Source organism: Pipistrellus kuhlii, unplaced genomic scaffold (genome assembly GCF_014108245.1).
Source record: "Pipistrellus kuhlii isolate mPipKuh1 unplaced genomic scaffold, mPipKuh1.p scaffold_m20_p_15, whole genome shotgun sequence".
Lineage (NCBI taxonomy): Eukaryota > Metazoa > Chordata > Mammalia > Chiroptera > Vespertilionidae > Pipistrellus > Pipistrellus kuhlii.
The window spans coordinates 42,753,714-42,825,802 of record NW_023425460.1 but is presented as its reverse complement, the minus strand read 5'-3'; the positions used below and the strand labels follow the sequence as shown (position 1 = coordinate 42,825,802).

Sequence of the window (72,089 nt, the reverse complement as noted above, 5' to 3'; positions counted from 1 at the left end):
GGAGGCAGTGGATCGATAATTCTCTCTCATCATTGATGTTTCTATCTCTCTCTCTCCCTTCCTCTCTGAAATCGATAAAAATATAATTTAAAAAAGGAGCTGGGCATAGTACTCATTCATTCATTCATTCAACAACTCTTTATTGAGTGCCCACTATGTACCGAGCACTCTCCCGGATGCTTAGGACACACACGTCAACAAAAGGGCCCAAAGCATTCATGCTCAGGGCACTTGCCCTTGGTGCCCTATTTCCTAGGCTGATTGTTAGGCCTGAGTTCAGACCTGACGCCGCCCCGCCCATAGCCTCTCCAAACGCAGAAAACTCTGTCAGGGACCGCAGGCCGCGCCCAGCTTTGGCTTTGCCATTCTCTGGCTCCCTCCTCCCCCAAACACTTTCCACCAGGAGCTGGCAGTCAGCATGTGAGCCCCTGACTTGTTCCCCACAGCGAACCTGGGCGATACTGCAGAAAACCACCTCCGAGGGGGATGAAGGAGGAAAAGAACGCCGTTCCTTCCTGGTCAGAGGTTAGGGAGAGCTGGTGAGGCAGTACCCAGAGCATCTCTTAATGTCCATTTCTCACGTGAGGCTGAAGGGGGGCCTCGGACACAGGAACAGCTCTGTGATGTGGCTTGATTTCCAGCTTATTTTACAAAAACCATTCCATCGAAGAACATCCCTTTAGAGGGAACACGTGAGACCCATACCTGGGCCTTTTTGGGGTGCATGCTGAGCTTCCGCACAGAAAATAACACATAGCTGGTCTGAGGCACGACATAAGCCTCAAAGATCTGCTGCGTGCGACCATCACGCTGCATTTTTTGTAGGCCGGGAGCAGGAAACCCCCGCTCTGCGCTGTCAGCGATGTTTTCCTTCATTCCGTTCGCTGCTTTCTAATCTGCCTGAGAGTGCGGGTGTGAATTAAACTCCCGAGGAGGAAGCCGGCGAGCATCCTCCAGAACGCAGCTATGAAAAGCAGGGGAGAGTTGTCATTGCTCCCATCTGGGGCGCCAGATGTTTGCTGGCTGGTGCGGGAGCCGCAGCCGTGCTGACCCCCAACCCCGGACCAGGCCGAAGGTGTTTGCAACGTCCTCTCTCCTGCTCCGAACGCGCCAGTGTAATAGAGTCGGAGCAAAGACAAAAATAAGACCCGTAATCTGCTAAGAAGGCATGAAAAGTCACTTCAAAGTGAAGTGGCTTAATTGGGCTCTGGTGGTCCTCATTGTTTATCGCACGGGAGGGGGGCAGGGCAGAGTCTGTGCCAGGCAGGATCTTCCTCGTTTTAATAAAACCGCACCGGCCTGGCAGCTGCCAGCGCGGGAAATTCGCACAGCGAGTGTCCTGGAAACTTTGATCTTAAAATGTCAGAAATCACATACATTTCCTTTACCCGAGTATCCACAGGGTCAAGAATGGACAGTGTAACAAAACCGGAAACACTCTTAATCAGTTGTAGTACTTCTTTGTCTTTTGTTTGAAGGCCAGATGGTCCTCCTATATATCATCTTTAAAAAATATATATATATATTTTATTGATTTTCTACAGGAAAAAAGGAGAGGGACAGAGAGTTAGAAGCATTGATGAGAAACATCATACTGGGGATGTGCCCGCAACCAAGGCACACGCCCCTGACCGGAATCAAACCCGGAACCCTCCAGTCCTTAGGGTCAATGCCCTATCCACTGAGCCAAACCAGCTAGGGACCATGTATCATCTTAACTCAGAATCTCAGGGAAACCTCCTCCTCTGGGCTGGGTCCTGAGTCCATCCCTTTGTCCGCCCCTAATCGCTGGAGGGTCGCTGGTGAGGGACGGGAGGGAAATGAAATGGCTAGCAGAGCACTGAACTTCTGCTATCAACCTCTGCACTTCCAGAACTTTCTTCTAAGCACAAAACATGTGAGAGATGCCCTTGGCACTATACGTGCAATATGATAGGCCTATATCCTGGGGAGTTCTTCAGAGTTCAGAAAAAAACCATATTGTAATTGTCTTGACCCACGATGGCAGGAAACAGTTCTCGTTACAGTTTGATGACAAGGATATGAGACAAGAGTTTCAGTGCAGGGAAGATCATGCATTTGCTGACCTCCGTTGACAGTGAAATACAGACTTCAGTTTATGCTGAAACTCTTTGTTGAAGCTGAAGTTTTATCTTTCTTTTCAAAAGACCAGACAAGATTGCAGGTATAACTCGCTGAGCCAACACCTTGAAAAAAAAAAAAAAAATCAAACTAGCCAAAACTGGTTTGGCTCAATGATAGAGCATTCGCCTGTGGACTGAAAGGTCCTAGGTTCGATTCCAGTCAAGGCATGTACTTTGGTTGTGGGTACATCCCCAGTAGGGGGTGCGCAGGAGGCAGCTGATTGATGTTTCTCTCTCATCACTGTTTCTAGCTCTCTATCCCTCTCCCTTCCTCTCTGTAAAAAATCAATAAAATATATATTAAAAAAAAATCAATCTAATTGCACTTTAAGGAAACATAAATAAGTTAGAAGAGAGTTTGCATCATATCAGGGTTAATGAATTCCTTGGTGTTTGCATTTATAACCAGGTCCTAGTAAACTTTCCTTCTCATTTCAGTCATATGGAGCTTACATATAATTTTTTGATGCAAATGATTTGTATACATACTGGATAGATTGTTATAGGAACAAGCCCTGGAATAATTAATTTCGTTAGAGCATTTTTTTTTTTTCCATTGTAAAGAATTATCCCGCCAAGGCCAGTTTTGCTCAGTGGATAGAGCGTCGGCCTGCGGACCTAAGGCTCCTGGGTTCGATTCTGATCAAAGGCATGTACTGCGGTTTCAGGCTCCTCCCCAGCCCCAGCCCTGGTCAGGACACATGCGGGAGGCAACCAATCAATGTGTTTCTCTCACATCAGTGTTTCTCTATCTTCCACTCTCTAAAAATCAATGGAAAAATATCCTTGGGTGAGGATATAAAAATAAAAAAAGAATTGTCCCATAATGTCCCTGTTTGGGAAGTTTGGACTTTCATTTTTTCCTAGAATTATGCAAACATATCACAGAGCTCCAGTATCCCATCCCTGGTACTTAATCGTTCAACTGGGACGTGAGAAAGGGTGAAGGTGTTCTTATTTCCTTGCCGAACTGTGCAGAGATAAACCACAGGCCAATCTAGATCCCTTCTAACCCAAAGGCTTTATAATAAAGTGTAATTAAAAGCCAATGTTTATTAAGACTTTTAAAATATTAATTCTTCTAAGTGATAATAAGGTTTTCATCTTGCGTAGATGGTGTTTTTCTGAAATCTTCGTATGCTGTATATGCAGCCGCTCTCCACCTTGGTATTCTCATCTACAACATGAAGAATTTAAAATTTTGCACCTAATCACTCTAAAATCAGACCATTATAATCATTCCCAGCTGGGGGGGAAACATGATTAAAAGAAAATTTGTGTGTAGGCACTTTACAACGGGCTTTGAGCCTCAGAATTGAAATCTCTCCCTCGTAAGAACAGTCTGTATATGGACAGGATGTCAACGTACAGAGCACTAATGGGCACTGAATTATTTATAATCCCGGGGGCTTATTACCCTAGCCTCTCCCGGGCTCTGCCCAACACACGGCTATTTTCATCTCACATTTACGACAGAGGGGCCTGCTCCTCACTTCCCCTGCGGAGAGAGCCAGGAATGAAAATATGACATCCAAGCGCCCAACTACCAAATCTGAAACACATTCGGAGGGCTGTCCTCAGCAGATGTCTTCCCAAGAGCTTCTAAGTGGAGCCAGGGAGGGGCAGAGAGCTAAGTCACACCGCTGGGAGACAAGTGAAGAGAAAAATCCTTGCCCAAGAGTCAGTGCAGAAAGCAAGGCAAGGCCCCGGGGATTTATGGCTGGAGTGTGGGGTCTAGTTCTGTTCTGGGAGACAAGGAAGCGTGTGTTCCCTCGGCTTTGTCCTGGAGGCAGACTCTGCAGAGGGGCTGTGTGACCTCTGGAGTCATCTGGTCCGTTTCCTGCCCCACCGCTAGAACCGGCTGTTTCTCTAAGGGGCTCGGCTCCTTCCACTGGAGACTGAAACCAAAATCTGGGTGCTAGGTGCGCTCACTGCGATTGGGGTGTCATTGCTTCCAGCACCTCTCAGCTGTTCCGTGTATAGACTAAACCGTGTATAAACATATACCTAGAAGATTTCCATGTGTAATCATCTGCATCTATAGGGTGTCCCCACACACACTTTGAATAATCATAAAGGCAATGTTTATTAAAATACGTTTCATTTTCAAAATGTAATAAAAATCAGCTGTTAAAGTGTGTATACAGTTTTTGGGGACACCCTGTGTAGTAAGCTAAACACGAGTTTATACGTGTCTCTGAGCCTTGGGGTTCCTGAGATCAATAACTTCTAGAAGGGCAACCACAGCAGAGCTCACTGGTTTACTCTTCAATTCCAGCAAAGGAAGGGCTCCCATTCCTATGAATTCTCTGTTCTACTCTGTATCCGGCACATCCAGGCGTTCCACAGGGGCGTTCCCAGGATACTTATTCATTCCCCCATTGTGCCAGAACCACCTTGCTCTCTGCGCTCACCCCTACACTGGTTTTGGCCTGATCCCCATAGGCCAGGCTGAGGGACCCCACTGGTGCACAAATATGTGCACCGGGCCTCTAGTCCTAATAAGAGAGGAATATGTTAATTATCCATTACGCCATGAGGCGTAATGACGCGGGATAAGAGATTTGCAGGTGGGTGGGGCAGCGAAGTACAAGCGGGAGGCGGAGAGCTACAGGAGGGGGCAGGGCAGCAAGCTTTGTGGGGGGGGGGGTAACTACACCAGGGGGGAGCAGCAGGTGGAGAGCTACAGGTGGGCGGAAGAGACTTACTGGCTCACAGATTGGTGCACAGGCCTACTAGTACACATATATTAAAAAAAGCTAATCACCTTTCCCCTTTTGTAACTTAAATTCACTCTCTAACCACCTAACCTCCGGATATTCTCTGCCTAACTATTAAAAGCTGACGATAAATCACGCTCAGAAGAAACTCCTATTGCTTCTGGGTTCTCACCATTACTGCAAATCCGTAAATTGCCCAGTACTGGCACTTGGAAGGCTGTTAGCTTCCAAGATTTCTATTATGAATTTGCACTTAATCTTTGGTCCTGACATATCTTTTAGGCTCCTCATTTAATTATTTGCTAAATACGCTTTTTTAAAGCCCGACGCACCAGCCTTCCCATGGCTGCTGTCCTCTGCTCGCAACTCCCCACCCCTGTGTAGGCGTCCTGTCTCCCAGGGGTCCACACTGCACCCACATGTCGGGATTCCAGGAGAGCCTCCTAATGGACTTGTCAAGGAACTTCTCTTGGTCTGGAACTCGGCTACTGACATTCTGACTGACACCGAGCATGACAATCACATTACCTGGTTGTAAAAGACCTCCACCGGCTACCTGCAAAGCACGGGATTATGTGGAAAGTCCTCGCGATTAACTTACAAGGCCTTAGATCGACTTGGCTTTGAATACCTCAGAGACATTCTGGAACCATCCATTCCCCGGCCGTCTTCTTTGTTCTCGGTCAATTGGATTAGTTCTTTTTGGCTGAAGACATTGAGCTGGGGGGCATTTTCAATGTTTGCTCTCTCCTTATGGAATTTATTAACCATGGAGGTCAGGCTGTCTTCCTCTCTGTCAAGCTTTCAGTTGAAATTGCAGAGGTATCTTTTCCAGATTGCTGATTTGGCTAAGTGAGCCCTAAGCCAAGCCCCTGTTGTTTGGTTTTTGAATCATTGCTCGTCTTTCGTGTTTTTATGAACCTGCTCCAAGGGTATGTTTGACATGTCACAGTTAAATTTTACATTACTCCACTTAATACCTTTCCCCCCCGCACATCCTGACTTGAATCGCTGTCAAAGTGAGTTACTAATTAAATGCTTTGCATGACACATTACCTTTCCCGTATGCTTCAGGAGGATGTCACAGGACAATATGTCATATAAGAAAGTACTCGGATTGTGAAATATCAGGTATTGTATTCCATTGTGTACATATATTTCATCATATTTGGGTTATTTTTCAATTACTTTACTGTTATGGAACTCAACAATTAATTGTTAGCCCAGCCAGTGTTGCTCAATGACCTACGAACCAGGAGGTCCTAGTTTGATTCCGGTTCAGGGCATGTGCCTGGGTTACAGGCTCAATCCCCAGTAGGGGGCATGCAGGAGGCAGCCAATCAGTGATTCTCTCTCATTGATGTTTCTGGCTCTCCCTGGGATTTAGAGGGCCTTGCATGAAGTATCCAAAGACAGGGATGGCTTCACGTGCAAGGAAAGTGGTGCGTAATGGCCACCCTGTAGAAATCTCCTCCTGAGCTCAGGCAGAGCTGAAGGGATGTGTGGAAGGTGGGCACTGGCTGGGGAACAGGCAGGGGCAGAAAATGCCCTCTCTCGCGTGGCTGGTTCTACCCCTAGGTGCCTGCAGGTGTGGATCTGAGCCATGGCTCGAAAGTTAAAAAGATGCTACACATGCCAAGGGAAAATGCCCACTTTCCTGTTTCTGTCATATAGGTCCATGCTTGTCTGGTTTGCATCAGGCAGAGTGGTTCATTATGGCGCGGGGAGCAGACAGACATTTTAATGGAACTGGCAAAACCCTAGCCACAATGCCCAACAGAGTGGGCTGGGGGCAAACAGCTATGGCCTGACTTTCATGTGAAAAGGGTTTCTCATGCCTGGGATTGATAGAGAGTGCTTAAACAGATATGGTGGTCTTTTATAAAGATCACAATCTCTTCTTCCCTCCCTCTCTCCTTCCCTTTCTTCCTTCCTCCCTCTCTCTCTTCCTTTCCTTCCTTCTTTCCTTCCTTTCTTCCCCTCTCTCCTTTTTCCTCCTCCTCCCTCCCCTCCCTCCCTCCCTCCTCCCTCCCTCCCTCCCTCCTTTCCTTCCTTCCTTCCTTCCTTCCTTCCTTCCTCCTTCCTTCCTCCTTCCTTCCTTCCTTCCTTCCTTCCTTCCTTCCTTCCTCCCATTCTCCCTTCCCTTGCCCCCTCCCTCTACTCTTTCCCTCCCTCCCTTCCTTTTCTCCCCCTTCCTTCCCCCCTTCCCTCCCTCCCTTTCTCCTTTCTCTACGCTTTTAAAAATAATGTGGCTTCCGTGCCAATCAAAACCAGCTAAAGCTTGCCAAGGCCAAGATGTAATTGAAGATGGCATTTGCGCCTTTGTGTCTCCTCTGTCTCCAGAGATATCATCATAAAATAAAAGCCTTCATCAGGTAATGTTTTCTTCATTATTCAACATCACAATTCTGAAGTGAAAAAAGATAATTAGACACACGGTGCTGTCGACACACAGTTTGTGAGGCGCTCATAGTTAATTAGCTATGGTAAAAGGTTTTTATAGTCATAATTACTTTCTATTTCAGAGGGAAAGGAAGCAAACATCCACGCATTTCCTTTTACCTGGTGACAAGTTCATCAGAGCGATGCTGGTGTTGTGATGACCCTTCTGCACTTTCTTCAGACTTCCCCGCTCCTATGCAAAGTGTCAGGAGGGGGGTTAACAGCCCAGCTCTCGTTACCTTTAATAGGAGCCATGCATCTGAGGTCCTCACACCTCAGCTCGCTGGACTCTGTGAGAACACATCTCCTTGGTGTCCTGGATTTCCTTTGTCACCAATGGAGCGTTCACCTCTACAATCGTCCAGGAAGTGGTTGCCATGATTTTCTTTAAAATGTGAGCCGAGACACTTTCATGAGAAGCCTTTTTCTATTCTCATTTTGGGAGTGAGCCGCTGATGCAAAAATAATATGCTAGGGAGTGTGGCATGCTACAACTTACTTGTTTAAAATAACGTATAAAAGCTCTCTCTCTTTTTCTTTGCCATGGAGTATTTCTGCCGCTGTGGTTAGATAGATCGCAACCTAACTGAGAAGTGAAAAGAACTTAAAAATAAGAGGGATGCTCTTGGTTTTGTGTCTCTACCGGTTCCAATGATATCTGAGCTGAGGGGAGAATGAGAACCCCTCCATCATATCCTGCACCCCTGGGTGCACTGGAGCACCGGTTGTCCAATCTCTGTGATGCCTAAGAGAAAATAGTCAGGTTGCCACGTGCCCTGATTGTTGATCTCCCAGGATGTCACATGGCAAATGTCCACCTCCGTGTACAATCCAGGTGTACTCAACCACGGGCTAGCACACACATTTCCTCAGTCTCAGTCCAGAGCTGCATTTACTGGAACAGAAGCTGGGAACCTGAGATCCGTGCTAAAGGGGGCAATGGACCGATTCTCCCCAGCCTGGTACACAGTGCTGTGTCACCTTATCCACACCTGGGGATGCCAGCCATCCACACCCCAGCAGGTTCCTGCTTCCCTCTACTCCTGCCATAGTGTGTGATGTCACAGTGTTTTAGGTAGGTACATGGGAGTGATAATTATTGTCATTTCTGGAGTGTTTTGTGATGCTCGTGTCCTGTGTCAGATACTACATGGATTTCCCCCCCACTTGTTCAAGGCCTTGCCTCTTCGTAAATGTATTTGGGCAAGGCCATTCATCTTACTGAGCTTTAGTTTCCTCATCTACAAAATGGAAGTAATATTAAGACAGATAACTGAGGTGGATTGTGGAAAGAATGGAGGAACCACCTATTTAGATGCATGTTATGTCCCGCTGGCAGTTGAGCGTCAACCAATGAACCAAGAGGTCACGGTTCGATTCCTGGTCATGGCACATGCCAGTGTGGGGTGTGCAGGTGGCAGCCGATCAATGATTTTCTCTCATCATTGATGTTTCTCTTTCTCCCTCTCCCTTCTACTCTGAAATCAACAAAAATTTAAAACAGATGCATGTTATTGTCAAAGTTCTATTTTTAGTTTTGGGTAGTGGATTCATGGGTGCCTACTGCATTATTAAAAAAATGATAATTAAATAAAAGCAGAGATACCTGGACCATTGATCCAGTCAAGACAAAAAGATAACAAATGGCAGGAGATTGGCGTAGTGTCAGACACAGTAATGCTCAGTAAATATTAGCCCTTACTATTTTTATTCTGAGGACAGCTCTGTGAGCTGGGTACTATTATCACCCCTCATTTCACAGATGATAACACTAAAATTTAATGAGGTTAAGTCACATCGCTGATATGTGGTAAAGCCAGGATCTAAACCTGGGTCCCAAACCCAAGTGATGACCTCATCAGAGACGACGATGACAGCCCTGAACTGTCATCTTCTCACTTGACTTTCCCTCCATCATCCATGGTGGTGGATGTGCTGGGAAATGAGACCTGGGCTTCTGGCTCCTGGGCCTAGGCCCTTGGATGACTTTGTGTAGATGTGGAGGATCCAGGGGGCGGGGCTGGCTACCCTGACATCGCTTGCTTGAACTCACTCAGCTGTCAGTGCCTCCCAATTTATCGCTGATGTAGAGGATGGACAGGGGAGGAGGAGGCCCAGCTAGAACTTCCCCACATCCTTGTTCTCCTGGCCCTCCTGCCGGGTCCTCCTTGGTTAGTGACGGCTGTTACTCCTCTGGGTTTTTGCTTTGTGGTCCTCCCTGCAGGCTTTCTGTTTCCAGCATTATTCAGGATGCCCATATATTTCTCTTGAATAAATCAGGAAGTGGCCTCCTCATTCTCCCAGTCAGAAAAAAAAAAAAAAATCAGTCTTAGCATTCAGCACCTCTAATATCCCTCCTCCACAATTTCAAATGGACCAAAAAAAAAAAAAAAAAAAAAAAGGAACCCATATCGTAGGTTTCAAGACGGCTAAATGCAGTTCTTGAGAGTGCTGATACAGTAGCTATGAGGCTCCCTCTTTAGATAGGAATCATGGTAAGAAACTATGGTTTTCAGCCAAAACCAGTTTGGCTCAGTGGTTAGAGCATCAGCCTGCGGACTGAAGGGTCCCAGGTTTGATTCTTGTCAAGGGCATATTCCTTGGTTGTGGGCACGTCCCCAGTTGGGTGGGGGGGAGGGAGTGTGGTGGTGCAAGAGGCAGCTGATCGATGTTTCTCTCTCATCTATGTTTCTAACTCTCTCCCTTCCTCTCTGTAAAGAATCAATAGAATATATTCAAGAAAGAAAGAAAGAAAGAAAGAAAGAAAGAAAGAAAGAAAGAAACTATGGTTTTTATAACAAAACTGAAAAAAGTCTACTTAGAGTAACTAAATGAGTTACATTTGATTTGGGTACATAAAGAGCCTGAATAAAAGAGATCAAATAGTCTACAGTGTTGTCATAGTGTGAGTCATAGCCTGCACCCCCTTTTCCTCCCTAAATCTAAACATAAGTATTGCCCCAGACATAGGATTTTGACACAGGTATGCCCTAGTAAAGAAGAGCTGTCTTTAATCTCATTTCCTTGAGATAATTAAGACAATATTTACTATTTCTGTGTATTTTTAATGGGGATAGTTTTAGCTATGAATCTAATCACTAATAATTAACCTGTAATCTATGAAAGAACTATAAATGTAGCATGACAAAATAATGTTTAGGAATAATCTCCTTTTGTTTCTTCTTAAAGGACTAAAAGACAAAAGTTTTAATCTTTCCAAGATGAATGATTTCTAAAATTTTTGGTATTTCAGGTCCAATCAACATCCTTAGATGATTTATGTAGAACACTATAATATTCTAATTTCCCGAATAAATAATTCTCAATTAAGTGTGTTAATTATTCTCAATTAATTATGCTAATTCACACTCATTACTAATCTAATTACAAAATTGAAGATTAACCTGGAAATTTGGAAGAGCAATGTTTCTGTTAACTAAACAGGAATAAATTACATGGACAGGGAGGGGCAGGGTTCTTTTTATTTTGTTTGGCTCGCTCGATGCCAACAAAGTACAATATAATCTGGAAATATCTGACTTCAGCGTCTAATCCATTTGCAAAACTGTGGGATCAACCCTATCCTCCATTTCACTCCCACATGTATCCTTTGCTGTCAACATTCCTAACATTTCAAAAGCTGTTCTTAACAATGAAAAGATCATTTCTAGCCGCAAAGGAAAAAAATAAGAGTAGGACCTTCTAGAACATTTTGTCAGTATCTGCCAAGGCCGTTGGAAAGCCACAGCATTGCTAGTTCTCAACTATTTAGGGGGACTACGAAAGTAGCTGTAATCTTTGCTTGCTGGACCCAAACTCAAGATTCTACAGGGCATGCTCACTGGGACTGTGGCTTGAATTTTGGGGACTACTATCTTGTTGATATGGGAAAACTGGGGTGAGTTCCAAAGTAATAGCAAGAGCTAGCTGTTTGAGACAGTGAGGAATATATAATTTCTTAACTATTAATGAGGCCCTAACTGGTTTGGCTCAGTGGATAGAGCATCAGGTTCGATTACAGTCAAGGGCATGTACCTTGGTTGCGGGCGCATCCCCAGTAGTTGGTGTGCAAGAGGTGGCTGATCAATGTTTCTTTCTCATCAATGTTTCTAACTCTCTATCCCTCTCCCTTCCTCTCTATAAAAAAATCAATAAAATATATATTTAAAAAATATTAATGAGAAACAAGGGCAATAAGCCCTGATTTTATGTATTTGCACTTGCCTACTAAATGTATTTACAGGGTTTAAGGGGGTATAGTTCTCTATGACTTACTGATGTTCATTCATTTGACCAATTAGTTGGTGACCAGTGTGTATGAGTGTGTGTGTGTGTGTGTGTGTGTGTGTGTGTGTGTATGTGTGAGCATTCCTCTGTTCCCGGTTCTAGATCTTGAGTATACAGAGAGGAAAAGGCAAAACCCCTGCCTTTAAGAAGCCCTCACCCAAGCAGAAGTGATGTCCCATAGTTGTCTCAGTGGAAAACCAGAGCTTAGAGAACACAAGTTATTAGCGAAGGGGCAGGGAGAACAAGTTATGTTCACTTTGAGACTATGACTCATTGAGCAACCATTCCCAGCTCACAGTTCACACGCTGGCCCACCATGGACAGAAGTCTGCTGAGGGTTTACATGTGGTAGAATAATTCACCTCATCCCGAAGCTACAAGGAAGGACGCATCCTTGCTTCCTGCACCTCTAGGCTCAAGGAGCAGAAACCTACTTTTATCTCCTAACGAAACACATCGTCTTCTTCTGGGGGAAAGTACACATGGCCCTGGGATGCAATGAGGAATACCAACCAAATGCTGCTAAAGTACTTTCCAACGTCCACAATGGCATTCCCCACACATGAAAGCGAAGGATTGTTACGAAGGACAGGAATTGCCAGCATGCTAAGAACAAAGCAGAGCGCCAAGCACTTACCGTTCATTCATCTTCTGCTTCTTAATCTATGGTGCTTTTCTTTAATAGCGAAGCCTATCTTGTTATAAATTATTAGTTGTAAATTACTTGTTTAAAATCTTATGATTGTTCATTTAAGTAAACCACCAGGGCATATTTTTGCTGCAATTTAGAAGGCTACCCAGTGAACTATAATTCATTTACTGGTAACATCCAAATAGGAGCTATAAACCACAAGAAGAAAATGAGTCATGGTTGCATCATGAGCATTAACTTCAGAGAAATATTAAAGAACTAAATGTTATTGTCAGTACATTGGGATTAACTATTATTTGCAATGCAACCACTCTATTTATGAGAGAAAGCAAAAAAGCACATGATTAATCCTGACCTGGTGTCTATTAACATTACTCTAGATTAGTGTCGACCTTCGTTTGTTTCACTCCAGGGCATTTCAGACTCCCCCAAGAGATGTTATGAAATTCTTCCAAACTCCCTAAACAAAATCAATTTTCATTCACATTCATATTAAAAATAAACGTATGCCATATGGCAGATGAGAGGAAGGAAAATACTTCCACGTCAAACTAATAACTTAGAAAAAGAATCCAACTCATTAGGCCACCTACGTGGTATTTAAGATAACGCTTTTTTTTTTTTTTTTAAGTCACAAATTCTCAGTAAATAGGAACATAGTTCTGGAAACCAAGAAAAATATTACTGAGTTGTGAGTCCTCAAATTGCATATAGAGGTCTCTCAGTGAAATAGTTTTCCTTACCATGATTCTAATGACAAAGACATTGAAAGACCTCCTCACTCTCTCACAGTTTAGGTTAGGAAAAAGTTCTACTTCATGGTGTAAACACTTCCACATACAGCATCTCAGCTGGTTACTGATGCTGGAGGCTCCTCTGGCCACAGAGAAAGAGAAAAGAAAAAGGCGACTTCAGTGAGAGACCTTCACCAGACTAAACCTCAGGTGGAGTTAGTATTCATGCCACCCCCTGAGAGCTTCATATTCACCGGGGGAGATGGGGAGAGTGAGAGCTGCTACTTGGCTGTTACTTCTCTAGCTCCAGCACCGCATGCCGAAGCTAAATGATACATGAACTTGGCCTTCCTTTGTCCCACTCCCAAATAAAGCCAAGGGAGGGACAGTCAGGACTGAGTGGTGGTGGTGGTGGGGGGGGGGGGTAAAAGAAAATGGTTCAACATAAATGGGATTTAAAGGAAGTGGTCTGGGTGGTAGTGGTCACAGGGAGTGAGTGGGTAGTGGAGACTGGTGAGCAGGCAGACAGACCACATGGGTAGAGACTGGAGAGTTCAGATTGGAGCCTTTTGAAATAACACTTACGGGTGAAGGCATCTTTTGAGACCCAAAAGGAAACGCAGAAAGACGCTCACTCGTTCTTGAAAAAAGACCAGTTCTCACACACAAATTAAAAACAGAGATGCTATGCTTGTTGCGACACTCAGGGTACTAAAGAGTATTTTTTTTAAACCAAAAGTTCATTCCCATTTGTGATAATATGAACCTATCTCACATTCTGATTTTAATACGTATTCAGAGGAAGGTAATTAAAATAATGTTTGGACCATTTGAATGTTTTAATCAAGAATATAATTTTTAGCTGAAATCGGTTTGGCTCAGGGGATAGAGCGTCAGCCTGCGGACTGAAGGGTCCCGGGTTCGATTCCGATCAAGGGCATGTACGTTGGTTGCGGGCACATCCCCAGTAGGGGGTGTGCAAGAGGCAGCTGATCGATGACTCTCATTGATGTTTCTAACTCTCTGTCCCTCTCTCTTCCTCTCTGTAAAAAATCAATTATATATATATATATATATATATATATATATATATATATATATATATAAAGAATATAATTTTTAGAATACCTAGTACTTTTTTTCAGTTTTTTTTATTTCAAGAAAAAAGATTTCAAATATAATGTTACATGAAATAAACCTTAATATTTCAAGTAAAGCTATCTTAAATATAATAATGTTACATGCAATAAACACCAATTATTCAAGAAAAATGAGCTTATATATAATAATACATGCTATAAACATTAATATTTCAAGAAAAGGATTTATAGAATACCTAACAGTGAATGAATTTATTGAGAGCATCATTCTAAGAAGCAAAATGCTAAGAAAGCTATCAATCGCATGGGAATTCTAGTTCAATCACATAGGAAATGTTAAATCTGCTGGGGAACTATACCAAACATGTGTTTAACTCATAGACTCAGAGTAAAACACAGAGCGGGATGGTATGATTTCTCATGCCATTAGGTTACCCTCTGAATCTCTTCCTGCAGGTGGCAGACACACAGATATACACAGACCTATAAACCAGGGCTTCTGGCCCTTGTGTGATGGCCAAGAATCACATTAAGTGAATTCTCTCTATTTTGTTCCTTAACGCTTGTTCATTCACCAACATTTTGAAAAACTCTTAGCATTTTATGAACCTGGCCTTCAAGAAGTGACTTGATGGGATAAAGAGATATACAAACAAACCATGTGACACAGCACAGTAAGGCCTGCTGAAGAGGCCCTCACACAGCATCCTAGAAGCTCATAGAAGGGCGTGGGAATCTCTTTCTAGGGAGCAGAGGAAAGCCACCTCACATGGTGGCGTTTGGTCTCCCAGATGAGGAGCAGGAGGCACCATGTATAAGAGAAGGGCATTCAGGTCTGAGGGAAGAGCAAATGCAAGGTCTCTCCTGGACGACACCTTTGCCTTTTTATACCTTTAAGCCTTGCATAAGGTATAAAAAGGCAAAGGTGTCATCCAGGAGAGAGAGAGAGGGGGGTAGTGGGCAAGTAGAGGCTAGAATAGTGATGTACAAGATGGCAGGAGGCTGGATGTGAAATGGAAAACATTCGGGGGGAATGGTAAAGCACTCAGCAATGCAAAAACTTCCGGGAAAACAGACTTGGATTTGGCAGTCATTTTAGCCTTGTACTTATCCCCAATTCTGAATCTTCTAGTAGGTAGTTTATTCAAGAGAACACTAAGCTGCCGGCTGGCGTGGCTCAGTGGTTGAGTGTTGACTTATGAACCAAGAGGTTGCAATTTGATTTCCAGTCAGGGCACATGATCTGGTTGCAAGCTCGATCCACAGTGTGGGATGTGAAGGAGGCAGCAGATCAATTATTCTCTCTCATCATTTATGTGCCTGTCTCTCTCTCTCCCTCTCCCTTCCACTCTGAAATCAGTAAAAACATATTTAAAAAAACCCCACCAAGCTAATGATAGAAATTAACAAGCTAACATATAAATTATGCTTTAGTTTGTTTGCTGGAACACACTTATTTTATATTGAATGCATGGTTGTTGTTTCAGTATTTGAAAATATTTACCCAAGAAATTCTAAAAAGGATTTTTGCTTTGATTAAGAATTGCCAGATTTCTACATTTTTTTTGAAAATTAAAAGACTTCATATATACAAACTTAATGAAACCACTGTCCATATTTACAATTGAATTTACAACTGAACTTACAAATGATACCAAATTTTCACCTCCTGTTTATCCTCTGGGTGTAATCTTCCCAGCTATACTAAGAAGCTGCTGGGAAGTATGCCTATCATGAAAATTGCTCAATTTTCAAAATGATCTATGAACCATTTTGTAGTTAAGTGTCTACAATAACATAAAAATGCCTCCCAGCCCTTAAACAGGTGGTAGAAAGAAATCAAAAACGACTCTGACTGTGGTCTTTTTTTCCCAACCATTTAAGTCCCAGTACATCAGACAGTGTTAGAAGAAATTATAAGAAGATAGAGTAAGGCTATAAGATATATAAGGTTATAGTATGATAACATGATAAGAGAGAGAGGCCTAGTGCAGTGAAATCAGACTGCCTGGGTTAAAATCCTGGGTTAAAATCTCTTATCAGACACGCAATCTTGGACAAGTTATCTAACCTCTCTGCATCGCTTGCTATAAAAATTCATGCCCCAATAGTAACTACGAAATAGGGTTAATAAGGAGTGTACTGAGTATTTTCTCTTTGCTTCTCCAGGTCCTCCTCCACCCTGGGAGCCTGGCCCACAAGATGGGCAGCAGTGAGCTCTCTGCCCTCTGGCTTTCTGTCCTGTTGGGCTAATGGGAGGCACCTGTCAGGACAGTGAGGGGTGGGGCAGGAAGAGAGTGAGGTTGGGGTGTTTATACCTCTTGTTCCCTACCCGCCAGGTTGCCATGGTTGTCTGCAACCCTCTGCTCTCTGGGTACCTCTGGCCTCTCCATGGGGCCCCGCAGGCAGTCCGGGGTGAATAGGCTGCCAGCTGCTGTTAGCCAGGATGTTGCACAACCCTTATTGCATTTCTAAACCCCACTCACACAGTCGTAAATATTCCTCTTCATCAATTCACCTCCATTTATCCGGTTGGAGTGTGCCATCTGTTTTCTGCCAGAGTCCTGACTAATGGGATGAGTTCCTCTTTGGAAAGCACTTAGAATGATAGCTGGCATGTGTAAGTACTACACAAGTAGTTGACAGGTACGTACAATAAATGAGATTTAGAAACTTTCTATAGTCAGTGGAAACATATCTTTTGCATCCTGCCATGGAAAGCAAAAATCATCAGAAACATTTCCCAAATAAACCTGGTCTCTTCAGGATACTTTATGTTTATGAAAAAAAAAAACACAAAAAACCCCCACATTATCGTTTTTTATTTCTAATCATGTTTGTAGCAATTTGGTTTTAAAGAGTGTAAGGAAAATATTATCAACATTGTTTTTAATTCAATATGAGCTTCAGGGGAATTTATATACTAGCTATATTCACTATTATTGTCACATGGCATTAATTCCCCCTTTTTGACACCTTATTGTTGTCCCTTCTCTATATACCTTTTATCACGTGTACAATATTGTCTCTTTGGATGCTTTAAAATAATTTGGAATGGAAACACCTATATTTTTATTCAACTGGTCAAATATAACAGTATTTTATAACTTCTAAAAGGATAAATATCTGATCAAAACAATAAGCTCATTACTTCTTTGCAAGAAAGACAAAATTTTTCATATTGGATTCCACCTTCAATTATAAATCTAAGGTTCTAAGACCCCTATTTTATCCTAAAGTATTTATTTTGGGTACTATTTTTTTTAAATCACTTAAGGCAGATACTTTTTTTGAGCTCTTATCTAATTATTTGTGTATTGACAAGTGGTTACCCCAGATTCATCTTACAGTAGCATCTTCATACGATGTTTTAAAATTCTAATTTATTTTCTAATATTCTAGAGTATGGCCTCTTGTCAATCTGAGATTATCATTTCTTCTGCTTTTGCAAATGTAAGCCAAAGGCAATTAATACCTCACTTGACTAAGTGGTTTATGCACCAGTGGGGTCCCTCGGCCTGGACTGTGGGGATCAGGTTAAAACCGGCTCTCTGACATCCCCCAAGGCATCCCAGATTGTGAAAAGGAGGTTCTTGGGTGATGCACCCCGAAATTGGGCTCCCTCCTCTCTGGTTCCGGGTGTGTCATCCAAGAACCTCAACTACCAAGTCACTGCAGCTCAGTAGCTCCTGCATTGAGCATCTGCTCCCTGGTGGTCAGTGCACGTCATAGCTATTGGTCTGACAGCAGTTAGGCTTTTATATCTATATATAGATGTTAAAGAAGACCTAAATAAATGGACAGGTAAACTATACTCATGAATTGGAAGACTCTACTATGATGCGGTCACTTCTCCTCAGAATCTATACATTCAATGCAATTGGGGAAATTAGTTATCCATATGGAACAAAAAAAAAAAAAAGAATCTCTATCTCATAGTACACAAAATAAAGTCAATGTAGATACAAGACCCAAATGTAAAAGCAACATATTAAGACTTAAAAAGAGAATATATTTATTTTCTAACTGTAGGGAAGCATTTCTTATATGAGACAAAGTGCACAAACCACATAGGAAAATTATCAACTTGTCAACATGAATAACATGAAAGCCTTCTGCTTATCAAAAGACACCATTTAAAAGTGAAAAGAAAAGCCATAGACAGGGAGAAGCATCCAACATCCAACCAACAAGGATGAGTGTGCAACTTCATAAGAAGAAAGATACACAGTTTGTAGAAAAATGGGCAAAAGACAGGTACAAACATTTCATAGAAAAGGAAATATGAGTGTCTAAAAATAAATACCCACTTCACTAGATATAAGGAAGGCTAAAATCAGATCACAGTAGATACCATTTTGTACAAACTGGATGAGCCGGGAAGTTAAAAATTCTCAGAATATGAAGTGTTGGTAAGGATGTTAAACAGTATAAACTCAAATAATGATGGATGGGAGTGTAAGTTGATACCATTGCTTTAGACAGGCATGTCAGGTGCATGTATCCCTCACCCCCCTCTCCCCCAAGATACAGTTCTCCAGCAGTGGTTCTCAAACTTGGCTGTGCATCGGACTCTCCTGGGGAGCTCATTAAAACAGGTCACTACCCACATCCGCAGAGTCTCTAATTCAGTAGGCCTGTGGTGGGGTCCAAATATTTGCATTGCTGACAGGAGCCCAGGTGATACCGAGGCTGCTGTTACAGGACTCACTTGAAAAACATTGCTCTGGCGAAACTCTTAACCATGTAAGTACGAATTCACGCACAAGGATGTGCATAGCAGCATTTGGGGTGATAACAAAAAATGGTAACAACCCAAATATTTATGGAAGAGAGAGTGAAGAGTGAATGGAAATCTGTTCATAAAATATTGTAGAGCCTTGAAAGTGAATGAAGAGCAGCGATGTGTGTGCGTCAACCTGAATGAATATCAAAAGCACAGTGTTGTGTAAAAAATATAAGTTACAGCCGAGACGGGTTAGGCTCAGTGGATAGAGTGTCAGTCTGCGGACTGAAAGGTCCCAGGTTCGATTCTGGTCAAGGGTATGTACCTTGGTTTTGGGCACATCCCCGGTAGGGGTTCTGCAGGAGGCAGCTGGTCGATGTTTCTCTCTCATTGATGTTTCTAGCTCTATATCACTCTCCCTTCCTCTCTGTAAAAAAATCAATAAAATATATTAATATATATATATATATATATATATATATATATATATGTTACAGAAGAAAGCATACAGTATAATACAATTTAGTTAGAGTTCAGAAGCATGCAAATCAAACTATGTTTTTCTTAACAATAAGTGTACGTATATTAAAATGTCAAGGTACTGATAAAACTCAATATAATGGTTACTATTGGGAGTGTATATAAACATATTTAAAGAAGAGCATATGGTGCAGGCTAAGAATATTTGGCAAGGCTTATTTCTTAAATTAGGTGAAGAGTACGGAAATGTTTGTCATATTATTTCTAAGCTTTTCTTGATAGATGAAATATTTCAAAGTAAATGAAAAATAATAATTAAATTACATTTTAAAAGGAACTTAACTTTCTCTTTGAGCGTAGTTATAATAGCTGATTTAAAATCTTTGCTGCCCCGCTGGCATGGCTCAGTTACTGAGCATTGACCTATGAACCAGAAGGTCATAGTTTGATTCCCGGTCAAGGGCACATGCCTGGGTTGTGGGCTTGATTCCCTGTGGTGGGCATGTGGGAGGCAGCCAATCAATGATTCTCTCTTATCATTGATGTTTCTATCTCTTTCTCCTTTTTCCTTCCTCTCTGAAATCAATGGAAAATATTTTTTAAAAATAAAATCTTTGTCTGCTAATTCAAACCACAGAGTTATTTCAGTGTCAGTCTCCATTAATTGTCTTTGGCTCACATTTTCTTCCTTTCTGTGCTTAGTATTTTGGGTGGCATCCAAGAAATTGTGAACAATGTGTTAGAAAGCCTCTGGATTCTGTTGTATTCCTGTGAAGAATACTGACTGTTTTTTTTGAAAGCTTGTAGCTAACTTAACTGACCTCAAACTCCACACTGCTCCCTTGTAGTGAGAATGAACAGAAAGTGTTGTCCAGTTCCGTTAGCCTTTTCTGGGGTGCTTGCATACACACATGGTGGGGTGTCAGCAGTGATATGTGCAGAGTTTATACACAGTAACACGTTGCGGCCCCTCTTCAGTTCTCTTCTTTCCAAGATCCCCTCTTACTTTCCAGTTTCTGAAATCCACTTGAACTCTATCCCCTGGCTCTTTCTGCCAGTAAGCCTTCAGGTTTTCTATACAAGTTTTAGTCTTTATTAAAGCAGGAACTGGGTCCTGCTTTCCAGCAAAAAGCAGTAATAATGGGCAACTTTCCCATTGCCATTCTCTTCTTCCAAATGCAGCCTCCACTTCTGTATCTGCCTGTGTAGTTGCTCTCTAGTACCTTTGGACAGCTGCCTTTTATGTTATGTTCAGAATGTATAGCTTTTATGTGCAGGAGGATTGCCAGAAGCCAGAAGTCCGTTCCATTTCTTTTTTGAGCTTGTTTGTAGGTTTTTTTCTTCATTATTTATCACCCCCTCCACCTCCTTCACCCTGAGCCTCAGGGTAGCTCTTCCGGTGCCCAGTGTCTTACAGTCCCAACAGGCCTCATCTTTCTATTCACAGAAGCTCAAGTCAAGTCCAAGCCGCCAGATGGGATGAGCCTATTAATGACCTTGTCTTAGACCACACTTCACTATTTCTTCAAAGCAGCATAATCTATAGACCTGAAGACCATTTATTCAACTCGGCAAATGTTTACCGAGTGTCTGCAAGGCTTTAGTTTGGGCCTTTCAGATACACTAATAAGCAAACCGTCAAATATCCCTGCTTTTGGGAAAGGGTGTTATGAAGAGGGACTCAGACCATGAACAACAAACAGCAAAGAAGCCTGGTAGCAGGTTAGAAGGTGGTAATTGGCCACCTTCATTCTCATTCCCAACGCAGTTCTGGCTCTTTGGAGTCATAGTCATCGCCATCCTCCTTTCCCTTAGCTTTACTGACTGGTTTGAGTTGTTTTCCCGGAACTAAGCAACAGGCAGCGAGCCCTGAGGGGAGAAAAGGACAGCTTCAGCTGCTGCAGTGACTGGATGTCACCGCTGGGTGGGAAAAGGAAAGGCGCTGAAGAGGAAGGACAAAGGAATGGATGATGGCAAAAGAGAAGCCATTGTTCAGTCATTGCTAAACCAGCCTACTCCCAACTCTCCCTGTGACCTCTCCTTTACTTTTAGTGCAAAGATCACACAATCAGCTGGGGTAATGTCGTCACACAGTGGTTGTTTTGTACGCAGAAACTGAGAAAGTACTTTTTTTGGGAAAAGGGTTTTTAGGTGTATGTGTTTACTTTGTGTATTGTGTTTTTTATTAAGACCTATTTTTTTCATATATATAATACGTAATATATATGTCTATATGTTTGCGTGTAGTCTACTTGTATTAACACCTACGTATCTTTTTCATATTTATTACATTTGTGCATAAGTATGTGTTTGTACATTTTATATATAAGTATGTATATTACATTATATGTGGGCCTTCCACAAGCCCCTTTTAAAGCCTTTTTGAGGGTTGCTGCTCCCTGTTTAATAATCTTGTCTGTATACTCACCATTATCATCATCATTGTTCACATTTAATAAGATTATCCTTCTCCAGGTACCAAGGCACTTTGGGTTATTTAATGCTCACAACACCCCTACAAAGTAAATAGTTTATTGTTCCAATGAGATAGGGAAGGAAACCGAGGTTTAGAGAGGCTAACTTGCCTGAGCTGGAACTAGGATTTAAAGTGAGTTTTGATGGACAAAGCCATTATTTTGAACTTTTCCTGTAGAGGGTCAACTGGTAAATATTTTAGGCTCTGCAGGCCACATGGTCTCTGTTGCATCCATTCTACTCTGCTGCTGCAGCAAGATACAGATAACAGATAAATGAAAGAGCACAGCTCTTTTCCAGTAGGACTAAAAACAGCTGGTGGGCAGGATGCTGTCCATGGGCCATAGTTCGTCTATCCCTACTCTCAGCTACTAGGCTCCACTGCCTTCGTGATGGCAAATATTCAGATTAGAACAGAAAACTCTTCCTCTTTCCCATTCATAAAAATGTTCATCAAAGGCACTTCTTTTAAAAAATATATTTTTATTGATTTCAGAGAGGAAGGGAGAAGGAGAGAGAGATAGAAGCATCAATGATGAGAGAGAATCATCAATGATAAGAGAGAATCATTGATTAGCTGCCTTCTTCACGCTCCTTCCCTCCTTCATTGGGGATTGAGCCAGCAACCCGGGCATGTGCCCTGACTGGGAATTGAACCATGACCTCCTGGTTCATAGGTTGATGCTCAACCACTGAGTCACGTTGGCTGGGCAAAGGCCCTTCTTTAGTACTTGACTCCTCTGGGCCTTGATCCCTTATTTCCTTGTGGCAACAGAGATACTTGACTTCATTGCAGCTCTGAAATCTATAATTCTGGGTTTGCAAGAACTGGGCTCAGCCACAAGGAGTTGCAGACAGTCATGGAACAGGAAGGAATATGTCAGTGCCCATTGGAGCGGCTGAATCTAACGGACATTCAGATGAAAATCATGAATGAGACTTCATCTGCTTCTTTACTCCCAAAACAGTCTCTAAATGGCATGCTATATTGGAGCCCATGGGTAGAAAGTCAGAAATTCTGATGTTTAGGGAAAGAGCATGCTTACTGAATGTCAGTGTGTGCGGGGTGACGCTAGGCACCTGCCAAGCTATTTCACTGTCAGAACCCCTATAGTGGATAGCTGTGGTATTTGGGGGAGAAGGGGAAGAACAGACACAGTTCAATGCCCAGAGGGGCCTCTCAGGACATTACCTGGTTTGGGAACCTGGCAGGAGATATCATTAGCATGTCCAGTGATGACAAATTCAACTGCTCAATTAATGCTCTGATGCCAATCTTATTTATTTGGGAGCATTCTCATCTCCTGGGGGAAAGAAGTTAGTTCAGCAAGCATTTCTTGTTCACCCAACATGTGCTCACACCTTGGGAATAAAGATAAGGAAGAGGACATGGCCTCTGAGTGAAGCAACTTTGAGACTGGCCACTGCACTCCTCTGAGGGATCTGAAGGGTGCTATTATACATGGAAATGGATTAGGGCCATCCAATTGGGTTGCACCCCAATACAGACCCACCTATTGGAAGGCACTCATCTAAAGTCTACCTGTGGGATAGAAAGGACACTACATTCAAGACCATTAGCCTTGCTCTGCCCCAGCTCCTGCTGAGAATTCGGATAATAATAATAATAATAACAGCTCATATCTGCGGAACACTTACAGTGTACTTGGTACTGTGCTACACATATGACCTCACAGACTGAATCTGAATTCCTGTGTGTGAGTCTAGGCCTCTAGTGATTCAGCCTCAACAGAAAGTTCTAGTTCTTTCTTTCCTATGTACACTCTAATCGACAGCCACATTGCACAGTACATCACATATTACATGACTTTTTCTTCCAGCTTCAGCGTACACAATCTCTTCCACCTGGAATGCCTTCTCCAACTCAATCGATCACAATGCTGGCCATCGTTCCAGGCCCCGCTCATTTGCTATTCCTTCCTAGAAAACCTTTCTTGGCGAAGATATCTCTCATGCATGCCTATAAAAACTTTGCACCTCATTCAAGAGCTTTCAAAAAGCATTCGTCTTAATGCTCTCAGTTCTGATTACAAAAGTAAAACATTGCTCATTGTAAATAACTCAAACAATAATGGGAAAATGTTTGCAAGCACAGCACACTCCTCCCGTGATTATAAGTTCCCTAGGGATAAGGATCGTGTTTTATTCATTTTTATACCTCCCCCCCCCCCCAAATCTGCCCGCTCTAGTCCCACAATGTTTCCCCAGGCTTGGTTCATAGTGAGAACTAAGTTATTTATTTGAATGCATTATGCTTAAGACTTTTATAGCTCAACATACAGCTGATTTTCAAAACTTAGATGCGATTTATGACCAGCGATGTTATTAACATGTCTTTATTCCCCATATGATAACACTTCTTTAACATTTTACTAATAAAATGGACTTGGGCTAGAGCTAGACTAATGAATGCTGTGCATTCTTGGCATGTGGGCCAAAGCAATCTCTGATCAGCTGTTATTGCTCGAAATCCCATTGCTTCTATCTTCAGACCATTTCGGGGATGAATTATTCAATTCGTACTGAGAACATTTCAGTGCTCCGAGTTGTTCACCTTTCACAGTTCCTCAGGTATCTGTGAGAATTTGTGAGTTAAAATATTCCTGGGTTATAGGTCTTCATTTCATTGAAAATTGACTGCACATTTTTATCATTAAATCATGAGCATCACAGATGACTTTCACATTGCTGCTGGAGGCATGTTTCTGATTAGGCTAAAGCTTTTCAGGCTGTACAATTAATGGTTCATAGCACACTGGGGAACATTTATTAATTTTCATTTTACTTCTTTTTTGAAGGTTATGAGGGTTAAGGGTTCCAAGTTGGAGTTATTGAAATTTTAAAAGGTGTAAATAGGTAAATATTATGGTTTCTGGAAAAGTGAGACATTTTTCCCTTTAAGCATGTGATTAATATTACTAATAAAAATGTCATCGGCCGTCCCTGCTAGAGGTCTGCAGTTAGGAAGACATTTGGTGTGTGTGTGTGTGTGTGTGTGTGTGTGTGTGGTTTGCTTTCCATATCTAATGGGACATTGGAGAGAATGCTTCATATGAGGAAATTGGTTTTTTAAAATAGATTTTTGATGATTTACTAGCTTACACAATAATTCTAAATGAAAAACTATATCTCCCCGTGTGTTTACTAAAGATTTTTCTCAACTTCATTTGGTGGCTTGTATCAGTGTTGGAGATGCAGGGATCTTTTTTCTCTTGTCAAGTCACGTGACACAAATACCACTCTTGTTGAGGCTGAATTTCTGAAAGGCAGGCCTCCTTCCCATACTTTTGTGGATAGATTACTTATTTTCCATTTCAATTTAGTTTCCTTCATAAGCTAGTTTCCCGAGTAGTTATTTCCTTTTGGTACTATTCATAGCTTATGATGTTGGTTCTATATAGTAAAATATTTAATTCTGGCATAGATCAAGCAGTGCTTTTTAAACAGCTGCACTGAGGTATACCTCACATACCACACAGGTCACCCCTGTGAAGGGCACAATTCAATGGTTTTTAGTCTATTCACAGAATTGTATAACCATCACCACATTCTAATTTTAAAACATTTTTGTCACCCCCAAAAGAAACCCCATGCCCATTAGCAGTCATACCCCACCCCCATTCATTCCACCTCTTCCCAACACTAGGCAACCACCAATCTACTTTTTGTCTCCGTAGATTATGTAGTATTTTTTAGATCTAATTTTAGTCATCTAAAAATGTTGGTGATTTATGACATCATGAAAGCTAATGCATACAATACAATACCCAGGTAATGGCATTTTTCTTTATTATTTTTATCTTTAAAAATAAAGCATTTGCTTGCAATCATTTCAAATCCATTGGTAGATTGCAGTGGCATTACTTCACCTGTGCTGCCCTGCTACTTGGTTGGTACTGTAAGAATTCTGTGTTTACACTGACCCACATGCAGAAACATTCGCTTAGCAAAATGGTGACGGCTTAAATGATTAGCATGAAGCACTCTCAGAGCAGAGTATCTTAAGCAAGTGTATTGTTTCTCCTTTTCAGTCTCCAGTTATCTCTCTCTCTCTCTCTCTCTCTCTCTCTCTCTCTCTCTCTCTCTCTCTCTCTCTCTCTCTCTCTCTCTCTCACACACACACACACACACACACACACACACACACACACACAGTAGCCATAGTCACATTGGTGGAAGATGCTAGAAAGCAGACTTTAGGCAGTGACAATCAGAAGTAGCAGTCCATGTCCAGTAATGATATTATTCTTATGCACACAATACAAATGACATGTTGTGTATTTTGATTGCATATATATAGTTTATTCTAAATCATAGTGGGAGTCACAGAACCTTCTCTAGAGATTGGAAGTGCTAAAGCAGAAATGTGTGAAATAGTACTCTAGGCCAGGGCTATTTCTCCTGATTCTGTTTGTGGCTTATCAGAAAACCTGGAGGTCATTCATCTTTACACTCATTCATGCAGCAGCTATTTATTGAGGAAAGACGATGTAAACAGCACAAATGACGAACACCTAAAATGCAACTTCCTTGCGAATTGTTGTCCAAACGGCACATAAAAAGATAGGCTGCCTTTTCAGAGAAGAAAGAGCTCGATGAATCATGCACCTTTGCCTTTTCCTGGAAGAACTGCAGCCTGTATTTTGCAGGAAATTCAGCATAATTGGCATATACCCATCTTTTTAGGCGAATTAGGCCTTAACTGACAGATAAGCCATTTTGTTCTAAAATTCAACAAACTCTTGGAAAATCTTATTCCATACAATCTTTTGAATATGTCATTTGCCATTTATATTTGATGGCCTTAAGCAAAAAGAAACCTTATAAAAAGGTATTAATGCAAGTAGATAATAAAGCTGCATTCTATAAACCTATAGCAGCTTACAGTAATCATGAAAGCATGCAAAAGTCTTTCATCTATTCAAAATTATGCAGTGCACAGGATGTCTGCTGAGGTGCATGACAAGTCAGAGTTAAATATATATTAATAAATGAATTAGCTTCATAAATAATAGCCATAATGACATTTTAGGAGACAATAAGTCTGAGGATTGTCAGAAAACGGTTGATGTATGAGCTTCACGTCTCAGTGATTCTTCAAAATGAATAGGCTTTGCGAGATAGTTCAGACCCGCGACCGGCCTATTTCCTTGAATAATTTACTTGTTGTCAATTTGTACAGCCACATTACACATGCAAATTGCGCTGCCTGTGCAAACATCCACTTGGAGATGATAAAAACAAATTTACGAAGGCTATAGAAGAAGGATTTATTTCACTTTCTCACCCAGGTCAAGCAATACATGTATCTGACGATTGTGTGTACCCAATTTTGTTGTAATTATATCAGCAAATTATTCCTTATAATCTTATTATTTTTAGCAGTCTCCTTGTGCTTGGGATAATTAGCTTTCTTCACTCAGTGTAAAAACAATTCAACTTGCCAGCCAGGCAGGGCATAGCTCCATTATCTGTTTTGGGTTTAAATTTATTCCCTATATTCTTGGACACTTTGTGTAAATTAAAAATTTCATAGTCCCTAATACTGTACACGCTGTTCATTCAGTGATGAATTAAGGCCCCTAAACCTCTCCGTTTGCTATTAGATATCTCACCCACTTTATATGTTAATCTGTGCTAATGAATTCCACAACCCCTAGCCACAGCGAGATGACTAAAATTATTACCACTTACAGAGATATGCCTTTTTCATTTAAAGTTCAATTCAAATTGCTCCCATAAACAGTCTGCCACACAAAGATACCTCCTATAAAGGAGAGTTACTTACCTCTAAGTAGAGTTCTCTGAAAGTAGTATTATCTTGGGATGCACATTCCTAGGTCATGTGCCCTCAGGTCTCTGGCCTGAGGGGAGAGAACGCCTAGCTGGTAGGCAAGACTCGCTTTCCTTGGGGCCCTTGGTTAGCTCTGTGGCCTGTATCCCTAAGGATTCTTGTGCCACATCCCTTCACACAACCAGTCCCTTCTTAGCAGAACGGGCCAGGGCATCGACCCCGTGAGAGTCCAAGGACTGGCTACCATAAGCAATCAGTGATGATCAAGAAGCACATTTTACAATGGTAAGATATGTATATATAATATATTTTTTTTTAAAAAAAGCACATTTTCCATCCTAGAAAAAGTTACCTGGAAAACAATGTCCCTAGCAACTGAAAAAAATAATTGGGTTCTCTTTTTCACATATAATGCAAAATTTAAAATCTGTATGTACTGTTTATAGAAAACATTTTTATTGCGAAAATAATACATTCTCATTATGGAAGAATCAGAAAGTCTAGATAGACAAAAGGAAGAAAAATCACACATATTCTCACCAATAGTCCTACCACTCAGTCATAGCCTTGGCTAGTGTCTAGTACCTCTTTCCATAAATTAGTTTTCTGCTTATATCCCCTCTTTAACCCATTCCCACTAGGGGCTCTAGGAAAGGGTGCCTGCCTCATTTACCCTTAAGTCACCCACTTAACCCATTTTAGGAATGTTATTTGCTGTCTTCCCCTAAAGTCGATGACACCTAGAGTTTCAGGCGCTGAGAGCCCTTTGCTCCTTCCACCCCTCTTCCCTCAGGAGAACATTCGAGCAAGTTCTCATCCAGCTTTCGCTCTCGTGGACTCTGTACCTACCACCTTCCAGAATAACCTTTCATTCAGCAGCACAGCGAGGTGCAAGGGTGCCAGATGCAGTCGGAAGGCGGGTCCTTGTGCCAGACTCCACCGTCCCTTCTCTGCCAGAGTGGCACCTTCTCTGCGCGAGTGTCCCAGTGACACGGTGCTGCTTCACTCCCGTCCATTGCTGCCTCTGCCCTTGATCTTCAGTCACCGTGAAAGCAGGCAGAGCAGGTGCTCTTACTCCTGCTTCGCAGAGATCAGCTAACCTCTGGGAGGTTGAGCAACCTGCCTGGGAAGAGAACATTATCACCTACCGTAAGCCTCTGTGACTCCTAGAACAAAGCGCTCTTCATTTTAATTCTTGCCCTTTACTCATCACTTATGACTCGGTTGTGCTTTCAGTGTTTGCCCTTAAAGACAGATAATTTCCCAAGATAAATCTTTGGAAATCTTTTTGGGTAGAAATTCAGAGCTACATACATTATTTTATTTTGAGGTCCCTTAATTACTTATTACTTAAAAAGGCTGTTTACATTTTGCTTCAGGAGAGTTTATAATAGTCTACTTTTTTTTTTTCATTCAGTGTATATATCTCAGTTTTTTTCTGTAGTCTCACAGAATAAGTAAAAATAAGTTTTAATTCTAAAAGAAAACACATCTTAACTATAGAATCTTCTGATTAAAAGTCAAAACTATTTCTTGGCAATAAGGTTTTTCAGTTTATCAATAAGAAAGTACCCACATATTAACTTAAAATTTTTATTTTTTATTGATTTCAGAGAGAAAGGGAGAGATAGAAACATCAATGATGAGAGAGAATCATTGATTGGCTGCCTCCTGCAGGCCCCCCAGTAGAGACCAAGCCTGCAACCAGGGCATGTACCCTGACAAGAATTGAACCTGGGACCCTTTAGTCCACAGGCTGATGCTCTGTTCACTGAGCCAAACAAGCTAGGGCTCCACATATTAACTTAATTCAGTATTACATGTGGACATGGTGTGCCTAAGACCCAACCTGAGACCTTCCCCACTCTGCCGAGAGTACTCTCTTAGCCACGGGGTACTCTCGGCATTACACACCCAGGCAGTTAGGATGCCGTATAATATTGGAGGAACAGCAACCCAGAGGAACAATTTAATACATCATTTGAAATCTGAAACCATTACCTGCAGTTAACCTGAGTTAATATTTGGCAGAGCCCGATGTACAGCTCTTAACATCTAATCTCACACCAAGTACAATGTGTTCTTTAGTGAGTAAAAACCAAATATACTTTAATGTCAGCATCTACTCTGGCCACACAGTGTGTTCACCTAATTGTCTCATCTACATTATGGCTTTCAAATGCAGGTTTGGTTCTAGCAAGACCAAGACCACAGAAGTGAGAAGCTGGTTTTCTGTGCCTCAACTACCCTCAAGAGGGTCTCCTCCCCTCTTCCCAGCCTGGCCCCGCCCCTTCCTCCTAGGTGTCCTGTGGCCTCCTCCTCTTCCTTCCCTGTGAAGCTCTCTGCCTGGCAATCTCAGCCTGTCTTTTACTCACAATGCACTGAGCTGGCTAACAGAACTTCCTGTGTTTTCATTCCCAGGGTTATCTTCATGTTGACTGGACATACTGTGGCAAAAATATTCCCAGTGACCATTAAATGCTGTGACTTAGATCCAAGTGTTTGGTGGTTAGGAATATTTTAGTTGTAGAATTATTGAATGCCATAGGGAAGATCTGGTTCCTTTCCTTGTTTTTATTCTCTCTCTCATATACAAAATGAGGATAAAAAACTTCTGTATATCAACTATGCCCTAATGTCTGGATGACAGTGAAGAACAGATAGCAAGCAGCCCAGCTAATGCTAAAATAACTAAACTTTAAGATTTGTGTTGCCCTCATCACAGGGAGACAGAGCTTACAATTTGGGCTCGGCCAATTAACTGCCTGCTTTAAAATGGAGTGAATGTTCGTTGGAGAAATATAATAGAATCTTGAGTTTTTATAATATATTATTCACAATTTCCAGGATGAAATCCAAAATTTCTTGTCATAGAAAGTAACAGGAAAACATGAATCCTTTCAAGAGGGGGAAAAAAAATCATTGGAGACTAAACCTGAGATAACCTCAATGTTGAAGTCAAAGATAAGGATTTAAAAATAGTTATGTTTAAGGATTAAAAGGAAAATATCATGAAAACATAGGAAATTTCAGACAAGAGACATAAACTATAAAATAGAACTCAATAGAAATTATAGAACTGAAAAACAAAATGCATAACATAAAAAATTTACGGCATGCCTCAACAATAGCATGGATATGGCAAAAAGGAGTGAGAGAATCTAAAGATGACATCATCTGAAGAACAGAGAAAGAAACTTGAAATAAATGAACAGAGCCCCATGGTCCTGTGTCAACTGACACGAAAGCATAGAGAAGAACTTCATCAATCAGGAAAGGTTTAGCTCGGGAGTAAGATTTGATCTAGGTTTTGAAGGATGAAACCAAATTCATGGGTATAAAAGAGAAAGTTAGTCCAGGCAAAGGAACTAGCTCATGCTGACTGCCATCTAGCTCGCTTTTCCTTCTTAGGATCTATACTTGTGCTTTCATCATGGTCCTCACAATGTTAGTACTTACAGTATAAAATGTACCATTTGCAACCAATTACAAATCTCAGAGTACAAAACTCTTGGTAGGCCAGTTCATAAACCTTCCGTGTATTCTCCTGAAAGCTTAGCAGAGTGCTGAGCACTGGGCACATGGTAAGGACCACAAAGTTATTGACACATTAATCTGATAACCTATCAACATTTATGTACTCCTCAGTGTTTTTTTTTCTTTCCTGTAAGCTCCAATAGAACTTTATTTATGGATACTACATTTTGTGTTTCACATAATTTTCCCATGAAATGAATTGTTTTTATGATTTTTAAAAAGACTTTATTTTTAGAGCAGTTTTAGGTTCACAGCAAAATGGAGATGGTAGAGATTTTCCATACATTTACTGTCCCCACACATCGCTCTCTCTCGACAGAGTGGTACACTTGTTATAATTTATGAACCCACAATGACCATCATAATCACCCAAAGTCCATTGTTTACCTTTGGGTTCACTTTTGGTGTTGTATATTCTTTGAGCTTGGAAAAAAAAAAACCCATGTTGATATGAATCTATCATTACGGTTACTATGCCGAGTATTTTCCCTGCCCCCCCAAATCCTCTGTGCTCTGCATGTTCAATTTCTTTTCCCCAACACACACACACATACACCCCTTAGTTTTTATGTATAAGGAAACTATTGATAATATTTATTGACCTTTAGTCAATAAGTGCCAGGCTCGGCTCTATGTTAAAAGCTTTACACGTCTTCCTTTATTGAGAAAGATGAATCAGGCTCTGGGCTGCTGTGGAAGGCCAGGAAAAGGGAAACCAACATAGATTTCAATGTATCAGAGCAGGAATGACTGAAGAGGTTCCTCTGATAGGATTGGATCACTCACCAGGTACTGAGGGTGGAGAGGGAGGGCACATTTTGCTCTGAGGCTGCTCTTTTCCTGAGCTCCCACTGGGTAATCTTTTTTTAAAAACATTATTTTAAAAATATATTATTATTATTATTATTGTTATTATTATTTTATAGAGAGGAAAGGAGAGGGGAGAGAGTTAGAAAACATCGATCAGCTGCCTCCTGCACAGCCCCTACTTGGGATGTGCCCACAACCAAGGTACATGCCCTTGACCGGAATTGAACTTGGGACCCTTCAGTCCGCAGGCCAACATTCTATCTACTGAGCCAAACCAGTGAGGTCCCATTGGGTGATCTTAATGTTCATACTTTACTGACTATACTGTGCTGGGAACTTGATCTTAAAAAGTACGGCAGTGGGCGACAGTGGAAAGAGCGTGAGGTGGAGAGTCTGGTCCTGCGTGTGACTTAGCTGTGTGACCTTAGGCAAGTTTCCCCCTTGAACTCTTGAAGCCTTAATTTCCTATATGTAAAATAGACACAACAGTAATTACTGCATAAGATTTTATATTAGATGCAAAATACCCAAGTATTTTGTACGTACACCCATTGGACCAGAAGATTTTGAAAGCACTGGACATGACCAATTAAAAAACTGCTCTTCTTTGGCAACATATAGGAATGTCGTTTCTTCAAATGTTAACTCTCTTTGATGTCAGTGCTAGTTGTTGAACACATTCCTCTAAGACTAACATTGCTTATAGCGGCTACGCTTTGCAAATTTAAGAAATAGACCCAGAAGAGACATTGTCACACCATTCCTGAAATCCAGACCCCCTTTCTTCTGTTCTTTTGTGTAAGTCACTACTACACTGTGTTTTCTTCAATGCAGAGAATAAGGTGTTTTTGTACAGACGGAAATTAATTCATTCTCTTTCTCAGTTTCAGCAAGAAACACATTTATTATATATTCAACAAGGTCGTATTCACTTTTTCCAACTGAGGGATAGTTAAGGGATTTCATTATGCTTGGCAAAATTCTCATCAATCAGAGATTTTAGCAGCCACCAGAAAAGACCTCGACAATTAATCTTTTATAACATGAGTGTGACTTGTAATCTCCACACTAAGAAATATAAGGAAAAACTATTCAGAAGCTATAATATTTCTTGGCAAAGAAAAACTGCTTTATGATTTTTAAGGTATGTTTGATAATTTAAGTGAAACGAACATGTTTGAAATCAGTGCCAGATGCAACACAATTCAAGTTCAATTCACTAGCAGCGTCGCATTCAGTATGATTTAGTAAAAAGGTATTCAATAATTCTATGTTTCGTGGAAATCTCACCAAATACAAGTATTTCATTCACAAAAATGCATGGCTTGGCAGATTTCCAGGGCAGGAATTTGCTGGAGGGAAGGTAAATTTATTGATTAAAATAAATCAAATGACTGACAGTTCCCTCAGAAAACTGGCAAAATGATAATGCGCTGAGCCAGAAGGAAAGTTTGAGCTATTTACATTTATTACAGGAATCCAATAATGCCACAGAATAAGCAATCAGATATTTGAAAATTCTCAAATTAATAGAGAAAAATTTAAAACACCTATTTTGGAGTAGGACTGGAACCTTGATGTGAAATCCGGAGTTTGTAGGGGTTTTGAGTGCTTATATCCCCTCCCACCTCTATTTTGCACATTTATATGTACTAAAAAAACCTATTATACTTGGATGGAATTTATGTGGAAACATTCTAGATGGTTCTTAAACAGGCCAACATTACTTTTTTTTCTACTCCATGTCTTCTTCCCTCTGTGCTCTTTCTCCATTCCGGCCACTCTTCCCCCGTTGGCATTTTTATGGGCAGAATGTTTGTGTAACAATAAAATTCATATGTGGAAACCCTAACCACCCAGTGTGGCTATATTTGGAGTTGGGGAATCATACATTAAGGTTATGTGAGGCCATAAGGGTGGGGCCCTCATAGGATTAGTCTCCTCACCAGAAGGTATAGGTGGTAGAGATAGCCCTGGAGTTCCTTTCCTTTCCTTTCCCTCCCCTTCCCTCCCCTCCCCTCCCCTCCTCCATTTTCCCTTCCCTCCTCCTTCTCTCTTCCCCTCCTCCTTTCTCTCTCCCCTCCTCCCTTTTCCCTCCCACCCCTCTTCCCTATCCCTCTTCTCTCCCCCTTCCCTTCTCTTCTTTCCCTTGTCTTTCCCTCTCCTCCTACCTCCCCTCCTTTTTTCTCTCTCTTTCCAAACATGTATGAACAAGAGATCATGTGAGCACACAGCAAGTCCTGTCTCCTGCTCCACAAGCCAGGAGACAGGACTCGGAAGGAAACCCACTTTGCAGGCATCTTGACCTTGGACTTCCCAACCTTCAGAACCGAGAGAAATAAATGTCTGCTGCTTAAGTCGCCCAGTCTGTGCCCCAGCTGACTAATATACCAAGCAAGAGGCCTAATACCAGAGCCACCTCAGAGCTTTCACACATCCCTAATTCTGGAAGGTTTTGGATTCAGGGAAAACTCCTCAGAGAAGCTGGACACCATTAGCCAGGGTAGTCTCATACGGATCTGTAAATAGCTTCTATTCCAGAATCAGAGGATGGGAGCATGGTGCACGGACCTTAGCCACCCAAGCTTGTCAATCCAGGCTCCACTGATTCCGGGGTTATAGAAGGTGACTCCACAGACCCGGCACATCTTCTGGAAGGCACCGGGGGTGAGCCAGTGGATGGATAGTTAGGTAGTAACTTTAAAGATCTATTCATACTGAATCGTGGTATATTATTGAATGCCAGGCAACGTTCTCATACATTTTTACAATGTTCCAAAGGAAGGCATGACTGGTGACGCTAAGACAGAATTACTGTGGGCCAGGCAATTGGTTAAGGTCTTTGTGTGCATTTTCTTACACGAACGTGACAACACTCAGAACACAGGGAATATTCTTAGTCTTCTTATCACTATTACTGAACAGATTCAGAAAAAGGAAGCCCTTCTAAAGTGGCCCCACTCCCATCACGATCCATTACTGTTTTCTCTTCTTCGTGGCGCGGTTTTTTTCCCTCTTGATTATTTCCTAGCCCCTCCAGCCCCTCCCCGGGGCCCACAGCAGTGGCTGCCGAGGACAAGTTCCAGAAGCTTTGGGCCAAGACCACGCAGGAGGCTGGGGAGGCAGCCTGGGCGGTGGAGCACCAGACGGTAAGCTCCCCGCAAGCAGGAGGCGGACCGTTTCCTCCGAAACAGAGGCGGGAAGGAAGCCTGCTTCACCAGTTCGTGCAGATAGAAGTGTATTTATTTCTTGGATCGCATGACCTCACGCATCTAGGGGGAATAATGAACAACATAAACTGAAGAACAAAAACAGACCCGGTGACCGGGAAGCATCGATCAGACCATCAAACCTCAGAGGGAAGGCAGGGGAGGGGCGGGGAGAGATCAACCAAAGGACTTGTGTGCATGCACATGAGCCTAACAGTGGTCACGGACAACGGGGGTGGGGGTGGGGGGCATACGTGGGGAGGCGTTTGGGGTGAGAATGGGGGGCTGAGGACAATTATGTGATACCATAATCAATAAAGAAAATTTTTTTAAAAAGTTCGTGCAGAGAGGGGGAAAAAAGGCAGAGGGAGAAAAAGGGGGAACTAATAGAAACGTCCCCAGAAGGGTGTAGAGAGCGCCTGCAGCGATTCTCTCTCCTTGGGGACGAACCCGGGTCAAAGCCTAAGCCGGCCCCGGCGCGCGGCCGGGGATGGCGAAACAACAAAGCCTGGAGATGGACCAGAAGAGGGAACACGGCGGAGAGAAAAGTGGAAAGAAACCAACAAGCCCCTCGCTCCATTCAGGGGGTGTAACCGCGGGGCTGAGCGCGGCCGGTTGCCACGGCGACGGCCAGGCCAGGACGGCCGCCGCCCATTGGCTGAGCGGCCAGAGCCAATGAGGAGGCGCGATGCTGCGAGGTCTTAAGATGGCTGCCGGGCGGCCGGCTCCGGACCGGTGAGTGGAGCCACCGGTGGGGCTGATTCCCCGGCTGCTCGGGCTCCGGCGGGAGGCGGGGAGGAGCGCCGGGTCCGGGGAGTGAGGGGGCCGTGGAGGGGCCTCACAGCCTTTCTCCCGAGCCGCCCCTCCCGCGGGCCTGGCCTCCGAGGTGCCGGCAGGGGCGTCGCAGCGCCTTCTCCGGCCCTGCCCGGCCAAGGTGAGAGGGGGAGAGGCTTTAGGCCGGGAACCAGGCTTCCGTGGACGATTGCTGTGTCCCGAGAAGGAGATGCAGTGAATGGGGTGTCCGCCCGCTAGACCTCCGGTGCCGGAACCTTCGGCGCCTAGTGCTGTGCCGGGCGCCCCGGGGGGACCGGAGTGACCTGCCCCCAGGGCGCCCGCCAGTTCCGGGCCGGGCGGCGCAGCAGGAAGGGGGTCCCTGGCTGGAGCCACCCTCCCGCAGTCTGTCCTGAACGTAAGTATTTGCTCAGCCTCTCCTCGGTGTGTGGCTGGTTCACGGCGCGTCTTTCTCGGGTCTCAGGAAGTGTGTGTTCCACGGCCGAGCTAAACAGACGCCCTCTTGAATGAAAACATACGGATGCCTGCAGCATCCTGCCGAACACATCCATCGTGTGTGTATCTGGGTGTTGGGGTTGGTGCTTACATGCGAAGGCAGGCCCGTGATGCACTTGTACTTCCTGCCTTTTTGAGAAGAGGGAGCACGTTTATTTTCATGAAAGTAAACATGATGTTTACATTAAGGTGGATGATACATTTTAAAAATTCTTTATTGTTTATAGTATTGAGGACACATGTTTGAGGTATTTTAGTTAAGTAACTTATTCCGAGCCTGATTATTATTTAAATTATTTAACACTCTCTTCAGATAGGGGTGTATGTGTGGGGGTGACTATACAGTAAGGATAATTTATATCAGACAAGGTTCAGATTCCTGTGGTTATTTCTAATTGAATACAAAAATGTGGTAAGTAAAACTATTATTTGGTGAAAAAGGCATTGAAATTCTAGAATAGCAGAACAGGAGCTAAGAGACATTTACTCCTTAAACTGCTTGGATCGTATCTTTTGGGTTTTGGTTTTAGGCGGCCGCCTGGTCAGCCACAAATGTGACAGTATTATCAGAATGTGACTTTTGATATATGCAGTTTAGTGTAGCATCTTACGTAGTTTTCTGTATTTAACAGTGGGGGCGGGGATTTCTTAATCAAATTTTAGCAAGTCTAGGATTAATGGCTTGACTCATTCTTCCAAATCTTTGTCCTCTAAAAGTTTATAATTTGAAGTCATGAGTTCCATTTTTGTAAAATAAGTGGATAATGGTGCATTACCCAAGTCAGTTATGTATTTGTAAAACGTAGTAATTCCTCATGGGTGGACGGCTGTGAGATTAGTGGTAAATCAGTACTTGTCACATCGTTTGTATAATAAATAGCAATGACCTGCTCTGTTTCCTTGTCCTGGTTCTGTTTCTTCTGTCATAATGTGTTTTCTTCTCTTTGATGCCCTGTGTGAAGTGCAACTAACTGAAAACTCAATGTTGGCTGTGACAGCTAGGGCGAGGAGAGGGCGGTCTCTCCTAGGGCAGAGGGGCCTCATCACTATTGCATCTCCCTGGAAGCGGATGGAGTACTGCAGCAAAGAGTGAGGTGACCGAGGATTTGGGTACATACAATATTAAGACCCATAAAGAAACATTTGAAAGTTGCAAGACATCTCAGGGGTCATCTGATCAGACTTTCATTTTCTAGCTTAAAAATGGAGACCAGGCAAAATGCAGTGTCTTGCCCACAATTATGTTCCTTAGAACTAGGAACCTGGCTTCAACATTCAGAACCAAGTCTTTTCCTCCCGTACCAGCTGTCCCCCATCCTTTCACAACCCCAAATGCCTTTTATTATAATTTGCTATCTCTCTGGTTGCCATGTTTTGAAAGATTGTGTCTATTAACGTGTATTCATTAGTGTGTGTGTGTGCGTGTGTGTATATGAAAATCAGGTCTGTAGCTACCAATCAGACCCTTTGATCAATGAATATAGTGAATAATGCTTCATTGATTTTAAGTCTCCTCATGTAGATGTGGCTGATATTGTTTGAGGGGGAAAGTGTTGGGCTTTGAATATTGAAATTAGCTTAGAGACCTCCATTACTATCTTCATAAAACTTTATAAAAACCTTAGATTAGGAATTGCTGAACTGTGTCATGTTCTTGATGCATTGCGATCTGCCCACTGTGCTAAATAAATAGTGACTGTGGTTTTCAAGGGCAAAAGAAAACCCAACCATTCAGACTAGAATGATACATAAATATTTTCATAGTAAATTGTGTCAGCCCAGGACTAAAGCTGTGTTCTGTGTAGAATACACAGAATTTTTTAAAAGAATAATTGTGGGAAGGAAAAGAATCTTAACTTTAGAAGTAGAGAGTGTATGAGATGGTGAAGGTGATATTTAAAATCATAGAGTAAAAATGGCTTCTGAATCATTTGCATCTTTTGTGGGGCAAAAATGGTTGAATTAAAATTGTTTTAATTACAGGCTTAAATAGGTTTTGTATTAATACAGGGATTGTTGTATAGATCTGGCTAAAATGTGCACTAAAAACCCTTAAGCTTCCAGTTTTCTGGTTTGCCACGTCTCCTGGGAATGGCTGAGTAGTTTCAAATTTAAAGGGTAATTTGGAGTGATCTGCTTCAAAATAAAAGAATATGCACTGGTAAGTGTGGCGGGAGAGACGTTCCAGAGTAATAGAGAATCAGAATAGCCAAAACAGAAATAATGGGAGGCCTAACGTACCATTGGGAATGTGTGGAAGACACGTTGCTATGAATAGAAAATGGTGTTTTCGAACATGAGCCCAAAGCGTGTCACTAGCTGCCATTCTATGTCAGGCTGATTTACAGTAGAGCTTCTGGCCATGGGGCTGCTCCGATTTGCAGGCTCCTGTGTAGAATTTGGGCTTCATGAAGTTAGGCATTTTTGCCTGTTTGGAACCCGGCTGTCCCATATCTTGAGCGCCTGGCACACAGTGGGCATGCACAAGATACTGTGGATAGGGGAAAGAAATGGTGGTTGCAAGCATAGAAGACGCCCAATTATGCTAAAGCTATATTTGAGATTTGTTACTACACTTAAATCCTGAAATGGAAAAGGAGCCTACAGGTGTATTATATGCCAGTATCACAGTCATGATGGAACTTACTATTGCTCCTCTCTCCCTGCTTTTCAGAAGAATAGAAATATTTTTATTAATAACATGACAACTGTTTTTTAATATTGGTATAATTTACATGATGCCCTTTGTGCTTATAGAGCTTCTCAAGATGATCTCCATTCCAACTTTCCAAATCCTCAGGCTGGTGTAGGGATGCCTTCAGGTTTTATGGGGCCTGGAGCCTGTATAATTTTGGGTCTCTAAAAAGAAGGAATACATATTCTGAATATAAAACTAGGTGTAGTGTTTTGTGCAAATGAGCCTTGAAGCTTAAGCCCCATTTGTTTCTGGGTTTATTGCTCTATTTAGAAAACCAGACACCAACATTTTTTATAGAAACTTTATGTCAGCTCCTGGAAATCAGGGAAGTCAATGATTTGCATCAATTGATAAGCAAATGCACTTCAAACATGAGAAACTTCCAAACTACCTTAGGAATGAATGCTGTCAAAATGAACATAGCCACAGGAATAATAATAGCAGAAAAGAACTGAGCATTGATTGAGCCCCTAGGACCTCCTAAATACTGCTCAGTGTTTTCATGGCTTATCTCATTTAATCCTCAGAACAAGCCTGGATGCATTATAATTACAGATGAAGAAACGGAGGTGTTAAAAATGATTTTCATATAGTCCTAGTATATGGTAGACACAGGATTACAATTGGAGCAGTTAGATGTCAGATCCTTCCTCTTAAAAAGTCAAGAGAATATTTTGGTGAGGATGTTTCTGGGAGCTAACAGCTGATGAGTCTGGACCAGTATAGCAGAAAGTAAGATCTGATTTTTGGACCTGGGAGGAGGTCCTTAAAGTTATTAGGGAATCATGGAAAAGCCCATGATGTCTTTGTCTCAGAGATTAATGGTGGTGGTTTTGTTACTAGGTTAATTAATCACAATACGGGGTAGAAGACTTAGCAGAAAAGATTTCTATTCATTTTATTCCTTCAGGTTGATAGTAATCATGAGCAGCACAACCAGCTTCTCTGTTTAGGGCATCTTTTAAATAAAATGGATTTGGCTCAATATTCTAAAATAAATGGTGCCATGATAGTGAAAATGTACTCAGTTATCTTAATTTGAACAAATTGACTACAACTCCAGTTTTTAAAAATAATTTTTATTAAACTTAACACTAGCTAATGGTTCCTTTTACAAATGGACAGTATAGCTGTTGCTAAATATTATTTTGAACTTTAATATTAGTTTACCAAATATAGTATGTTTTTGTTAAAATGTTAGGATTATACTCCATTTAATAATAGTTTAGCAAATAGTATAACATATTAATCTAGGGCATCCTTTTCACCATCACACGTTCCTCATACTACTTGTACAACTTAAAAAACGTGTTTGTTTGTTTTTTTAATAATTTTTTTCCTGCTCCTTAGTAAGTCCTCTGTTTTATACATCCAAATTCAGGTGAAACATTCAATTTTGTTTTCTCCCATTATAGATTTTTAAAAAGTTTAGCTGGACTGTTCCCAAACTATAGGTATAATTATTAGACTCTGGGATGTCATTTAATGGTTTTAAAATTCTTAGCACGCCTATTTAAATAGGTCTAACTTTACCCCTTTCCCTTTAGAAGAAAAGATGTGGAGTGGGCTGCTACCTCCTGGCCTAAATGAAAGTGATGTTGAGTTGAATTCTGAAGATGAAGACACAATAGAGAACTCTGGACCTAACTTACAGGAACATGAAGAAGATGGGACCATTACAGAAACAGAGGGCACAGATTTCCCTGCCGAGGGACCAGATACTGAAGCAGAGGCGAATGTAAATGCATATGAAGAGTGTCCTTCTGGAGTTCCCGTACATATATGGAATGTAGGTTTTCTCTGATGTGCCTATTATAGCTTATGTTTGCACATGCCTGTGTATCTCTGCCATGGCCAGGATGTACATGTTCTTGGGAGGTAATAGGTAGGAAAAATTCACCTAGAATTCTTTTATTACCAGGTGGGTCTGTGGTCATTCCATTGGCCAGTCAGATATTTGCTTTCATTTTTGTTTTGTTTTTCGTTTAGTAAGATTAGCTACTTTGCCTAATGTGATGCAGGAGGGATTTCTATCTTAATTTTGTTTTTTTGTTATCTATGAGCCATTGAATTTTACTCTCAGATCATCAGTTTGACTTATATATAAATATCTAGAAATAAGTATGAAAACTCAGGTTGTGACAGAGCCTTGGAGAATATAGTATCTCAAGAAGAACTTAAATACATGTTTATAAATACTAGAATAATAGTTTTATTGTTATTTTTTGGTGCATGTATTGCTTCAAAATATATTTGCTTGTTTTTACTTTTATGTAGAAATTTCAAGAATTGCATAAAAAACATTCTGAACAGAAAATCTCATCTTCAAGATTCAGAAGGAAAAAAAGAAAACGCTCCAGAAAAGGTATTTTGTTTTAATTCAGGTTAATTGTCAATAGTGCTAATGTTAAACTGTGACTAACAGAGCTCATTAATTTTTAATAACTGTAATTTTGAAATAACAACTAAATACTTAGCTATTAACACCGTGAATTCTTTTCAGGTAAATTGAAGAATGAAGAAGAATCTCCAAGGTAGGTGGAATTGAAAATATTTGTCTATTCTAGTTAGTATTTGTAGAGTTTGTACAAATAGTTAAACTACCCCTGAAACATAACAAAGAACTAGTTGTTGTAATATAATATTGTAGTAGTGACCAATTAAAAACAGTAAAAGTAAAAATGAGTACATGTAGTGCAAAACATATTGTTTATCTTTTTATAGTGAACAGTCCCCAAGTGAAACCCGGTTGAAGGAACTTACTCAGTATTTTGGAGTCAATGACAGGTTTGACCCCCCTGTTAAAAAGAAGAAAGTTGAGAAGGTAAAGTATTTTTGATTTTTTTTATTGCATCTTATATTACTCAGTAGGAAATGTTTGTAATTAACCTTGCCAAAGGTAGTTCTCATTAAGTGACTGTTAACATGCCTACTACGTGCCAAACAAGGTGCTAGATAAAGAATATATAGTTACAAATCATTAACAAAAACTGTTAAGACATAAATGAATGGGGTATTGTGAAGAAATTCAAATGGAGGCCACACTTTAGCTTGTTGTGGTCAGGGGAGAACATTTAGATGGGCCTCCAGAGTTCATTGCGGGGTGTGGGCAATATCAGCGAGCAGGAATAGAATAGACTTGGTAAAATGAGGCAGGAACTTGGAGGAGAGTCTGAGCTTTAGAAACACATTTGGGAATTGTCGGTCTATATATAGGTGATATTAATACTGAGTAGAGGCTTGAATGCAGGCTTGAGTAACTTACATATTCACATACAGGACACATGATGGACAGATTCCAGCAGCATAAAAACAGTCTGCTGAGTGGTAGGACTAGAGCACAGGGTCCTGCCTGGTGAAGCCCAAGTATATTGTACCCTGTGTGTGCAGACAAATGCCTCCTTCGTTTGTCATTGCTATAGATGACTGTGTGCATAGAGATAATTACCATTCCCTGATTAATCAGTATTTCTCATGAAAAACCTTATTTTTACCCATCGCTGGGTGGTGTTGCATCATTGAGGGCATATGCATTAAGGAACTCACACAACAGAATTTTACCTGTGAACTTGTCATTCCAGCTTTGTCGAGTAGAGGAGCTGGACTATGACCTTACCAGCCATGCTATTTGTAAAGTGCTGTTAGCTTATGGTGTTGGGCGATGGAAATGTTTACATTTCTGTACTAATGTAAGCATTTGGAATGTTAATATCTACTAAAAGAGCTAAAAAAAAAAAAAAAAAAAAAAAAAAGTTGAACATATAAGTGGGATTCCAGGATTTTATTTCTAGGAGAGGGTTTTGGTCATCCAAGCCAATAACTGGTTTTCTTTAAGGAAACAGACACTTAAGAATTAAGTACCTCATTTACCCAGAGCTGTGACCACATTTCCTGACTCCTGACCCTGTGTTTTTTCTACTATGTTATGCCTTCTCCCTAGACGATGCTCCAAATGGCTGGGTAATGGAGGTTGGTTGATGGTGAAGAGATACATTTATAATTTTAGATGATTTATTTTCAGCAGTTTATACAAGTTTCTAGAAGAGGGGAATGTTCTTTGTGACAGTAACTTGTAAGCTGTGGCCCACTCATGGTAGCCAAAGGGAAGTAGCAAGTTGACTGAATAAACAGACCACTGGCTTATTCTTGGGCATTGGTGGTAGAATAGGTTGGATTCCTCTGCTCGCTGACCTGCGTTGTTCTACCTCTGGAGTAAGGGAATGTGGCACCAGGTGATCCCCATCTCAGGGAGCCTACCTAATGGGAGGGACACAGCAGAGCCGCCATGTGGGATAGCAGGACAGACTCAAGAACGGATGCTGTTAGACCAGGTTGCTGAGGTGAAAGACTGGAGAGTAGGTGTGGGTTGAGGTGTCAGGCTACCCCGGAATTTGTGGCACAGGGAAAATTAAAGTTTGGTATTAATGCTTTGTTTTCACATATCTCAGTGGCATTTGAGGAGATACCTAAAGTACTATGTAGGAAGGAGAGGCCATTGTTTTAGTATTTTTTAAGTGAAAATAGTTTATTTTGACTATAAAAAGAAATATTAATGAAAGTGTTCCAGGTGCGGGTACTGAGAGCCTATTATGAAGGGAATTGGGTGCTATTCAAAAGGAGTAAGAAAGTGGTTTCGTTTTAAGCTGATAATGACATGGTATCCGCTTAAGAAAAATAGAAGACCAATTTGGAGATGGTTATAATCTTTCAAACGAGATTATGATGCCCGAAGAAGCACCGAAAGGAGAAACGAGAGACACTACAAAAACAGTTAAATTAAGAGCACGGGATTGGAGGCATTGAAGCCGACTGAGGATTTTATCAGGGGTGACTAATAGGGGAGTCAGCTCTAAAGGAGAACCAGGCACAAGTGAGGAACTTGTTTTTAGATATAATTAAAAAGGAAGGACACTACCTTCAATATGAAGATAACTAGGAAAAAGCTGGAGCTGTAGATCTTGATAAGGTGAAAGGTCAGATGCTTTAAATTATATAGAGATCCAAAGCAGCTTGTAAGAATTAATTGAAGGCCTAGGATTGAATTACTGTGTGAAATAAGAGTAAGAAGAAGGGGTCAATCACAGAAATCGCAGGAGTACTGTCATTAAGGGGCAACCAGAGAGAGGGGGCTTCAAAGGAGGGGATAGAATGAGGATGTAGTTAACATAAAAGATGCTCAGGTGAACGGACAACAGTTGGTGTCTCCTGTGACTATAGAGGATTAAGGTTGGAATGAGATGACATCAGGGCAACCGATGGGTGTTTTAGAAGAGAGAGAAGTGGTACTCACATAAGAAGCAATCAATTTGATGAAAGAGGCGGAGTCATCCCATCTAGTCCCTGGTCCAGAATGGGGGTAAGGGGAGGACAAGCTTGTCTGTGGGATGAAAGAAAGATGAAGAAAAGAGTGAGGGGGTAGAAAATTTAAAGAGCAAGGTTCTGGAGAGCATGAAAGCCGATGAGCCTATGGTGAGCACAGGAGGTGGGATTCGTCTTGTAAGAGAGACGATTCTTTCCTGGAGGCAGTAAGGAATGAAGAACAGAGTACCTGAGGATAACTCTTTTTGAGGTGGATGACGGGAGGTTGTAGAAAGGACATACATATCCTTGGTTCTTCCCCTTCCCCCGCCATGGGCTCCCATAAAGTGGGGGGTAGAGTTCCAGTCTGCAAAGGAAGGAGGCGGGGTTGAGGGTGTTTGGAGTAATGGAAAAGACCTGTAACAGTGTTGGGGAGGAATGTGGAGTCTTTCAAGGGAGAATTGAGAGCCCACCCAGCTGAACTTGATAAATGGCTTTCAGGGAAGCCAGTGAATTGAGTTATTTGATTTTCTCTGACATTGCTGAAACACCTAGATGTGAACGTAGTGGAAAGAAGTGGTTGGGAAAGCCTAGACAAGATAAGATGTTGGAGGGCATTGAAGGCATTGCTTAGGTCAGTGGTTCTCAAACTGGAGCCTGCTCCACAGTCTTTGCTGGCAAATGCTTGTTTGCCTTTCTTTTCTGCCTTTAAGTTTCAGGTTTTGTGTCTTTCTAGTCGGGCCTTGAAAAGAGCATAGACCAGGCTGTGGACGAGTGGAATATTGAGAAGGCCGAGGAGCTCAGCAACCAGCTAGCTACCCGAGAGGTACGTCCGACTTTTCTTATTTCCAAATTTTCTAAAATGAATGAACATTTTCAATGATCATAAGAAAGTTCAGTATTCAGGTATTTGACCTATGATTTTCCTTCCAGTCTATTTTCTTTCCTCTTGTTCTGCCACTTATTTACAAATATTTTTATTTAAGTCTAAAACTTACGGTGGAAATATAAGTTCAGAGACCTTTTTGCCCCTTATGATGAAAAGGCTAGTGGCTAGCTTTCTTTTTCTGTTTGCATCATTTACTCCAGGTTAACTCTCCAGGAGAGTTACATATAACTCCGTGTGTTATAATGCTACATCTCTCAATGTTATTCTAAGCCTTGCTCCCCAGAACGCATTCTTATTTTATATTCTTCACATTTTCCTCAGCCATAAAGAATTTTCAGTCTTTTAAAAAAAGATATAGTTTATAGTATAAAACTAGTAGATCATTGAATATTCTTTTTGCACCTTCTGGGGGGAATCACTGCTAGGTGTTGCTAGGCAAGGGCACACGTAGAATAAAGAGCTCATATTGGCATGTTTTATTGTTGCTATTGTTTTGAACATTTTTTGTCCTTGCTACTATAGCTTTCACTTTTAGCATCTCTCCCCTTTCTTCATTTTATTCTTAAGCTGTAACTGCTCCGTGGGGTTTGAGTATGTGGGCAGCATCATCAGTCATCTGTGTAAACAGTTGGCCGTGTATACTGTTTTCTTACTCACCTGCAGGTGAGCGTCTTCTCACAGACTACTGATGAAATTACTATTTTAATAAATTTTCCGACGGAAATACTATTTCACTCTCACATCATTAGATGTCAAAATTCTATTGATGGCTGTTTGTTTGATTTCTCTTTTTGGCTGCCAGCTAAGTATTTTGCGAGGTTTGTATTTCTATGCAGGTAAAAAACCAGTCCAGTAGTGAGGGTTAGGGGTGTACAAGTTATCCTTCTTTCCTGAAGCTTCAGTGACGCCCTGGGAGGGGACAGGCCACCTGTGGCTGCGTGTCAGGCAGCGGCTGCTTGTTCACTCCCCCTGTCTGCCTCTCCCGTGCTCCTTGTGAGCGTTTCCTTTCTCTGCCCGCGGAGCTGCTCCTGGCTGCACAGCGTGCTCCTCAGAGGCTTCAGAAACAAGTGTGTGTTTCCTTGAAGGATATTCGGTTTCTGGTTTTGCTTTGTCAGACTGCTGTTTTGGAAGTGGGAATTGTATTATACAGACTAGGTGTTTTCTATTTTAAGGGCTGTTATTTTCTGTCACACTTATGACAAATGCGATTGCTATAGGAATACTTGGTATTTTCAGCATTTGTAAGGATAGTAAACATTTTTCTCAAGTGCTCTTTTTACTTTCATACAAATATAATCCTTTGTTCTACTACAATAAATTAAATTTATTTAGTATAGGGTTAGAGGATTCTGATTAAAGAAGACAACAATTTGAGTCCTATTCTTGTCTTTGTATAAGTGGGAAAACATCTGGAAGGTGTTTGCTGTTTAGACATAGACATTGGAAAGATACTGATGCTATGTTAATTAAGTGCCCGTGAAGAATAAAGTAATCAAGATGGAATTTCTGAATAAATAGTTTGAGATTTAATATTTTATATTTATCCCTTGGCTGTCGAACACCGTGGCGATGAGAGATGGGATTTGAGAAGGTGGTAATTGTGGGTTGGGACAGAAACCCTTTGTAATTAAGTGCACACATGCGCGGTGAGAACCCTTTTGGAAATCAGGTACGTTAGTTTTTAATCAGGAGCATTTTCTTTTTTCAAGAAGCGGTGACTGGGGCCAGCTGATAAAGCCTTTGCTCAGAGGCACAGGTCCCAGAGTTCTTTAAGCCTTTTCTAACCATAATAAGTGAAACTAATTTTTGATGTTTAACATTTATCGGCCTGTGAAACCAATAGGGCAGGACCAGTGCTGAGAAAAACGAAGCCAGAAGTAGAGCCATGTTTGGGGATGGGCCTTGAATACAGTTCCTCAAAAACATGCCAAAATAAGGCTGTCAGTGCTTGTGGTTGTGACACAGCCAGCGCACATTTTTCCAGAATCGCCTTTCCTTCAGTTAATGGTAACCTAAGGATGTCTGTGATCTGAATTTGTATGGAAAGAGGTTCAGTGTCTAAAGCCTAGATTGCGCTATTACCTTTGGTTTTGCCCTGTGGTAATGCTGCTTTGGGACTCCATAGAATTACGGAGGAGAGAGGAAGCAAAAAATATACTTGGGTTTGCGTCATACTGATGAAACTGTTTAAAAAGTTGTTTTTTAAAAAAATACTATTTGTACACACACACACACACACACACGTATTTGAGCACATTTGTGGCTTGTTAACCTCAAGCCTGACTTGGAAGTGCATTCCATTCATTATTGTTAGTGATCCTTTGAAAGTGCCATCCTCTGGTACTAATATGCAAGTATTGATATTCACATCTTTGTTAAGGCCTAAAACCTTCCATTTGGGGTACTGATACAATGCAGGCCAAGGCAATGACTTCCACCATTAGTGCTGTTGGACATTGTATTTTTTTAGAACCTAATCAAGGTCTCACAGTATAAATGATAAAAATATCTCATTTTAATAGATAAAAATACTACATTGGCAGTATGAATTAAATTAAGAATTTTATTTTTTATTAATTTTTTAAAAATAGACTACTTAAACGTTTGGATTCTAAAACAGGTAAAATTGATATTGAAATAATAATAGTTTGTTAATATTTAAAATAACAAAGGTAGAAATGGCCTTTTAAAAAATGTTTGAATTGATTGAGTTATATTTTTTCCTAGCTAAACAAATTAAGTGCTCTCTTAAATTTAGGCAAGTTATTGATTTAGAGCATAAAACTCTGTTTTTAGAGCAGTTCCCTAGAATATCTGAAGGCATTCTCATTGAAGAGGGGTATATATACATTGAAGGGTAGTTTCTGCCTTTTGTATGAACAGCTAAGAAGTGGTCCTTCATCAGAAATGCTTCGGATGCCAGAGGGCTTATTCTAGCTTTCAGAATTTTCCCAGGACAGTTCACTGTTAGGCTCAGTTTCCCTACGAGGATTCTGGCTACAGTTCGCTCTTTTTATTCTGGTTTAGTCTTATGGTGATGTATTGGTCTAGTAATAATTAATGTCGTTTTCTAATACTTTTTTAAATCGAATTTATTTAAACAATACAACAAAATTTAATCAACAATATAGTTGCTGTTGTTTTCTACTACTTGTGCCCAACGCTCAGGAAGCATTTTAATCCCTCTGTTGTAAAATTCTTGTGATTTTGATGCAAAAAATTCGGTCAATGCATTTTTGAGGCATTCTTCATTATTAAATTTTTTTCCAAGAAGAAAGTTTTGCAGAGAACGAAACAAATGGTAATCGGAAGGGGCAATATCAGGAGAATTTGCAGGTTGAGGGAGAACTTCCCATTCCAACTGGCACAGTTTTTCAGCAGTGATTCTTGCAGTATGCGGTCATGCGTTATCGTGGTGAAGAATTACGCCCTTCCGATTAATCAGCGCGGGTTCTTTTTCTCTTAAAGCTTGGGCTAACCTTTCCAATTGGGCACTATACACTGCACTTGTAATGGTTTGGGTAGATGGTAAAAGTTCATAATGAAGAATTCCTTTAAAATTCTACCAAACACACAACATCACTTTTTTCGCATGCAAGTCAGGTTTTGGCATGGGCTGCGGAGCCTCATTTTTGTCCAACCATTGAGGCCGCCTTTTCAAATTAACATACAGCACCCAATCTTCATCTCCGGTAACAATTTGCTCTAAAAACGGCAAACGGTTTTGACGAGAGAGGAGCGAACTGCAAATTGTGACTCTTTGATTACGGTTGTTGTCGGTCAACTCATGAGGAATCCATTTTCCAAACTTTTGGACTTTGCCAAGTGCACGCAATTGATTGGAAATTGTTTTTTGTGAACAATTTAAAGTTGGCGCAAGCTCTTGTTGGGTAATTTGAGGATTTTGCACCAAAAGAGCTTGAAGAGCTTCTTGATCAAAATTGGACACACGGCCTCCACCACTCTTGTCATCTAACGAAAAATTTCCCTCGCGAAATTTCTCAAACCAACGCTGGCATTTTCTGGCGCTAACTGCATCTTGACCAAGAGCACTACAGATGTTTTTTGCAGCCTCACTTGCTTTTCTTCCTAATTGGAACTCGTAAAGCATGCAGTGCCGAATATGCTCTTCATCCGCCATCTTCTTAGCCCTAGTTTTGCAACAAAAACCAAACCAAACACAAACTTTTTCAAGCAAACCTTGTTAATTGCACTTCACACGTTCTGTAGATATCACGTGTTTGAAGGTTATGTCAATACAAGTCAACGCCAAGCAAGATTTTAAACGAATGTTTGAAAACGACATTAATTATTACTAGACCCGATACATGCCATGCTGTCTTGATGGAATAAGAGCTTGAATTACTGCTCCCTCTTTCAGACTCCCCTCTCCCCCAACAAAACAAAAACAAAATAGGTTTAGCTATCAAAGTACATGAAGCATTGTCATATCTAGAGTTCATAATTGAAACATTTGTTTACATTTTTGGAACCGAAATGCTGCCAAACTTGGTAAGTTTAAAGTCACTTCCCATCAGTGCTACTTTTAGAGCTCTAACGTTTTAGGAAAGGTGTTCACATCACGTGGAAGAAGATGAACTGAAAGACGTACTACAATGAAGGAAATTTTGTGTTTGAAACCCTTTATTCTGCAATCTAGAATTCTTCCTATTTTTGTGAATGGGTAGAAATATCTTAACAACCATCTTTTCAATATAAAATAATTCAGATATGAAGCTGAACATATATTCCAGTTAGCTACTGTAAGAACCTGTGACTTTATGAAGAATGGTAGGTACTTTCCATTTTCTTAATTATTGTGATTTCTAGCCACTGAAGATTGTGTAAGCAAAGTAAAAGTGTATTAAATATTGCTCATTTGAATATATTAAGGATTTAAAGTTAAATATCTCCATTTCATTATTTTTGTAGAAACAACATCATTCTGTTAATCTATTAATAGTACCATGGGTTTATATGAAGAATGCATTATTTCATTATAAAGCCATCTAATGCCTGCTATATATATATTGTATGGCCTTCTTTGAAATTTTACTACTCTGCCTTCTGTCGTGTTTTTTTTCTCTTTGTATTTAGACAGTAGAGTTTAGGGCCATTTTCTTTGTGGTACATGTCACCGCTGAGCAGTGGGAGAGAATACAGGACTTGGGAGAGAAAAGCTCGCACTCGTTCAGTAAGCTTCTTTCTGCTGGTCAGCAGCTCAGTCGGCTACCTGGGCAAGTTGGGCGCTCTCTGCCCCCTCGGGGGTATGTGTCTGTTAAGGATCATCTAGAACTCTCTCACTTTCACTAACTTTGGTTGTCTCAGTGGCTTTTTAGTTCTTCTGTGTATCGTTTTGTAGTCTGCTCATAGAATGGGGGCCTTTTAAATGGTGATTTTAATACCTTTGAAGCCTTGTTTTTAGGAGTAATTCCGTTATCTCATCTAGATGAACAATTAGCACAGTGTACGAAAAATAAACTATTCCTATGCAGGTAAGGGAAGACTTCATTGAATTCCTTTACATTGAAGTTCAACATGTGTTCATGCTCACTGAAACGTTGTGTGTAGCCTTGGAGTTGGAGCATTTTAACATGGCAAGACAAATATGGCACCGAGTGGTGGGTTTTCCTCGCAGGGTTTTGGGTGAGCTGGCTCAGATCCATTGCATTGAGGATGTCTTCTTTTAACCTTTGGGGTTTGAGTGGATGATCACCTAGGATGGTGTTCCTTATGCTCCCTTTTCATTATGTTTATCTGTGCTTTTAAAAAACCTTAAGAAAAGATTTCAGATGTTACAAGTCTAATTAAAGAGACAGACAAAGCACAGTTTATACTGTAGATTTTTTCTGCAGTTCAATTAATCAGCATGTTTTCTCTTTTAATTAAAACCATTTTAGTAAATTAAAGCCCACAGCAAAACACATATATAATTTGTTTGTAATTAGCTCTTAATTGGTGGTAGTTGAAGCTTAGCACCCTCGGTTTCTTTCTTCATGATTGCCATTTTATTAGCAGCCAGTCATTAATTAATCTTTTTCTAATTAGCTTATAAAACTGTTGATGGCACATTATTGTAAATGTGATTTTAAGTTCAAAGCTTGTTAATAAGCTTTCTTACTTAGAAGAACAGAGATAAAGAAATTGCTGAAAACAGCACCACAGTTCTTTTTTAAAAAACTGTCTTTTTTATGGGGAATGTGTAAAGCATCTAACAGCTTATGGTTAATTTTTTAATGCTTTTTCCCCCTTATGAATGGATAAGTTGCTTGAATATAAATGTCTATATCCAGAAGTAATTTCAATAGTATAACATCTTTTCTCCCTCCTTTGGAGTACTGTAATCTACTTATAATTTGAAGCCTTAATAATCATCATTAAAACAGGTGTTATATAAACTCTTGTACTATGAAATTGAAGTTGATTATATGAATCAAAGTATATCTTCTCACACGAGCCAAATCACGGGCCAAATCCATTTTTTAACTATTGCAAGGTGAATCATATACACACACATATACACACAATATACAGTATATGGTATTTGTGTATAATAGATCTTTATGATGTGTTTTAAAAACAGGATTTGTTGGGTTATACTTAGAAATAAAAACCATTTGGGTTTAATTGATATGAAGGTGTAGGTATTAAATAATAGGTGTTTGTGCAGTTGCACATGCACGTAGATAGAGGTGGTACACAAACTTGCAAAGCTGTGCATCCACAGTTTTAGATGACAATGCAATGAGGCTATTTTCTGTAATAGAGAGGAAATGATTTGATGTAAAGTCTGAGAGTAAATGACTCGCTATGGTGGATCTTGTGTGCTATCACCAGAGCTCCAGCATCCCAGGTCTGACCCTGGAGAGGACGGTACGGGTCCCGATGCAGACATCCAGAATTTACCAAAGCACTCACCATATTTAATTAGCCACGCCGTCGTCTTTATTGAAATAAACTACCAGTTTTATAAAACTCTTTAACTGCGTGGCATTCTGAGCTGTTTTATCAATATTAGTGCAAAGTTTTGAAAGCTATATAAAAAAATACAGTGTTATAAATCATTGGAAGTGCTTTCCCCCCTTATTTGCTTTTTGAACTTTGCATGTTATTTCAACTTTAACGGTTTCTTTGCTTGTTTATAAGGCGGCATTTTAAGGTGTCATGGAAGAGACTAGAAAGGGATAGCTGACAAGGAAAAAATTAAAAATTGGATAAAAAGTAAATGAATAATGTCATATTACCAAAAAGATGAGAGGCTAATTTGTGCCGACTTTTTGCTAATTTTGTTCAAGCCTCAAAATGAGGAGCTGTCACCCGCTCTGTGTCGCGCTGATGACAGTGCCAATGATCCATGAAATAAGCTGCCGCTGGCTTTGTTCTGATAAGAATGAACAAATCTGCACAGTGTTCGGCTCCCAGAATCTCATTTTCATACTTGCATGCAGGCTAAAAGAAATAAGCTGTTTGCAGACTTGATTAATCAGACATTGGAGGGGTTTTTGTCTCTTTGATCTCTTTCGTCTCCTAGGTAACTTGCTTGACATTAATGTTGAGCTTGAGTAAAGACAATCAGGAATTGTCGACCAAACTGATATAAAAATTAAAGACCTTGACACTTTAAGTACTCCAGTAATGGTTCCGCTTTACTTCAGAAAACATCTGTTTTCATTTAATTAAAGAACAAAAGAGAACGGCATAAATATTTTTCATAGAGACCTATTATTTCATAAAAAGTTAAAGTATGATAATTGGTATTTTTAAGTAAGTGCCTTGAAAGTACTCAAAAGGGAGGAAAACTTTATAAATCTGTTACAGGCTAGTAATTTTGAGATGAGGAAAATATTTTATGGAACGGATAAGAAGTTTTTACAGTTGGGTTAGATTAAGCTGTTTGAATCAGATGCTTCAAATGATTATCAGCAAACTCCAGAATGGCAAGGTTTAGCAAGAAAAACTAACCCGATTTTGAAAGTGTCTTTTAAAAATCCCTACTATGTTACAAGATGTGCCATTATATCTGTTTTACAACCCAGTATGATTTACACATGCTAAACCTGTAAAATTGAAAGGAATTAAAAAAATGTCGCGGAGCATTTGCTTGAGGTTATGCAGACGCTTTTACAAATCTTCCAAGTGGCTGTAAAGATGAATGCCTCAAGGGTCCAGCCAGGGCCCTGCTTTTCCAACCAGCTAAAGCCCTTATCTTAAATCCAAGCAAAGTACCATTAATCTTTTTGAAAGACCTTTTATGGCTTTTAATATATCCCAAATTAGAACATTTTACACCCTTGGTTCCTGAAATATGGTGATAAAAAGCCTTTAGAGCTTAATTTTCCTTACCGCTTGCTCTGACCAATTTGCAGTTCTTTGTGATAATGTTTAGACACCTTAATTAAAATGCAGCAAAATATTGGATGTTCTATATGGAAAATGCTGATACTTCGGCTACACATACAAGAAATTCTGTATATATTTTTATTCATTAAAAGAATTTTTCTTCCCACATTGTGTTGCTATAGTTATCTGATGAGCCGAAGCAGTTTTTTAATATAAAAACTATTGACCAGGCTTTTGTGATGTTTACTTGGGTATGAAGATGCATTTTCCCTTTTTCAGGCGTGAAGGGGGATTCCGGTTGGCCTGTATCATTTGTTTGTAATACTGAAACATAGCACGATCTTCTCTTCTCTCTGGAGCCCGGGGTAGTCACCTTGCCTGGGAAACATGCTGCTCTCAACACTCTTCCACAGAAGATTTTTTATTCTTCTGCATGTCCAAATAGTCCCCCTCCTCATACTCTCCATAGGAATAAGTGAAACGTTTATTGTAAGCACATGAATGACAGAAAATTGATATAAGTTTTAGAAAATAACTTGGTCACATGGCTAAAAGTACATGGCAAATATGTTTTGGGTCATTTTTATTTCATACTCAAAAAGTATAAGCTCAGTTTCAATACAAGATGAACTAGCTGAGTGGTGCTTTGGTTGGGGAGTTTATTTGGCAGAATTTGTGTTTGATATATAATGCATAGGAATATAGGTAAGTAGACAGATACGGAGTTCTGGGTTTTGCCCTTTGGAAGTGGGGACAGGGAAGAGACTGAACACTCACGGGGATTGCCCAGAGTGCATCTGGGTCACAGGCGGCAAGCTGCGTTGGCGGCGGCGGCCGTTACTGATGCACTCACTGCCCTCCCAGCTGCCCTGACCAGAGGCCTGGGAGCAGAAATGAGTGTGTCACTTCTGGACGTAAGCTGTGGGGTGAGACCCTGTGGCCGGCTCTTCCTCTGCCACTGTGAACTGGGCTCGGAAGCCACACGCTGAGTCGCAGGCACCACACGGGGGAGGAGAGCCCTGCTTGTCCACTGACTTTAGTGAAACGAGAAAGCAGAGTTCAGCCGGTGAGGGGGGATTCATTTGCTACTGCAGCGTTGACTAGCCATCCTCCACAGCTTCCTTTCCTCTTCGGGATTCTTAGCCTTCGCCAGTTGACTTAGATGAACTTTTCTCTGATAAAGAACTGAAAGTGAAAAGAGAATCGCGAGAACAGGCCCAGTCCTGAAGCAGTGTCCCTGGCAACCCCTCTCCCAGCCCCCAGTTTGAAATGAGCCCTTTGCCCAGGGCTGCAGTTCTGTGCCTAAAACAGTGCCCGGCAGAATAATGCATTTGTGCCCTTATCATTGTCAGATGCCTGCCAACCTTGTGAGACGGAGTGGTGGCAGGCTTGGTGCTGCTAGTGTTGGCTTGAACTTTGAGAAGAAACTGGCCTGCCTGCTCCCGCGGGCTCTCAAGTCTCACTCCATCTTCTCTTCTCCGTGGACCTTCCTGTTGGTGTGACCACTTCCACACCTGCCAGGTTGCTTCTGTTGGTTCCTGTGGACTCTCCTCAGCTGAAAGATCAGCTCTGGTTTGGCTCTGATTTAGAAACCCCTGGCAGGCTTGATTCCTCCTCCTTCGTTTCACCCAAAGAAACTTTCCAGGATCAGCTGGAAGAAATATCAGGCTTGCCGGACCGCAGTGCTAACTGGCCTCTCCTTACCCATGCGCTCTCAGCCACCTCCTGAGGCTCATTGTTGGCAAACAGGTCACTAACATGTGGGCTTCACTAGTTGACTTTAAGTGGCGGCCAGTCCTTTCTGCTCTTGCTTACGTCTGCTGCTGCCCACTAACAGGCACAGGTTGTGGAGTACAGGGATGAGAAAGGAAGAAACACCAGAGGTCTGGCTTTGCTGTTTAGCCAGGTTCTTATGGACGCTTTGGAGGCGTCCACATAGACAGGCGCTGTTAGCTCCGAGCACCCAGACTGGATCCCATGCTCGCTCGTCCTGAGACACTCCTGACAGCCCTGCCGCCGAGCTGGCAAAGTGGTGTGGTGCCCGTAGAAGCTGGGGAGCTGGAGCGGCAGAAGCAAAGACTGGTGCCGAGTTAGAGAAGACCAAGTGGGAGAGGAGGTTTCTTTTTTTATTTTTTTAATATATTTTGATTTTTTTTACAGAGAGGAAGAGAGAGGGATAGAGTTAGAAATATCGATGAGAGAGAATCATTGATCAGCTGCCTCTTGCATACCACCCACTGGGGATGTGCCCGCAACCAAGGTACATGCCCTTGACCGGAATCAAACCTGGGACCTTCCAGTCCGCAGGCTGATGCTCTATCTATTGAGCCAAACCGGTTTCGGCAGGTTTCTTTTTAAAAAAATGTATATTTTGTTATTGATTTCCGAGAGGAAGGGTGAGAGAGAGAGAGAGAAAGAGAGAGAGAGAGAGAGAGGGAGGAACTTCAACGATGAGAGAGAATTGTTGATCGACTGCCTCCTGCAGGACCCTACTGTGAATTGAGCCTGCAACCCAGGCATGTGCCCTGACCAACAGTGACCTCTGAATCAGTGAATCCAACAGTGACCTCTGGTTCATAGGTCGAGGCTCAGTGACTGAGCCATGCCAGCCAGGCAGGAGGTTACATTTTGGTTAGACCTCATAGGTCTGGCAGATGGATGTGAGGAGGAGTATGAATTGAGGGACCAGCAGAGGGAGGATCATAGCACCTGTGGTCCTGGTGCTCAGCCTTCTCACCTGTCTGTGAATTAAAAGCTGTTGCCCCTCATACCTGTGGGTCATTAGCTTTCCCATATTTTATTAATGACATCTGTGACTTACAGTCAGAGCAGCTGATCAGCATGAGATACCTGGTGTGACCATACCGCGTGGCTGTAATTCTGGCCCTTAGCGAAGAAACGTGGTGTCTGTCAGTTTGCAGTCTCACCGGAATAACTGTTTGGCCTCCTTTCTGCTGAGATCGCTGCAGATTCTCACCACGACCTCTGTGGGCCCTGGAGGGGCCTCCGTTTGGGAAGCATTTCCACCCAGTGAGGGATCTGGGGGAGGTAGAGGGCCGCATCAGTGTAGCCCTACAGTTTGGTGGTTCAAGGAGTCCAGAGCATATGAATTTCTCATTTCTGGGCATAGCTTTCTTACCCTCGAGTCCTCAAGTATTTGTAGTCTTGTATTAGCTGGAATATTTATTTTCACTTTGCATTTTCTTTTTCTTCTAATTCTTAGCTTGGTGTGAAAATTGCCAAAGCGATTGCCTGCGATAACTTTGTAAAAGCCAAAAAGGAAGTTGAAAATTCACAGGCTGCTCGCAAGAAGAAGAAACTTGCGTGGGGGTAAGTTTACGGCTTTTAGTGGTGACGCTGCTGGCTTCCTAGAAGCGAACACATCCTGGGACAGGCTTTATGGGCCCAGCGTGTGTCATTGCTGCCCACTGTATTCTGTGTACGTGTGCTGGATGTTTGTCAGGTTGTAAACGAAGAGGCGCTGCTTCATCCTGTTCGATGTGTGTTTTGTAATCAGTGGAGTACGTGGACATTTAAGTTTGTTTTACTTTGGCACTTAGTGAGCACGTTACTTTAGTGAAATATTTTAGAAAGAAATTGAGATGTTTGTGTTCTTCATTTTAGATTTGAAGCAAAGAAGAGATGGGAAACCAAAAGCAACATGGGCTACATGTAACTTCCCAGAGTTCATGACAGCATGCCTTTTCCTGAGTTTTCATTGCTCACAAGACTGATATTCCTGCTTCTGTTAAACATGTCAGGAAATTGACGGAAGAAGGAAGAAAACATAAGCGTAGCATTTGGAGGGTGATCATCAGTCCTTTTCCAAAGAGTTCAGCCCATTGAGGTGAATGGAATGGAGGGTTGTATTACAGGAGTCTGAGCCCACGTAGAGGGGAAGAGCGGCTTTATTTATTATTTATAGAGACCTGCAGGGTAATCGATTTCACTTCATCCGTTTGGTATAGCACAGCCGTTAAGCTCCTTGTACTTTCTTACCTGTTCTCAGTGGAACTGGACTCATTCTGGAATTGTCATTTCAAGATTGGCATTTTTGTTTATGATGGATTCGTCATAAGTGTAAGAAAATGTCCATTGATAGTCTTGACAAATGACTTCATCTTCCTGTTTTAAAGAGTAATGATTGGTTCTTTATTGGGTGCAGTGGAGTTGATACTTGACAGTCACATAATAAAAGCAATTGGTTGGTTTTAGTGGACCTTCAGATACAATGTCTCAATAAAAAAAGACAGCACGTAGTGTTTGGAGGATGATTGAAATTCAGCACTTGCTGGAAATGTCTTCCTAAATCTCTCAGCCCAGCCATGTCATTCCTTAAATTATGAGATGATTCTTAGAAGCGAAATGGTATAATTATATTAGTATGTTATAACTCAAGACAATATAACTGAACCCTCTAAGAACCTGGTTTGATTGTTTTTACTCCGCTCTCCCATTTTCCTTAAAAGATGGTGCATTAATGAGCTGACAGAGAATAGTTGCATGGGAAGTAGACTTTATCATGTGTGGGTCGGAGTCCTCGCTAGAAGGGCCTTTGAGAAACCATATGACCAGCTGTTGACACGACCACAGCTGGAGGCTGGGAGTCTGGCAGGCCTCTGGTGGTGTGGGCCTCCCTCCTCGGGCTCGGTAGAGATAGATACAGAACTGCAAACGTCCTCTTCTTGATAGTATAAATTTAGGAACATAATTCTATTAACGTTATTTTTAGATTTATTGTAGTAACAGAATTTCACTAATTATTGGTGTCATTTTCAATGTTTTACCTATATTCTGGAATAAGTTGCAATTTTAGAGAACGAAAATCCTATCTTGCTTCCACTTAGGTGAGAAAAGCCTGTGTAGAGAAAGCAGGATTTAGGATATTGTTTATCTATTTATAGAATTCATCATGAAAGGTGTGCAAGACCAAATATTGGAAAGTGTTACATTTTGTGATTTAATATTCCCTGTTGCACTTTGTAGATACAATCTTATACTGCTTACCTATAGCATCTCATTTTAAAGTCCTAATAGGTGAATATAAGCTTAGAGCACAGGAACCTTTCCTTTAAGAAAAAATTGGCCACCCAGGCCCGTGGTTTTGCCTGGAACGTTAAAGTGCTCTTGGGCAGGGCTAGTGTAGACTTCTCTCACCCGGGCTCCAAGGCAGGCATGTCCCCTCCCCGCCTCTGCCTCCGCCTCCTTGTTCTCTCCCTACCCCTCCCTGCAGCACCCACTCCCTGCAGCGACCCCTGCAGCGGGTCTCCCCGTCTGCTCACGCAGAGGCCGTGCCAGATGGGCTGCTTTGGGGTGTCTGATTGGGAGCCGTCCTCAGCCTGTCCCAGCGCCAGCGCTTGTCACCCCGCCCCTCTGTCTAACGTGGTGGGGCATCTGAATTGAATTGGAGGCATTATGGCAAAGTCAGACACAGTGATGGAGGCATGAAGTAAGGGGAGCCACAGGCCATCCATGCCCACTCTCTGGGGGCCTGGGATTTGAAAAGCTCCAAAACATGGTATAGCAGAAGGGGGTGGCGTGGCGTGGGGGTGGGAGAGAAGGGCTTAAGGAGAAGGGAGGGACCTGTTGACTGGGGTTCGCCCTGCTGGCACGTCATTTGGATCCAGATTTACTTTATTATCTTTAATTTGAATTAGACATTTTGCTCATTAAAGTGATAAAATGGGAACATAGAGGACACGTGTTGCCTAAAAAGGGAGGACATTTGTCCTCTTCATCTGGTCACAGAAAAATAAGGGTTCTCTCTGGATCAGTAACATCACTTCCTGGGCTCGGACCCGTGCATTTCCTACCCCTGGAATACCCGAGCCAGGTTAGCAGTGTAACTGTCAGTCATTAACTGAGATGAATACTTTCAGGCCATCAGGATGGCGGTAACGTAGCTGATTTATTAACTACTCGGGGCTAAATAGCTCGCGGAAGAGCAGTAATTTTGAGCTTTGCGGCCGGGCTGGCTCTGCCGGGGTAGCTGGAGTGCGTGCCTGTGTGGGAGCCCGGGGATGTGCCCAGCAGTCTCCTCCTTTCACCAGCAGGAGCGTTGGATGTGTAATCTCAGGTTTGCTATAATTAGTTCTGATGACAGAGCTAAATGCCCTGGCCAGGACTATAAATCAGCAGTTAAACAGGTTTCTGCAACTGATCATAAATCGCAGGCTCCATATTTTAAACCCACTTTTTTTTTTTTTTTTTTTTTTTTTTAAGAGCTCAGGGAGGGGCAGGCCAAGGACAGGATTAAAATGTTATTTGAACTTGGATTCACAGCGTGGAACCTCTCGTTTCAAATCTTACTGATCTCTCTGATTCCTTTTGTCTAGAATGTTATCTTTCAAATATTTCAACAACTGAGGTTGATATTTAAATAAGATTCCAATTGTACATCTTTTTTTTTTTTTTTTTTTTTTAAGAAGTTTAGGAAACCATGTGATGTTTGTTGGACTCTATTTTGGAAAAATAACTGCTTGAAGCCTAGTGATCCAGCTCAGAACCAACTGAAACAAGTCAAGCTTTCCCGTGTGGGCAGAAGCTGCTTTTATTTTTAGGATCTGGCAGATCAGTAAATGCTTTTCATGACAGTTGAATAGTTTTTCAAGCCAACTGTTTATTCATTGGCTTAAAATTTACACTCTGCTAAAGTCTTCACTCTGACTTTCCTGAGGCAAATAGTAATATTTGGACAAAATATGTACTGGAAAATCTTTTTCCAAAACCCAATGTAGATTGCTATGTGTGGCGTTGGTGCCTTCTAACGAGGTAACGGATCTTAAGTACTTTGAAAAGCCCGAGGCATTAAAAAACCAGGACACTGCATTTCAAGGACCTAATCTTTATTATGAAGTAGTCGGAACATCTCTCCAGGTTTTCAGATTTAAATTAGTGAGAAATTTTCTGCTAGAAAGCAGAATCTACGTTTGAGGAAATGTCAACGAACTATGAAAAGATTATCTTAGGAATGTGTATCCATTACTGACCTCTGTAGCTCACTGAGACAGTAAGCCATGACCCATTTTCCATGGCCGAGGCCGGGGCGCTGTAGATTTTGATAAAATGAGCAGAGCTGCATTCTCCAGTCTTTATTATTTTATCCTCCCTCCACACGCCTCCCCTTCGAAGAAAAACAAGCCCCACACATGGGCAGTGATGCGGCTGCAACCAGCGCAGAGGCTTCTGGGGGCGGGATTCCTGCCTCCCGTCCAGCACGTGGCAGGCAGCAAATAGGTCAGGTTTGCCACGAAGACCCTTAGGAAGGAGCCAAACCATTGTGCTCTCGTGTTAGGAACATTGGCGCCGCCAACAAATCCCGGCGAGGATTCCGGAGGTATGTGTTCATGTTGCCAGAATTCCTTCAAGTCCCCGGGCACCGTCAGGAGCTTCCTCCAGCTTTTGCGACCTTGTCCCTGGACGTAACTGCAGGCTTTGGAGGGGAGCACCCGTTAATAGGCCATGCCGCATGCTGTGTTTTCAGATGTGCTTACAAAATGACATCTAGTTACCTTAGAGTATTAGCAACCCCTTTTTAGATTTAAAGAAAGCAAGCATACCCTTTTTAAATAAGACACAGGTGCCTTTTATGTCAAGACCGGGTTTCTTGAGGAGGCACAGAGCAGAGGAATGAGGGGAAGGGAAGGTCATACCCAAGAGGAGCCTCGGCCCTCGGGTGCTCCTGGGCCAGGTCTCCCCCCCCCCCCCCCCCCCCCCGTGCCTCCTCATGGCATCGCCCTGGAAGGCCGGGGCCCCCCTCCTGCGCCATGGCTGGCCGCCTCTTGCTGACTTGCTGCAGGGGCCCCGTCGGTGACAGGTATGAAATGAGGTAATCTTTTCCCACCTCTAATTTCTGAAGGGTGTGTCTGTCCAGTTATTACTTGTTCATTGAACTTGGAGGGTTAGACACCAGCAGCTCCAGTGCAAGCTGTAATTATCGATGTCTGTTTCATATTCCTCTGTCAGTCCTGGCACCCGATCAAGAAGCTAATGTATCACTTCATCTTCGGGCTGAATGGGCCTCGACTCATGAGGTTTTATTTGATGAGACGGCATACAGGTATGCCTGCCCAGAATAAAAACTGCTCTCATTTGTCACGTGGGTGATGCTAGAAGTCATCGCGAATGTCACAGGAAGAGTGAGACAATGGAGCCGCACTTTGTTTTATTCCTGTCTACATGATACCTGAGCAACGTGCTAAGCACTTGCTGTGTGTCAGACACCAGGCACATGCGTGCAGGGGCCGGAATGAATAAGCACAGCCTGCTGGGAAATTGATGTAAACTCCGTTGGGACAACTTGCTATTTTTAGGGGGGCTTTTAGGAAATGGGTGACTTTTTCTTTGCCAAGTACAAAGAAATAATCGACTTGTAGCTAAGTAGTGCTGATGTTTTGGTTACACACGTTCATGGTGTGTCCAGGATGCAGTTTCTCGGCTGGGCGGCTAGCTGCCATCGCTCACCAGCTTAGTGACTGATCCCATGAGCCCCTCACAGCAAGTGGATTGGCACCTGTTCCTTAGGCTCAGAGACGAGGGTCACAGAGGAATGAGGGCACCTGTTATTGCACAATACTTCCTATTTTACGGTAACTTATTGATGATTTTTAGAGGAAGGTCAGGAGAGAGAGAGACATCGGTGTGAGAGGGAAACATTGGTCCATTGCTTCCCATATGTGCCCGGCCCGGGATTAGACCTTACCTGGTGTACGGGATGGCGCTCCAACTACCTAAGCCACTGGCCTCGGTGGTGCTCGGCCATTTAAGTGTCAAGCTTTCCTTAGACTGAGAGAGAGCGTGTCCTTTTGTTAGAATGGCTGTGTCAGAGTCTGCAGTGGCCGGGTGGTATGAACTGAAGGACATACCTATACTGACCCAGGAGGATGTTCCTGCCAATGGGGCTGTGTTCCACACAGTCATTCTGAGACCCAGGCGGACAGGTCTCTTCCCACCCTTCTTCCTCGCACCCCTGGGTGTCACCAGCTCAGTCGCCTGGAGGGAGAAGAGCGAGGAAGAACACCCTGGGCAGTTGTGGGCCTGGCCTGGGATGGGGTCGGTCCTGCTCCCTTTGCTCTGGCCAGAATTGGTGACCATCACACCCACCTGCACGGAGGCTGCAAAACGTAGCTGGGCTGTTCCCCCGGAAGAGAGAGTAAATGCTAGTGACCAGCTGGCAGCGTCTGCTGCATTGCCTCAGTCGCACGTGACCTGCCCTAAGGAGACACCTCAGTCCTAATTAACGTCACAGAAAAGCCCACAGAGTGGAGAGCTAACCTGTTCTCCCCACACTTCCATCCAGTGCTCTGGGAAGCATTCTTCCCAGGAAGCCGGTGTGCGTTTCACTTGTGTTGTCGACGAGGAAGCAGGTGTTGGGAGGTTTAAGAGAGACCTCTAAGGCTATGCCTCCAGCGTAAAGGCCAGGATTTGGGCACAGGCCAGGCCTTTGCTCTTTCTCCCTATTCCTGGGCTTCGCCAAGCGTGATCCATACATCCATACACTACCTGCAGGCAGAAGAATCACTTGTTAAACATGAAAACCCCAGGCTCCCTCTCTGGGCGGGGCCGGGGACTCTGCAGCTTAATAAGCTTTGATTGATGCAACTAATGGTAAAGAATCATTGTCTTGGAGTAGCATCTCCTTCCTCCATGGGATGCTGGGATGGGGAAGAGAAAAAGAATGCATGTTCTATCACAAGCCGTAGGGAAGGAGGTGTATCATGTATAAATGCTGAGTCTAATTCCATTAACATAAATGCTCATATCCCCCAACAGGTTGGCTGTATGCAGCCAACCACTTGGCATTTTTCAAAAACAGAAGAAAGTTTCCATGTCAAAGAACTCCATTGGAACCCTGGCTTGTACTTGCTTCCTTGCCAGCAGTGCTAAAAAATAAAAATAAAAAAGGAACAGAAAAAAATCCAGTCCACGTGCATAACAGTTGCATTCCCCGTGGCAGAGGGCTTAATAAGTCCTCAGATGTTTCTCTGCGCCTTGGGAGGCACGTTTATGAACTAATATATTATCAGAAGTGGCCCTAGCTCTCCAAACGCTTTGTGAATAGCCCCGCTTCGTCAGGAGGCAGCTGCCTTCAGGATTCGGTATTCTGGGTCTTCTACCTGCAGGACGGCTCAAGGTTGGCGCTAGAGCCTTCTCCAGAGTTCTGGGCAGGGAATAGGATCTGGAAGCAATGGGTTTCCCTCAATTCTGTGTTGCCATTTTTGCAATGAGTATGTGCTGAAGACTTGTTATGGTGCAGGCACTCATGTAAGCACTGAGGATACAGCGCTGAACGGAACGAATCCTCACAGCCCCGCCAGGAAGGTACTATTGGCACCTCCGTTTTCCAGAAGGAGACCAAGATGCAGAGAGGTGAAGGGGCCTGCCTGAGGTGCCACCATTCATAGGGCCAGTGAGAGAGAGTACAATGGTTTGAAGTTCATATGGTTGGCTCTGGAGTTGTCATTCACGTGCATAAAGCTCCTCAGCACATAATATGTATAATACATAATTCTCCATCTTCAGAGACATTTCTAATGTATCCTTTAGTGTGTTTTTCTGAAACCAAAAGATTTTTGATAAAGCTCCTTATTTCTTTACCTTCCTCTCTGCCACTGGCTTCTAACCTCCTGAAAGCTGTAGACAGACCCCCTCTCTGAAATGACACGCATGTGAACGTACACACTTTGACATGATTCTGGGGGAGCTCCTAACTCCTCCCCAACGAGAGGACCTGCTAAAACACATTCTACAGTGCCCAGCCCCCTAAGGCGGGAAGGCCCGGAAACTTACCCCCTCTCTCAGTCCCAAGTTAGGAAGCTGTCACGGACAGTCTACAGCACAGTGGCTATGTCATCCCTCTGGCCAAGCCACCCCTAACTATTCCCAGGCTACCTGTGATGTAGGGACAGCAGTTTAGGCATTTGGGGTTTCTCACGACAGACTTGCAGTTTCTGAGATAAGCTAATGGAAATAGTAAAAACAGGTTCCTTCTCACCTGTTTATAATCTTGCCATCACTTAACATTCTTTTTATTATATTTCTCCGCCCCCTCCACTAGTGGTGAGAAAACTCCCAGGTGGAAGGCGACCTGGTTTTCCTGGGCCCCAGGGAACGGAACAGTCATGTCAAGACCCTTTTGGAAGGAGAAAGGATAAGACGAGAGATTTTCTAAATCATGTCAAATGCTTTGCTTGACCTCAAAAAATATTTAGCCAGGGATAGTAATTGGTTGACAGGGGAACTCGAAAGAGGACACTGGGGATGCATGAAAACGCTTGATAGAACTGCCCAAAGGAAGAACCTGGGAAGTTCAGCTATAGATTTTCTGAGAAGATGAAAGGATGTATGTACATTACATTAGCGTATTCAAGAATTGGGCACGGAGTTTTCCCCATTTGGAAGCTTAAAAAAGGATGATGTGCTGCCCAAGACAAAGGAGAAAATGATGTGGGCCCAGGGGGAGCTGTCACTCACATGAGCACTGTCCAGGGGGCTATGGGAGGATTAGAGCCGCCATTTTGGCTTCTCTAGAGTGAAGCAGCAAAACAATGTCTAGTGGTTGCTAGGCAACCATTAGCCCATCGCTGCCCTTTTCCATTAAACATTATCTGCCTTCTTAGATTGTTCTAATTTATTTTTTTAAACAGGGAAGGTAATACAACAAAGACTTATCAGTGCAACCTAACAATGAAAATACATTTGAGGTGAAGGCTTTTGCAAAGGTGGGGTGACTCTTGGGTGGGATGTTAAGGAGAGTGATGGGACTGAAACCTCTTCCCTGAAATATTTCATCACTTGACCCCACATCTCCTGATGCCCAAAAGAATGACCCCAGAGACAAAGAGAATCTCTGGACATGGTGAAACTTCAGGCCAACACTGTATTGTGGATCCAGTGTGAGTCAGGAGCCAGCTGCCTTCAGGATTCGGTGTTCTGGATCTTCTACCTGCAGGATGGCTCAAGGTGAAACTTAAGCTCTGAATATAATTTAAAAAATATATTTAATTGATTTTTTTTTTTTTCATAGAGAGGAAGGAAGAGGGATAGAAAGATAGAAATATCAATGAGAAACTTCAAACAGCTGTGTCCTGCTCCCCCCCTGCCCCCACTGGGAATGTGCCTGCAACCAAGGTACATGCCCTTGACCTGAATTGAACCTGGGACCCTTCAGTCGGCAGGCTGACGTTCTATCCACTGAGTCCGCTATGACCTACTCCAAGACAGACCTTGGCCTAGAGCAGGTTTCTCTGTCAGCAAAGTGTGGGTGGCAGAGGTTGCAAAGTCGAGTCTGGCTGTGCTCAGCTGCTTAGGTAGCTGAGAGCATGTTGTTCGCAGTACCGGCCATTGGCACATGGAAATAACACCAGTGCATGTAAGGAACACTTTCTGGGGCATAAAAAGTATTTGGAAGGGGGAAATAGGAATTTTTATTCAGAACCCATTTCCATTCAAGTATTAGAGATCCGTTTATGACTTTTACAACATTCACTTGTTGACAGATTGTCTATGGAGCTGGGCTGGGGTAGGCCAGTTGAGGATAGAGACACAGTTGAGATTCGGCAGGAAGCCACCTGCAAGGTCAGGCCCCTGCCTCCTGGGCCCCAGGCATGGTTTAGGGCCTTAGAGGATGCTGCATGGCCAACCCTGAGGGAAGACCAACGAGCTCCATCACAAAGAAAGGTCACGGGTGACGTGGAGCCCAGTGCCAGACGCAGAGGGGACTGTGCCTGGGCGCTCCCGCTTCTGCTGCTCTTTCTTCATGATCCTCCTTTTCTTTCTCTCTTCTTGGCTCAAATTCTGAGCCTCAGAAGAGGATTTAACATGTGGCTCACAGCTGACTCCTGCAGGATTTCAGTAAATGATGGGAAGACAGAACACCTGGGCCCTTACACCATTCTGTATGGAGGATGGTGCCAGTGGACTCTACTCCACCTGCTTTATTTATTGAAGGCTTCACTTGCTTTCTAACAGAAAGGGGGGGGGGGAAGAGAGAGAGAGGGGGGGGGGAGGGAGGAGAGAGAGAGAGAAAGAGAGAGGGATTTTGTGGTCAGGGACAGGAAACAGTGTATATGAGCAACCGGACTCTGGTAGCCATTGAGCATGGGCATGGTTATAGGAGCACATCTGGGCTCCTGGTCCACCATAGTGACAGGACACACAGCATTTACACGGAGCCAGGCACTCTCCTAAGTGCGACATGGAGCCATCTTTTGGGGTCGGTGCACTATTCTTCCCATCATACCGATGAGGAAGGCGAGGCACCGGGAGATTAAGGACCCTGCCCGAGTGTGTCCGAGTGTCATTAGCAGAGCCAGGACTGCAGACCCACGATGGAACCACCATCCTCTCTCGCTTCTCAGAGCAGGAGGATCCTCGAAGCCTCAGCTTTTCCGAACTCCCCCCCTCCCTCCTGAACCCCCTCCACGATCCCTGACACCTGTGTCTCACCTCTAATGCTGTTTACTTAACATCTTTCTCTTTTTTATCTTTGTTGTTGAAAGTATTACATTTTCCCCCTTTTCCCCTCCATTGACTCCCCTGTTTTTCTCTTAATTCACTATGTTTAATTAAGCACATTTATTTTAAGAGGAAATTTAATATTCCTACTAAAGGCAAGAAATCAGCATTTGCCATAAATAGAGGAAAATGTAAAAAAAAAAAAAAATCAGCAAAAACAATGTGAGTAGATTTTAGCTGGTTCTGCTGCCCCCACCCCCAAAGTCCGGGAGCCTGAGCGGAGGGGTGCAAAGAGGGAGCCACCCCCACAGGACTTGGCTCCGTGGTGTGTCTTTTGCGTTCTGGCAGGGACCCTGAAATCACCTTGCTGGCCCCCACACCTTGTGAGGGGGGTTTCAGACAGTCCTCTCTTCTCCCAATGAGGTGACTGAGGCTCAGAGAGGGACATGCTGTGTCCAAGAGACTAGCCAGCCCAGCACTCAGGCCCCTGACTCCTGAGCCCTGGGGCCCTCCACCCCCCATTTCCAGACACATTTCCTCCCAGGCTGCAGCCATTAGCATCCTTCCCCAGTTAATCCTTACCATTCACACCTGACGCTGGCTCTGCCTCCTAAACGTGTCCTTCAGGCCCCGTGCTTCTATCAATAGAATAATTCCAAGCCTCTGCTGTTCCAGCCGTCACCGCCCACCTGGACACACGTGAACGCGGAGTCAGAACCCCCGGAGCCCGCGGTCTGCCTGCCACTTCTCCCATCTGCCCCCTGCCTCTGCGGGAGGCCATCGCACTTTCTCCGTGTGCTCCAGAGGGTTGTGGTTAGGGTCCGACTGAGGTAATGGGCTTGAACGTGCTCTGGGGGAAACGCTGCTCTCAGCGTGCACTCACTTCTCTGGCATCCACACGTGAGAACCATGGGGGAGGGGAACAGGCATTGGGATAGACAGATCAGAGCCCTCAACGCTGACGCCTGCAGGTGTGGGGCATCTACATACGCTGCCATGCAATGTGCCGGTGCTGGCCGGGGACCGGAGGGCACAGATAGGACAGCCTGGGGTCCCCCACCCGAAGAGACCCACAGTGTCAAAGCCGGATAAACACACAGTGCATTAAGGGGAGGGTGTTCTTCCTGCTGCACCCTCACCCAGGGTGCCGTCGGTCTTTTTAAAAAAATATATATTTTATTGATTTTTTTACAGAGAGGAAGGTAGAGGGATAGAAAGCCAGAAATATCGATGAGAGAGAAACATCGACCAGCTGCCTCCTGCACACCGCCCACTGGGGATGTGCCTGCAGCCAACGCACATGCCCCTGACCGGAATTGAACCCAGGACCCCCCAGTCCGCAGACCGATGCTCTATCCACTGAGCCAAACCGGTTTCGGCTGCTGTCGGTCTTCAGACCCACGTCTAACAGGGTTGGTCATCTGCTGTCCTGAGTCACGAGATTTCAAAACTAAGAGATGAGAAGGAGGCAGGGGCTGTGTCTGGACCAGGCAGAACGGACTCCAGGAAGAAGAAGGGCTGACTTGGAGTAAAGAGAGAAGAAAACAGTTGGGGATGTGGGCCTTGAAGCCGGAGGTCCCTTGGCGGAGGAGCACAAAGCCTCCCGACTGCGTAGACCCCGAGGCTTGCTGATGGTAGGACGCAGGGGTGAATAACAAGGATTCCTGATGGCCTCTTGAATCAGGCTTGTGTTTCCGTTCCCTCTGCCCAGAATGCTCCTCCCCAGACCTCTGCTGGCCTAACGCCTCACCTGCTTATGGTGTCTACTCACATGTTCCCGACCTCAGACAGGAGGCTGGAGAGGGTGTCCTATTGTCAATTATATCCCCCCTTGGCTCTTGAAACTTTTCCTCTATTTTTTTTTTTTTACAGTAATTATCGCCTTTGGGTATACTATTTGTCATCTATCCATCTATATATCTCTATCTATCTAGTCTTTCATCTATCAATCATCTATCATTTATTATGGCTTTTGCCTGACTCTTACTTCTGGAACTTAAGTCCCATGAGTACAAGTGTAGGTTTTTCCCTTGATAAAGCCAGTGGCCTGAGGATGTTGTAGGCACTCAATAAATCCTTGATGACTGACCTCCAACTCCAAGCCATTCAGAAAGGGTCAAACTGTAGTGAATATATTTTGAAAACAGAGCAATTGATAGGTGCTTTCACACTCACCATCCGCCCCCTGATAGCCTGTCAATGTGCACATCACTCTCATCCGGGACACTGGACCCAATTGCTCCTGTCTTTGCATCCAGCACCCAGCCAGGGTCCACAGGCCTTCTCCTGCCCGGCCCCTCCCATGGACTTCCCATAAGGGCTTTCCGTGAGAGAACTTCTACCGGGAGGTAAGTTTATTTATTTGTTGCCATTTGCCCAATTTTCTTCACAATTTCTGTTTTGCTTACTATTCTTTGAAATGTTATTTAGAAGTCATCAGGATCCCTATGATATGACTGACATAGAGGGAAATAAAATACAGTTAAGTCTTGCAATTTACTCATCCAAGCTCATACACTTAAAACAAAATAAAACACAACTCCAAAACTCAAAGGCAAATTTTCAAATTAGTAACCAAAAATGCCCTGCTTCACTTAGGTGCCTTGTAGGCTGACCGTTGCTATAGCAACTGGACATCGCTCATGGTGGTCATAGCGCCCAAGTCTATTGAAGCTAAAAGTGACCTTACCCTGAAGCAAGTGCTTGGCCAGCACAGCAAAGATGGTTACAGAAAATTAAAACGTTTTTAACTAGTGAAATTACTTTTCCTGAAGCGAAAGGATCCTCTCAAACCTAAGTGTTTTTTTTTTCTTTAAAAAAAGTATAATTTGTCGGACATTAAAATAACAAAAGGGCTTTGAGAAAGGATTACGGGTTTCTGATGTTTCCCCACCAGAACTCATTTACTTTCTCGCCCACTGATGTAATCTGCGCGCTGAGGTAATGCTGGAGCGCCTTCTCTTGCCATAAATAAGGATTTCAGTGATAGCGCTCCAGGCCTCCTGTCCAGAACCTTCTCGGTTCTCCCTCTCAGACGTGTAACCGGTTCACCAGGGCGGCGGGCCCATGGGATGCAGACGTTTCCATCGCTGCAGCTCGCGATGGGAAGAGTTGAATGTTGGAGGAGTTTGAATGGAGATTCTGAGCATCAGCGGTGCTTTCTCACCTCGAGAAGGAGAAACTGCTTTTTGAAATGGAGAGTTCGACGTTCGTTCTCTTCTTCAACCAAAAGGCGCCAGGCCCTGGGACCCCTCTGAGCGCGGGGCTGTGCATCATAGTCATCGGGATACGGTATTCGCATTTCAGAAAGCTATTCGCATTTCAGAAAGTGAGTCTGCAGGGACAGCCCAGGCCAGCCCACATGCTAATCCATGCCTCTCCCCCTGCCTTGGAACCTACAACTCACTCTCTCTGGGCACCATGGACTTAATTAGGGTGAAATCTCTTTAAAAATTCGCATGTATATCCCTCTCCATGTAAAGCAACCACAGGAACTACCCAGGCTTTGAATGTCTTTTGAAACCCAAACAACTGTGTGTAAATAAAGGGCTGTTATTTACCAACAAGGGGACAAAGGCCCGGCACTCCCTGCGCTGGGGGCTATGAAAGACTTCTCTCCGGGCAGCCCCATACTGATTAGCCTGGTTGCCAACTTCGGGTTATTATTCAGGATCTCACCCGGGCCGGGCCTTTGAATGCGGAGAAAATGGTGTTTGTGTGCCAGGGTTTCGCTTTATTCTCATGAGTCAAGGAGAGGGAGAAGCATGCTCTGTTTCAGCAGAACCCCAGGGATGAAGCCCATGTTGAAATCACCTTAAGAAGTGGGCAAGGCCGAAACCAGTTTGGCTCAGTGGATAGGGCATCGGCCTGCGGACTGAAGGGTCCCAGGTTCGATTCAGGTCAAGGGCATGTACCTTGGTTGTGGGCACATCCCTAGTCGGGGGGGTGAGGAGGGGGTGCAGTAGGCAGCTGTTTGAAGTTTCTCATCGATGTTTCTATCCCTCTTCCTCCCTGTGAAAAATCAATAAAATATATATTTTAAAAAAAGAAAAAGAAGAAGTGGGCAGGGAGATGGCTTTGGAGCTCCTGGCCCTGGGGAAGGTGGGGACACCGGGATGTCCTGTCCCGTCTGCACCTGGCCTTCCGGGTATCTTGCTCTGGGGGGACTAAACGGGGCACCTGTCCCCCTGCAGAGGCGGCTGCACCCCACTCACAGGCATGGTGCTCTGCAGGCTGTGGTACTAAATGGGTAGAACTTTGATCTTTTGAACAACGAAACTCCGACGGACATATACAAGGGTCTTAAAGGAAAATCAATAGATTTGAGCAACACGAAGGGACAGGGAACAAACGTAAACTTGACTCAAAAACATTCCATTGCAACGTCCTCAGACGATAGACACGGATCTGAGACCAAGTGGCCTTCAGATGAAGATCTTGATCCGGACGAATCCATCAGGCAATGATCAAAAGGACAAGCAGTGTTTGCCGCTTGACCTGCACAGTCATCTCAAATATCTAGTTTGGGTTCTGGCTCCCGTGGAGTCCACTTTTTTTCTGTGATCACTAAACACAACAAAATAAAACAGAAAACAAGTCAACACAGTCTCTGTTTTACTCTCAAGAGCACTCACCGCTGGAGTGAGGCTTAAAGGAAAGAGCTCTCCCAAACGGGACTCGGAGCTTCTCTGTCACATGAAGGTGCCCTCCAGAGGGTGGAGGGAGGGAGGCCCTGAACTTCCCTGGGGTTGGCTGTGCGGTGCGCCCTGGTCTCCGTGCTCCCCTCTGAGTCCTCTCTCCTGAGAGGGGCGGCAGGTCCGTGTTGCCTAATTTCTCTGATACCAATCGTGTGCCGTGTTCCTGCTACTCCTAATTAATGTGAGGAGAGAGAATCAAAGAGGGTGTCCCTCCACGGTGGTGTTTTTGAAGAGTGACAAATTAATCCCCTGGGATATGCCTGGAGGCAGGCAAGATAGCTTTTGTTTTGTTTT

At 42.8% G+C, this 72,089-nt stretch overlaps 1 protein-coding gene across 6 annotated transcripts; it reads left to right on the top strand.

The window, feature by feature from the left end:
- The first annotated feature begins 25,941 nt into the window (after nt 1-25,941).
- Nucleotides 25,942-57,898, top strand: FAM204A (family with sequence similarity 204 member A). 6 transcript variants are annotated; one of them, XM_036439197.1, is made up of 9 exons: nt 25,942-25,953; nt 27,918-27,922; nt 40,664-40,905; nt 41,394-41,481; nt 41,620-41,646; nt 41,837-41,940; nt 45,151-45,240; nt 56,867-56,973; nt 57,268-57,898. In XM_036439197.1, exons 3-9 carry the CDS (start codon nt 40,672-40,674, stop codon nt 57,317-57,319), a joined length of 702 nt encoding a protein of 233 aa, XP_036295090.1. In that variant the 5' UTR covers nt 25,942-25,953; nt 27,918-27,922; nt 40,664-40,671; the 3' UTR covers nt 57,320-57,898. The 6 variants fall into 6 exon arrangements, with proteins under 6 accessions (XP_036295090.1, XP_036295087.1, XP_045438097.1 ...); XM_036439195.2 differs by lacking the exons at nt 25,942-25,953; nt 27,918-27,922 and adding exons at nt 35,787-35,866; nt 38,429-38,536; XM_036439194.2 differs by lacking the exons at nt 25,942-25,953; nt 27,918-27,922 and adding an exon at nt 35,722-35,866.
- The last annotated feature ends 14,191 nt before the right edge of the window (nt 57,899-72,089 follow it).

Excerpts from the sequence above, each read along its gene's own strand:
- FAM204A (XM_036439197.1), top strand. The coding sequence starts at position 40,672 with ATGTGGAGTGGGCTGCTACCTCCTGGCCTAAATGAAAGTGATGTTGAG. Across the intron at positions 40,906-41,393 it reads TTCCCGTACATATATGGAAT|AAATTTCAAGAATTGCATAA; the intron begins GTAGGTTTTCTC and ends ACTTTTATGTAG. Across the intron at positions 41,647-41,836 it reads GAAGAATGAAGAAGAATCTC|ATAGTGAACAGTCCCCAAGT; the intron begins CAAGGTAGGTGG and ends GTTTATCTTTTT.